Here is a 72089-nt window from a genome sequence, read left to right as displayed (position 1 = left end):
TCGTACATGAATGGTTGACAAACTGGGAATACAGGAATTGCTGTCATTCAGCAGGTTTAATGTGGGGAAGGGAGAATCAAACCTGGTCTGCCAGAGTAGAGTTCGCTGCTCTCAACCACTATACCACACTGGCTTTCCCAGGTTAGAGTTACTTTCAGGTGCATTGTTTACAAAGCTAACCTTACACGGGTGTGTTTGTAGTGGATTTTATCAAATGCATTTCAAATGCATTTCAAGCATCCAGTCCTTTTACTTACAGCACAATTTCTTACAGAGACGGATCAAGGCTGCATTATCCATCAGTTGACTAGGCTGCAGGTCTAGGAGCCCCACAAGGCCTAGGGGCCTACCTTTTTTTTTCCTGAGGCACTGTTACCAGTGCCCTAGGTTCAGTCATATGCTAAACAAGCAATCGTTATGTAAAAGCTCAGAGAAGTTGCAAGGCACACTTGTAGCAAACTGGGGTTTGTTTTGAAGGGTCAGAAAAAGGGAGATAGCTGGCCAATAGCGTGCTGGAGTCAGGGTTGTGATGTCATGCTACCTTCTCACTTATTATACCTCCATGAGCGATACAGTCTAGTTGGAACCTTGATCGCATGTGAGTGAGAAAAGCTGTGAGTAAAATTCTTCAGGATACCTTCAAAATGGATATAAGGCTATGGACTGTGGTTGAGTGCCTACCGTACTAGGGTCAGATTGTCAGCTGTAGTGGAGTGAAAAACAAAGGTGACAACGAGGGCCCAAAGTGCTTGAAAGCCTAGGAGCCCGGCCATGGGATAATACAGCCCTGAGTTAGATAGGTGGCACTTCAGAACTTCAACACCAGCTATTGTGTTATACAGATGATACTCCCGGGCTGTAAGAAAATGACAGTCAGAAGTCTCTTTGGTGGATTTGTGAAAGGGACGTTTAAGAATAATTTTTATCATTTTGAGTTTTTCCACTGACATCCAGGAAACCTCCTTGAAACCTTTTCTTCAGCCATACGACACTGTGTCTAACTTATTTATTAAAAGAACTCTTGCTTTGAAAGAATTGCCACTCTATCAGAACTTTTCTCAAGGTGACATCAAGGCCATAGAAGCAACAGTGACAGAACTTTTAACATTATAAAAGCAGATTTTGATCATTCACTGCTTAATGCTAGCAAGAGCTGCCTGACACAACTGTTGCAACTTGCACAAATGGAACAGGACCAATTCCATTTTTTATTTATTCATTTGGGATATTTCCGTGTCACCTCTTCAGTGTCCTGCTCCAGGTGGATTACTACTAAGATCACCATAATATAAAAGAAAGACATTAAATACAAGCCATTAGACAAGAACAGCGCAAAAACTTTCCATAAAATAGAAGAAGACTATTAAAAAGCTGATAAGATGAATTTTTAATTAAAGGCTTGAATTTTAGACTGGAGCCTAAAAGAAAGATGCCAAGTACTCCTCAAGGGGGAGGACATTCCTAAGGCAAGGGGCCACCACAGAAAATGCCATGTCTCTAATGGCCACCTGCCTCACCTCAGAAGGTGGGGGCACAGTGAACAGGGATTGAGAAACAGACCTTAACTGTAAAGATGGATTGTATAAGAGGTAGCATGGGGAAAATGTACAACAGTGTTAGTCAAACTGTGCAGTAGCTAGTTCACATCCTAACCTACTGCTGCGGGGTACATCATATGTTGGTTTTGGTGGCTCCTTGTAACATCCCAACCCTGTGTGTACATTTGTGGTTTGCCATATGAAATGGGGGAGGGGGAGGGAAATGCACCCAATTCTGTTCAAAATGCATCCTTAGGCATGTATCCATGCAGTCTGTCTTGAGAGTACTAAAATTTAATCAGAATGTAAGGATCAATGGAAAGCACTCAAAACCCTAAGAACAAGCAGCCCAATATGTTTTACTAGCTGTAATAAACTGAAATTTACATTCAATACACTTTTTAGAAGAGGCTAGCTCAACCCAATGCCTTTGACTTTATTGTTCCAAAGAAAATCTGATAGCCCTTGAAAATCCAAATATCTTAAAACATGTGGCAAATTTTTGTGCCGATGTACTTAAAATTTGTGGCTAGCTTGGTCATATTGCCTTTTATAACTAAATATTGTTATCTTTTAAGAAATGTTTTTTGATTTGGTTTTACCTTCAGGTTTCATTAACTATATTTTCCTCTTATTTTTCTATATTTTTATGGCAAGCAAACACTTCTATTGTTTTTATTATTTCCCTTGAATGCTTTCCATTTCATTATTCTGGAACTTGGATTATTTTTCTTGATGTTTATTATTGGTCTATGATCTCAAAAGCAAACTATTGCTGGGAAGCCTCTTTTCCTTTTTTTTTTTTTTAAAAAAAGTGGGTTGCATCTATGTAGCTACACAGGTGCAGCTGGTCATATTGTGGGAAGATCGGCATGGTTGTGGGGGTTCAGTGCTGCATGCCTGCATAGTTACACATAGTATGCCAGAAATAAAAAAAAGAGAGAGACGTGTCTCCATGCAAAGGTGCGAAAACACCCCGGATTGTTTCTGTGGCCTCTGATTGCTGCCTGCTTGTAATGCATGGAAATAGGAAAACAGGAAAACAAGTTCCTTTATCATGACTGCAACCCATTATATATTTGCTGTGTGGAATCGACCCTTGAGATATATACACACAGTATTTGAAACAATAACTTGATTTCACTTGATTTGATTTATTTCACTTGATATGATTGATTTATTTCACTTGATGTGATTCACTTGATTTGATTTATTAATTATATTTAATTTCCCTTTCTTGTGGAATGCACAGGATATACTACTACTACTACTACTACTACTACTACTACTACTACTACTACTACTACTACTACTACTACTACTACTACTTCTTGATATATCTTTCTTAACATTTGAGGAAAGGTGCTGGAATAGCCAAGAGGGTGACAGTCATCCTTCCCTCTACCCTTTCTGAGTTGAAGAATATGTAAGATTGGAAGATTCCAAAGTTATTTCACAAGCAGCTTCCAGACTGCAGCATTATTATGAAGACACTTAGCTCCCTCCCCCTTTTTACCCTGCTACGCTGAATTCAGTCGCCTAATTTTAGACTTGCATTATACAGTGCCAAGTTTGCTGATGACACTTGGCTTTGAATTAACTATAGCCTCCTGGGTAGCTGATCCAAAATGAGGAATCCAAAAGAAACAGTTTCAAGAGGGAAAGTTTGAGAGTAAAAGTTAAAATGGAAATTTAAGATTAAAAAAAATGGAAGAGGAGATGCCCATGAAGTTTCAGCACAAAAATTATTAATGTTGATTAGGAGAAATCTATTTAAAAATATTATGGAGGGTTTGTGCAAGCCGTTAGACCGGGAAGCCCACAGACTGAATTTTTTACTACATTTGCCAGGTGGGGTAAATCAACACCTGAGACAATCCTCCCTTAGCGGTAACCTTTTCCAGTAGCATTAATTAACTCTGTTTCCAAAGATGCTTGCATCGGTGGCGCTTCTAGTGAGATGCAAATGAAAGTACCAATTATAATGCTACTTGGGGTATAGGCCAGTTGTGGAACACCTTTATACAGTGCTAGAAGGGCTTTGTATGATGCAGATGGAACTGAACACCTAAGATCTCACACAAATGAGACAGCAAAATTATAACCAAGCACAAAAGCAGAAGAATGGGGGGGGGGGGGGGGGAAGCAAATATCCAATTGTCCCAAATTACTATTTCTTTTTCTCCAACTTATCATCTGCTGCATGATCACAAACCTTGCATAATTACATGCCTTTGCATTCCTTTTCTTTCTGGAATAAATGATTTGCGTTGCTGGGAAAAAATGTCCCAATATTGTAATTTGATGTATAAGCTAATACACTTTGCATGACAAATGGATGTCATGCTGCCTGATTTTATGTAACAGGAACCTGCACATGTAGCCAGCTGGAAGAGAAATGCTATGTGGGATGTCATGATGAGATCAGGTAAAGGTGTTTATTTTATAGCTAAGAGAAAAATGTTTAGTTTACAGCTAACAGCCCAATCCAAAGGGGGCATGTGTGTAGTAGAGCAGAGCTAGGCACAGTGCCACGGCAGCATGCCCATGCCACCTCCAATGGGATTTCAGATGGCACAAAAAGGTTTTTTTTTAAAAAAATCTGTTTGCCAGAAAAATCCCATTGGGAGGACCAATTTACAACACTTTTTGGTGGCAAAAATCAGCTGCAAGTGTGGGATCCCTGGACTGAAAGTCCTTTGGGAGCTGACTAAAGTGAACTCTGCCTCTGAAAACACCTCTGAGAAATCATAAAAACTTTGCAAATTAAAACAGAGTTGTCACAAAATTTGGAAACAAGACTAGATGTGGCCTCTCAGCAGCCTTCTGGTTGGTGATAGAGTCCAGAGAAGAATCCTTCAATACTCTACTTGTGAGCTACCAAGTTTACCATTGTTGGAAAAGGGATGCTGGACTGGACAGATTCTTTACCCTATCCAGCAGGGCTCTTCCTGGGAACTAAGTAGCTGAAACCTAAGAACAGGCACATGGGATTTCAGGACTGACCATGCTCAGACGTCAACAGTAGGATCTCCTTCCTTACATGCTCACCTTCAAGAACCTGCAATGCTTCTTGAATTTAAATTACCTTTGCTGTGATGAAAGTGTCATTCAAAGACTTTAGGAGAAAACCTTATTATCTCTTCAGACACGTTATGAACAAGCTTCCTAGAAAGACTATCTGGACCTGGAATAGGAAAGATAAATAAGACTGCAGAAATGCCAGCATGTGAGAATGATGAACTTTGCACCGTAGCACATATAAGCCGAATTATCAGAAGACTGCCAATATGTCCTCCTTACTCGTGAAAAGGATTTGGATGATAAGCGACTTTTCCGGTACTTACTGTTTGGACTGGAGAAATGAGAAGTAGCAATTTTAAGTTCAGTGCAATCTGTCGTTTTTCACCTGGCCTACAAATCACAGCACACTGAGCATTTAGTTAGAAGTCAGGTCATTTTCAGTAATTCGGGTACTACATCATTGTTACACACCAAGAAATCACAGGTTGATAAAAATGTTCCATATGTCTTGCTTTAATACATGCTCAAATAGGATCTATGCGCATTTCATGGCATTAGTAATGGTGGTGGTTTGCTTAATTTAAGTTATTTCTTACCACAAAGTTTAAGTGGAAAAGTCTGGTTCAGCTAGAGCATGAAAGTCCAAACCTGCCCAGTGATATATGTATTTTAATATGATACAGTGGAAATCTTAAAAACCACTGTGGTAAATTACAGGGGCAGCATAGGATAATGGTAATCAAACCAAGGCTCATTCCGCACATGCAGAATAATGCACTTTCAAACTGCTTTCAGCGCTCTTTAAAGCTGTGCGGAATAGCAAAATCCACTTGCAAACAGTTGTGAAAGTGGTTTGAAAACGCATTATTTTGCATGTGCGGAAGGGGCCCAAGGTTCAGGTGACTGGATTTCAAATCCCTACTTGCCATACCACTGGATGAACTTGGTGCATCAACTCTCTTTTAGCCCAACCTACCTAACAGGGCTCTTATGAGGATAAATGAAGCATAGCAAACAAACACGTTGATCTCAGTTCAATTTAAATTCAAATTTATTAGACTTAATAGGACGCCCCTCCCCTTTTGGGCTTGGTCTCCTTAGAATGAAAACATTCTAGTCTTGCTGAATTCGACCATTTAGTCCAACATCCTGTCTCACACAGTGGCCAACGATTTAATGCAGGACATAGATGCTGAGGCCTTTCCCTAATGTTGCCTAATGTTACCTAGCACTGGTATTCAGAGGTTTTCTGCCTCTGAATGTGAAGGTTATCTTTAGTCACCATGGCTTGTAGCCACTCATGGACCGATTCATGATGAATTAGTCCATTCTAAAGTTATCTATGCTTGTTGCCATCACTACATCCTCTCGCAGGAAGGAGACCAATGTAAGAGTGAACTAGAAGAAGATTAACATGAAGTGCAACCTGAACTGCTAATAAAAAAAAAGAAAGTTGCCATTGGTCAGCTTATTTATGCAAGTAGAGTGGAACTGCTCTATTTGTTTATTTGATTTCTACCCTGCCTTTTGAATCAGCAGGATTTTCTAAAGCAGCTTATATAGAATGGTAAAACATAATTTGTCTGGGCATGATTCCAATCTTCCTCTGGTGCGCTGGTAAAATACCCCACTCTCCAGTTTCTCATGAAATCCTTTGGGCTGTCCCCAGAGCTTTTCATCCAGAGCCTTCTATCCAAACTCACTCCCTTGACTGCTGACATTATGATGGCCACTCACCTGGCAGTATAGCCCCTTCAACCCAAGACTGTTGGGCTTTTCACTATCTGAAGGCAGAAAGGGAGGACCTAGGAAAAGCAACTCTCAACAGAGTTGCTGAACAGAGTGTCAGCTGTTGGTCAATTGCCTGCAGCGTGACCTTTATTTCCTTTCCATGATAGTGCTGGCTATCATAAGGTGGAGAGGGAGGAAGCAGGTGGGGCAGCTTTGCATGAACCTTGTGTTGGTGCAAGCATTAATAATCATAATTCACATTTATATTCAGCAGAGTAAATAATTTGCAACAGAGAGAGCAGACCCACTGTGAGTGAGTTAATGTAAAAAGACTTTACTAAATAATACTAAATAGGAAGGGCATACATGGATAAAAACACAAATGAATCAACTTTCTGATGATATAAGCTACAACTTGACTAGACAGTTAGAAGACTTGAAGTGAAAGTATGTGGGGGAACAAAAGAGCAATGCATTTTTACTCAAAGCTCCCCCTCCCCCTGTTGAGTGACAACAGTTAGGTGACCTAGTGTTTTGTCTATTTATTTTCTGCAAAGGAAGCCAATCTTCTCTCAGCTTGAAATCCAAAGATTTAAGAGAATATTGTCTGTGAGATTATTAGGCCATGCAAAAGAAGGGAAGCAGCAACTGGACTGCTTGAGGTGAGAAAATCAGCACCTGGCCAATTGGTTGGGCGGCCTTCTCTTTCTCCTTCTCTCCACCCTCCTTTCGGGAAGGTGCGGAAAAGTCAGACAAAACACTGCTTCCTTTCCTCTCTCTCCTTTGGGGGGTGGGGCCAGGGCAAACTGGATAAGGGGTGTTGCTTTCTAAAATGGCTCCTGGAACTCACCATTGGCACCCCTCCACAGCCGCACCCTGTGAAGTTGGGGTGGGGGCTCAGCCGGCCAGTGTGACCAGACTGGCTGGCCCCACCTCCAAAGTCCACGTGACCATGCCCACCCCCCTCACAGCCTCATCCAGGATCGAGAGAATAATAATTCTTCTTAGGGTTCTGGCCCAAGCACAATGCCACTGTAGGAGCTCAACACCAGCCACAAAGGAAGCCTACCTGATAATTTCCCAGTTAGTGGATGGAAGGAGAGAAGGAAGCAGAGAAGGTTGAGGACATGAAGGTTGCTGAGTGAGGGAAAGAGGAAACAGTGTGGGAAAAATGAATGCCCTTTACAAGTCTTTGCAAGTTCCTGACTGTGCAACTAGTCCTGCCCTGGAAATCAGCACAGTGCAAATGGACCCTAGTTTTCCTGGATAGAGGAAGGACAGAGAACTGAAGATGGGGAGAAAATGAAAGTAGGGCAGCTAGTGGATGGGAAAGGAGGCAGAAAAGGACAAGAGGCTATGGGGTCTTTCAAGGAATGGAAAGAGGAAGTAGTGCAGAGAGGGAAATTCACCCCACATGTCCTTGCCGGTTATCACTTGTATACGCATAATTTAGAAAGACAAAGTTATAACATTTTGGTACCATCCTTCCTCCAGGATGCTCAGGGCAGTATAGAAAGATCTCTGCTTTGCTCATCTTCATAGCAACCCAATTAACTAAAGGAGGAAGGAAGGGACTTGCTTGAGATCACCTGGAGTGGTAGCTGAACTCAGATTTCTGTTCCCATCTTAGCATTCTAAACAAGGGGTAGGCAACAACAACATTCTAATCCAGGGGGATTAGAATGGGCTTGTGTTCCAACAGCAGTACACAAGATCAGCAGCACTGGATCAGGCGACTAGCATGGCTTATGCCCGTTACCACATCCTGGATCTGCAAACCCCCCAGTTGTGACCCACCTGAATCCCTGCACTGCTGGCTGTGCTTCTGGGACTTGTTTGCCCAACATGTTTGGCTGAGTATGCCCTCCTCCCATTTCGTTTTCTGGTACACCAGGCATCTTTAGTTGGCCAAAAAGGTTGCTTACCTTCTGCTGTAAATGGTACACTCCACTGCCTCTTATTTGTCTGCATCCATCAAAATGGAATCTGTCACTGCTAAAGAGAAAGTAATTTCTTCATTGTTAAACATGATTTATGTTAAAAACAAGCCATAGTACCTGAAGGCATTCCTTTACTGCAAAGCAATATTCTGAGATCATGGGTAGCTCCGGGGGCCTACCTTTGTAATAATGGGGCATCTTTACAATCTTTATATGTCAGTGTTGATACTTTTCTGCTGCCCCGCCTGCACCCAGCAGGTCAAGTCAATTATCTTGACAGATAGCATCCTCCTGGCTTATCTGATTACCTTTGACCTTTCAACAGCTGCAGAAAGCCAAAACAAGCCTGAAAGGAGAACTCAGGCATATATGACACAAAGCTGGAATTTCCTATCTCAGCTCCAGTCAAGAGCACTCTGAATGTCAGCAGATTTCTGACAAAGCCTCCAGCAAATCATTTCTTGGATGGTTTGGCTCCAGTACAGCCTGTCATCTATTACAACCGACCACTGACAGGAGTCATAAACTTGATTAATTTTATATCGATATGTTAGAGAACAACCACTGGGATGCACAGGGTTTGTTCTGCCCAAATTTGGAGAGGGCCCATCCGCCACACCATACCCCCTTTTTGTTTTGGACTTTGATGGTTTACAAGTGAAATCAGATTTGAAACATTAACTCTGCTTGAACGAAAGGAAAATGAGCTACAAAATATCAACGTTCGGAAGAAGCAGGCGAGCATCTTATGAGGTTGGGTTGCTCAGGGCATAACATTAGGAGAGGCTTGAAAGGTACTTAAAATGTAGCAAACTCACTAGTATTTCAGCACTAAATGTTTTATGGATTAACCTATGAGTCTTTGACATTGATCTTGTTATGTTATGTCTGATTATTTGAAGGCAGGGCAAGCCTTCTGCCCAGGGCTGCATTCAGGGTCCACAATAAACAGTGATTTGCCCTATTAATTTCCCATATGTAACAACACTGCTGGTGTGTACTTGAACCCAGTTTTTCTGCTTTTTATCTCTGTCCTGCCTCCCATTAGGGAAATCTTCCCTTCACTGCTGCTACTGAGTGTAGGTAGCCACAAAAGGCAGTATCCTCAACAAATTGCAGTTTGTGAATCCAGACATTGAAACAATTCAAATTGGTTAACAAACTCTTTAGTAACCTTGGTCGGAAATCCCAGATTGGCCCTAGACAGGGGTAAACCCCTGGTTTCTGCCAACTTCGGTAGCAATCACAGATATATGTGATTCTCCGCTCTTCCATTTAAAAAATTCATTGGATTGGCTTAAATCTTTTTTTGAAGAGTGGACTCAAGAGGATTGCTGTCAGAGATCAGTTTTAATCAATGTGAGACTTGTTCTATGGGGTTCTGCAAGACTCCGCTTATTTATTTATTATCCCAATCTTCCTGATCCGTTTATTTCTCTCTGCTCAAACATGTTTTTACTGATGGCACAAAGCTCTATATTTCTACATCCAAACCATCCTGTGAAGCTCTAGAGCCGTGGTGGCGAACCTTTGGCACTCCAGATGTTATGGACTACAATTCCCCATCAGCCCCTTCCAGCATGGCCAATTGGCCATGCTGGCGAAAACTGATAAATTATGAATCTATATAACATCTAATTGCCAAAGAACCACCACCACTGCTCTAGAGGTTTTGAGTTAGTGTCTGGCTGCTGTTGGTTAAATGGCTGAAGGCGAATGCACCAAAATTGAATCCTGAGAAGGCAGAGGAAATTGTGTTTGGGAAGGTAGAGATTTTGGACGGCAATGCGCTTCCATACTTTTCTTACTGACAAGAGTCTAGGGGTTATACTGGGTTCAGTAGTATCACCACAGAAGGCAGTATTAAGCAGCAAAAATGTATTGTCAAAAGCTTTCATGACTGGAATCAACTGGCTGTTGTGGGTTTTCCAGGCTATGTGGCCATGGTCTGGTACTTTTTGCTCCTAGTATTTTGCCTGCATCTATAGCTGGCATTTTCAGAGATATGTCATAATGAGATGGGTCATGGAGAGAAACACATCTTGCTGTGACATTTGAAGATGCCAGCCAGACATGAGGCAAAAAATGATAGCAAAAACTACCAGACCACAGCCATACAGGCTGGAAACCCTACAATGTCCAGCAAAAATGCATTATTTGACCTTCATGTAGCTCAAAAGATAGCTTCTTCCTTTATATACCTGACTGGGCCATCTGAATCAGTGACAGCAAGCTTGAAGCTGGGCTATTGCAATGTACTCTACATGTATATTCTTGAAGACAACCCAGAAACCCCAGCTGTTACAGAACACTGCAGCTTGATTACTACTGGGAGCTATGTGGAATATGGATGTCACATGTGTTCTGCAATCCCTTCGTTGATTATCAGATAGTTTCCAGGTTCAGTTCAAGGCATTGACTATTGCCTATGAAGCTTTTCATAGCTTAGGGCCAACTTATCTAAAGGACCACTTTTTCCAATATGCCTCACTGCAAGAGCTGTATTCATCTGAAGGTGCCACCCTACAATCAGCATCTGCCCATACTCAAGCAATCGCTGTTGTGGCTTCCAGTTGTGGAATAGCATACTTGAAGAGGTCAGACATGTTTCCCTATTCTACCATTCCACAGGCTGTGTAAAATGAAATTGCCTAGGGAGCCACTTTCATATGTATGCATCATCTTTTTTTCACTGGATTGGACCCACATTTAATTGGCAATTTTTACCAATACCTCCTTCCCACTGCTGACTCCTCAAGTCATTCTTCAGGCTCCACTGTCCTCCAGAAGTAGGTGGAAATAAGTGGGGTGCAGTGGGAGCAGAGAGGCAGTGTTTTTGGGACAATTTACTCTGGATCCAACCCATGGAATTGTTTCTAATTTCTGTAATCCAGTTTTTGCATTTCTTGTACGTCATGTTTTACATTGGAGCAGCAGTGGCGTAGTGGTTAAGAGCAGGTGCATTCTAATCTGGAGGAACCGGGTTTGATTCCCCGCTCTGCCGCTTGAGCTGTGGAGGCTTATCTGGGGAATTCAGATTAGCCTGTGCACTCCAACACATGCCAGCTGGGTGACCTTGGGCTAGTCACAGTTCTTCTGAGCTCTCTCAGATTCAAACACCTCACATATGGGTGTTTGTTGTGAGGGGGGAAGGGCAAGGAGATTGTAAGCCCCTTTGAGTCTTCTACAGGAGAGAAGGGGGGATATAAAACCAAACTCTTCTCTTCTTCTTCCACTGCATCATTTTCTAACTTCTTCCAGTGTATTTTGCAGCTGGTTTTTATTGTGTGAAATGGCCAAATCCTCTTGCAAACTATCACAAAGCTGCATTAAAAGCTGATTAAAAGTGCATTATTCAGTGTAAGTGAAAATACTTTTTGTAATCCAGCTTTAATACACTGTTTATTGCCTTTTAATATACTTTTTGCACTATTTTAAATTGTGTAATCCACCATGAATCTCACCGAGAAAGGCACACTATAAGCAAATAAATCCTTACCACACCATAACTCTGTGAAGTAGGTTAGTCTCCAGGAACAGACCGAACAAAAGTCAACCAGTTAGTTTCATAGTGCAGCAGAGATTTGGCTCCCGGTCACCCTAGTCTGACTCTTTAACCTCTGTACCACATTGTCCCACTCACATGGACAAACCAGATTTATGATCATCACTCTAACTTGAGAGACTTCATCCTAAATACAGAAGCAAATTTACTGAGATCATGGCCACAAATGCAAACAAGGTATGACACATTGTTGGAATTCAGGCTGTCAGACACTTCTTGGAACCTCAGGATTTTGGATAGCAGTATCCAATATATGAAACCACCCAAAACCATTTACACACACAGACACACGAGTGAAATTTATTTCCTAAGATGCACCGATGATTCTCTGAAGTAAACCTACCTTCGTGGAAGTGATTATGTTGGGGTGCTTCATCCTGACCTCTCTGAGAGTTTTTTTTAAAAAAGAAAACAAGCTCTGAAACGATTGTTAGGGTGTCTCTTCAAACAGTTTGACACTAAATTCCAGCAAGTGGACTTTATTTTATGCTCAATTAAAATTTAATTGCTCACTGACACTACTCATATTCCTCAAACTAAATCACTATTTCTAAATGAGGAGAATGGTTTTGATGTTTATGAGGGCTTACCAAGGTAACAGCCAATTTGATAAAATTGCCTGCCCTGCTATTTTGAAAAGCTTCAGGTGGAATTAATATGCATGAGATTTGACAGCTAATTTGATATATTTAGGATTATGTTTATTGTACCTGGTTCTTCCTTTAGGAAGCTTCTTGCTGGAAGCACTGGATTTCCAGAAGTCTTCAAGTCAGGCATTCACCAGGCCTAGATGTGCTTAAGTCTTCCCAAGAGCAGCAGCACCAGGTCATGCTAGGTGAATTTAGTGAGTATAATTCCCCAAACCTGAAGAACTCAGAATAGACTAATACCCTCAACTGATGGAAATGCACATTGCCACAAAAATCAAAGCAAAACAAATTGTTTAAATGTAGATAGACACATACACACTTTATCTCTTTCTGTTTTCCATATCTCGTCATTGAAAGCCTTCCCACTTTACCCCTTTTTCATTCACTATACAAAATGACAGTTATGCCGTAACTGAAGAATCCCCCAGTTTCAGATGGCTTAGTATTTTCTTCAATAGACAGAGATTATAGCTAGACACATTGGCCGATGCAAAAATCCAAAACCCAAAGGCTCCGTCATAATTCTAAATTTAAGGTAGTGAGCTGAGTTGGATTATAGGATTTTCTTGCTCTCTGGCTCTAGTTATTACCCAGTTTGGCTACTATTGATATTTTAGAAGAAGAAGAGTTTGGATTTATACCCCACTTTTCTCAACCATGAGGAGTTTCAAAGCAGCTTATAAACTCCATCCCTTCCTTTCCCCACAATAGGCAACTTCTGAGGTAGTTGAGGCTGAGAGAGTTCTGAGAGAGCTGTGGCTTGTCCAAAGTCACTCAGCAGGCTTCATGTGTAGAAGTTAGGAATCAAACCCAGTTCTCCTGATTAGTGTCCACTACTTTTAACCACTACACCAATTTTGTGCATTATTCAAGCAAATCTCTCAGTTTGTTAATAAAAGGACTACCATGATTTTCTTCTGGTCCTTTGAAGGAACCAGCATGTTCTATTTGGGAATTGTTGACTCCTGAATTTTCAAATGGGAATTACCTTTTTTTCCCTTCTGCATCCCAGAAGTCTTTTGGTGCAACTAGGGACAGCTAGCACCTAATTTCACTAAGCCTGTATATCTAAAACAAGCTGTGGAACAGAAGCTCTCCTTCTTGACCTGAAACAGCTTCCCCACTCCTTATGAAATTTTCTTATACACTGACCCTGATGATGTGTTCTGGGGAATTTGAAAGTTTACACCCTGGGCCTCACAGACACTTTAAAACATTTTGAGGCAGGAAATAAAATGTTTCCTCCAAGGAGCGCCACATTGTTTTTACCCCCAAACATTTTATTTGCAGCCTCAAAATGTTTTAATGTTTTAAAATGATTTTTAATTGAAATGTTTTCAAAATGGCTTCACTTGCCTGCGTGGTCTCTGTAAGACATTTCCCATGCCTCTCTGCCTTCCCTGAACTTTCTCTTCAATGGCATTTTTTTTCCTGTTCACTCTTTGTTCCCCCTCACCTGTTCTTGGAGCATTTGAGCAGAATTTCTTCATTTTGGGGATGGACATGGACAGAACCTTGCAGTGAAGCATGGAAGCATCATTTGGACAACATACTCTTAAAAAGGGAAGAAATCACAAAAGGGCATCCGGAAATAGTTTCAAAGGGGTGAGTGCAGACATACATTGTGGTAAAAGGGGGACTGAAAACATTTTTGAAATGTTTTTGGGGATTTGTGTGGAAAGGACCACTATTTTTTAATACTTTGGTTGGGCTGAATAGTACTGACTTTTTTTAAAAAAGAAAAAACTAATTACTTTTGTTTTTCCAGGCATGGTTGTAACTTCTGTTTGGCAAATTGGTCTTCCTTATCAAAGCTAAGCTTTGTAACCTGCCAATTAAATTAACAACTGGAAAAAAAAAACCCTGAGAGGATCTGTGGGGAGACTGTCAATTTGATTGTTTTCAGGTCAAAGGATTCAGCTTCAATGTTTTTTTTAAAAAAATACATTTAATAAAGTATCGCTTTAACAAGTAACGGAACAATAAAGAAGACCTTGTAAATGATAAATGAATAAATAGTTATGTCAAAATAAGCCAGATGTTTGTGTGCGTGCAGATTTACTCATACACCGAATTATATCCTTACAAATCCTTTAATGCATACATACAATTCCCATCAGCCCCTACCAGCATGGCCAATTGGCCATGCTGATAGAGGCTGATGGGAATTGTAGTTCCTGAACATCTGGAGAGCCGCAGGTTCCCTACCCCTGCTCTAGAGCAAGGGTGTCCAACTCTGGCTCTCCAGATGTTCATGGACAGGGGCTGGAAGGGGCTGATGTGAATCATAGTCTACAAACATCTGGAGGGCCAGAGTTGGACACCCATGTTCTAGAGAGACTATTTCAAAGAAGAATGCTAGCTACCAAGAGATTCTATCTAGTTTTTCCTCAAATGGCATCTCCCCAAACACTACTTGACTGAACTGATTTCCTCCTGGAAAAATGCAGACTACAGCCTCATTGAAACTATTCCAAGTTAACATAAAAAGCAAGCTTAGTATACAATTTCTCACACTTTTTAGAATTGCCTGTACAATTCCAAGTAGTTTTTGCAAAGCACAACAGTAACACTGTGGGATAGATAAGACATTATACCAAATCATGATCTGGCATTGCTCTCAGACACTCTCCTTTCCCCTCTATAGTCAAAATCAATCTGTCAGGGTTTTTTTTAGGGCAAACTGCATCTTGCTTTTGTATCTGAACCAACAAACTATGGTTTATGTTCTCCCTCCAGTTTGTGATAACATCTTAAGCATCCCTCTCAGCTCAAGCTATTTCCACAATTACTATTTTCTTTTCTCAATTGTAAGGTTAGACAGTTTCACACTTCCCATTTGGGACTTGTTCTACAGTTTTGTTGTCCAATAATGTGCCGCACATTTCTGCAAACATGATGCCCCTTTTGGTATTCTTTTAAGTGCTTTACATGATTTGACCTGTTACTGCCCATACGACAGTTAGAACAATCTGTGGTTAAAGACTTGGATGAAATTAGTTAGAATTAGAAATGCAAGACAGGATGTTGGCAAGTCATAGGCCCCTTCTGCACATGCACTTTCAATCCACTTTCAATGTACTTTACAGCTGGATTTTACTGTGCGTAATAGCAAAATCCACTTGCAAACAATTGTGAAAGTGCATTGAAAGGGCATTACTCTGCATGTGCGGAAGGGGCCAGAATGATAGAATCAAGAGTTGAAAGGGACCATACAGGCTACCTAGTCCAATTCCTTGCTCGATACAGGTTCAGCTGCTGCAGTGCAGAAAGCTGTAGATTAACACTTTACAATTGATTCCATATACTGGGGTGGGCAGAAGGTCGCTCCGGAGTAATGAGCCACTCTCCAAGACACTGAAGATCACTCTCTGCTTCTCCTCCGGTACTGCAATAATAACTTCTGTATCCTTCTATTTGAAGCAGTCATAGCAGTTTCTCTCCTCTTTCTCTTCTGTGAGAAAGAGAAAGGTCACACACCCACTTTCCCACATCTGCCCATCTTAAAACTGGGCACAGGATCCAAGAATGCTTGTGAGAGACCATGATGCCTTTTTTGGACCTTAACTGCTGATAGAAAAGACATATACAAACCTATTTTATTCTAGGAGTATGCAAGATGTGACCCTCTAGGTGGCGCTGGCGTTACTCAAATGAATCCCTTTGCAAATCCTAGCGCCCCTGGAGGAAGCAAGACTCTGACAAATCTATTGTGGGGAAAAGGTGGGTATTTCATAGACTGTGCTGGAACTTGAACACTTTATTGCTAGTTTGCTTAATTAGAAAGAAATATATATATATATTAGATAAACCTTTAAAAAGCTATGTCTATGCCTATGCCTGTTTACCATGTGGAGCTTTAAAAGGATAATCTGTACAGTACACTGTATATGGCTTCTGCTTTTTGAGACACTAACTGATTATAGGCCACCTGTTCATCTAGGACATGCTTATTTACTCTTTCCCATGAATTCAGAGTCTGCAAAAGACACACTGCAGTTCAATGCACTGCTAAATCTAGCTACCTTAATTAAGAAGCATTGGTTTTTGTTAACACAAGTTCGGTCATGCCAAACGGTGCAAGCAGATGTACAGTGCCCTTTTGCCTGAGCGCTAGTTTATACGGAGCAGCAACTCTGCTCATCCTTTGGGCCTTGCCAGACTTTATTTTCTTTTTTTCTTGTTTTGGATTTCTTATTCCGTATTTGGATGGAGCCAAAGGCCACCTATTCTCATTGGCTGATTCCGCATGGGCCAAAAACAGCAGTTTGAAACTGGTGTGAAAATGGTGTAAAAGGGTTTAAAACGGTGTAAAAGGGTTTATACTGTTTTCACACCGTTTTCACACTGATGTTTTTGGCCCATGCGGAATCAGCCATTGAATACTTTTGGAGCTTAGAGCCAATCCATAATTCAACTCAACTCAGTGATCTGTTCTAGGCTCAGAAGCTTTGATGCATATTCAGTGCTCTTATGTGCACATGCAAAGGAGGGTTCCCTTTGTTTTTAACAAAGGCGTAGAGTTGTGCACACCCACAAGGGCAAATACACACACACACACCCTGCTTTGCAATTGTGGGCTAACACTCTCCACTGGTCAATAGGGACCTCCAAATGCACAGGTCATGTATATGTAGCAGAGAGCACACAGAATTCAAAATTAGCCAGAAGATTATGCCACCAATACGTATTAGATGGCTGCATGCTGAAGTGTTCAGTACCTTATGCCATAAGATGGTCCAGGATTGCTATGTCATTGCAGACATATAATTATGGGAGCACAATTTATCAAGACATAATTGCTGTTTCTAGCCAACATTTCTCCCACTGCCTGCTAGAATTGTTGGTCGGAATATCCTGATGGAACAGTGGGAGAAACTGTGGAAGAAGAGTTTAAAATGTACTATCTGAGAAGGCTGAAGAAAACCACTACAAACTGACTTAAAAGCCCCTGTGGCTATTTTTAATGATCTCACCATGAATTCTTTCTTTCTGTCTCACTCCCAGACACACACCAAGGAAATTCTGATTCAAATCCACACTCTGCTATACAGGTGACCTTAGTCCAGTCCATCTGTGTGACCTACCTTGCAGGGTTCTTATGAGAATAAAATGAAGAGGGATTGAGAATACCATATGAAGTATCTTGAACTCTTTGGAGGAAGGGTGAGATAAAAAATACAGCAAGATGGACAATATAAATGTGATAATTGAAACTACAAGATTGAGCCCAACTTCTGAGATTTCACAACAATGCAGAGGAGCTCAGAAGATGAAGAAAAAACCAACCTGAATGAGGGCAGATCACCAAATTAAATAAGTATACTTTCTTCACATGAGCTTATTGTCCAGACATGTTTTCAGCGCTTCAAATGAAGATTAATCTGTCTATCTGCAGATCATGAATCAACCTTTTTTTATATAGATCAATTAACTAAATAGCTTTGGAGGCAATTGCGGTGCATTTATATGGATGAAAATCTACGTCGCTAATTGTCCCTAATATCGTTTCCCACTCACCACCCAAATGAAATTAATAATCTACGTGCTCAGTGAGTTTGACACTTCCCAACACTTCATAGCAATTAAAAAAAAACAGGGAAGAAAAGGGAAGGAAATTATAAATACAGTCGCCCTAATCGTGCAAAGGAGATCTGCACAGGCTTTCACATCTGTGAATCTCTTTGGAGCCTTAATATGGGGCCCCTGAAATAGCTGCACACATTGTTGAGCATGCATATTCTATGCAAGTTCAGTGTGCAAATAGAGTAGATTTGCTTTAAAATTTGTTTGTGGGCATTTGTTTAGCAATGCTAGCAAAATGGGCTTGGAAATTCCTGAGAGCATGTCATTTTAGGCAAGACCTTGAGTCCAGTCTCAGAGAGGGCTTATCAGTTCATTTTATGGTATTTATGGTATTTATATGGTGTCCAGTGTCAAACCCTAAAACCAGCTAAAAGTAAAGCCAGATATTATAGTTCTCTCCAGCAAACTGCACTTCCTTCAAGGGAGCTATGAATCTCCAGGCAGATAATTCTCAGCACCCTCCAGGAATCTCTGGCCCTTTCCGCTTGGCGGAAAGGGTGCCTCTCCACCGGCAGAAATTATGCCAGTGGAGGGGAGGGGGCCATTTGCACGGGAGCATGTGAGCGGCCCCCACAAAGGCCAGCGCAGAAGAGGCGGCTCCACACAGAGCCGCCTCTTCTGCATCCCCCCCACACAAACCTTGTCCTCCAGCGTCAGTCTGGAGGGCTGCAGGGACCCGCCCATGCTGCCCTCCGACCTCCAGGGGTCAGAGGGCAGCGTGGGTGGGTCTCAGCAGCCCTTCAGACTGATGCTGGAGGATGAGGTGAGTGGGGGGGGGGGAACAGGAAAATGGCGTCTTCGGCGCAGTGCTGTTCGCATTGCACCGATGGGAAGGCGGCGCTTTCCAAAAATCTCCCTCGGGAAAGGAAGGTGGAAAGCAGCACCTTCACGCCACTCAGGGCCACACAGGACGGCACTGCCTGTGCGAACAGCTCCCCAGGGACCGGTGTTTTTCTGTCCCTGGGCCACTGTTTTTGGCCCCATGTGGAAAGGGCCAACAAGCCCAGGCAGCTAAAACTGGCATAAAAGTTACTATAAAACTGGCATAAAACCAATTTTGAGGTATAGATTTGATGTGTATCTATACTAAGCTAATGTCTCTGAACGCTTCTCCCCTTCGGGAATCTTGAATTGAAATATGATTAAAGAATTCAATTGTACAGCTATATTTAAAACATTCAGCTTAAATAATTTGAAAGTGAATTTTATAGGTAGCAATTTAAAGCAGGCTTACTTAGACCTAAATCTTATGCTATTCAATGGGGCTCATTCCCAAGAAATTGTCTGTTGGATTGGAGAAACAAACAGCAATTTGTATGTTCTTAAAATCCAATATGTTACCAGGGATTGTATCCCATCCTGTGCTTGAATCTGAAATTTAGGAAAGAGAGCTGTAGCAACCACAAACGTTGTGTAGGCTACCAAGGTCAAACCGAAACTGTGGATCTTTTTCTGTGAACAGTGAAACACTTCTAACCAGGGCTGGTTCCTAGTGAGTGGCTCTTACCGGCTGTTGTATCCCTTACATGCACCTCCAGACCCACTTTCCTGCATAGGATTACCAGCTCTGGGTTGACAAATACCTGGAAATTTTGGGGGTGCAGTCTGAGGAGAGCAGGGTTTGGGGAGGGGAAGGGAGATATTTCAATGGGCTATAATGTCATAGAGTCCACATGCCAAAGCAGCCATTTTCTCTAGGTGAACTGATCTCTGTAACCTGGAGAACAGTTGTAATAGCAAGAGATCTTCTGCCATCACCTGGATGCTGCAAACTTTATCCCCACTGCTCACCTCTGCATCCTTCTCTCACCCAGAGACTCATTTGCCAACCCTCCCAATGCTCACACACCCTTCCCCAACCATGCTGGGAGTGGCATGCAACTAGGACAGGATTGCCAGCTCTGGGAAATACTTGGGCTCATTCCGCACATGCAAAATAATGCACTTTCAAACTGCTTTCAGTGCTCTTTAAAGCTGTGCGGAATAGCAAAATCCACTTGCAAACAGTTGTGAAAGTGGTTTGAAAACGCATTATTTTGTGTGTGCGGAAGGGGCCTTGGAGATTTTGGGGATGGAGCCTGGGGAGGGTGGGGTTTGGAGAGGGAATGGACCTCACCAGGGTATAATGCCTCCAAAGTAGCCATTTGGTCCAGGGAAATGGAACTTGGTCACCCACAGATCAGTTGTAATAGCTGGAGAGCTCCAGATACCACATGGTGGTTGACAACCCTAATTTAGGAGCTACCATTTACCTTGTTGCTATCCACCTCTTTGCCAGCAGCACGTGAGAACAGGAGCATGGATAGTAGGAAGTCTAACAAGAAACAGATAGGCAGCAAGGGATGTGGTGGCAGTAGGCCCTGTCAGAAGACCTGGGCCTCAGCAGCTGCCTCACCACAGGTCATGTTGACACTGGCCCTGCTTCAAGTTGAAAAACAATGGACTATCTCACTTGGAAAGAATTCAGCAATGTCTGTTGTGTTTCCTAGGTGCAGGGTCATATTTCAGCTGTAGCCGCACAATGTCCTCAGAAGCCCACCCCTGTTTAACCCAACCCTGAAAACAAAGGGGGTCGATTTGCCTTTGCTGTATTCTCCTCACAGTAGCTATCAATCTTAGCATACTACTCAAGGTCAGTTATTATTGCACCAATAATATAAACTGATGAAAGGGGTGTACATTTAGAGGGGTACATTAATCATGCTTGATTCTTATTCCAACCATAATCAATAGAAAAGAGAGATGCCGGAAAAGGGTTCAGGCACATAACTATAATAAAGGGGGAAAGAAAAATAAGAAATATCAAAGGCAAACAAGATAAATTTCAAAGGAGCAATGGGCAGATGGGAAAGTTCAGTAGCATTCTGTAAAATTTTAAGATGGCTCGAGGGCAGAACTGCCAAAGAAAGATAAAAGAACAGCAATGATTATCCAGTCCCCTCAAAAAATATAGGGTCTTGAATGATGTCAGACTGCTCCTGCTTTAGATTTTTACAGCTTTGATGTCTATCAGGATTGGTTAAGTGTTTTTTATTGGTTTCTTCTAAAAGACACTTTTTGTCTTTTGTTTTGTGCAATGACATTTTAGCTAATACTGATGTTACCCTAAGCAGGCAGTATCCACATAAGTTGGGGGAATTAGCTGGACACAGAGGGGGAAACTGAGACTGATAACCTAGGAATGCTAGGATTGTCCCGGGTGAAAATTCTTAAATGAACAGGCAGCCGTTATAATTGGAATGGGTTTTATTAAAGAATCAAAAAGAATTTTTAAAAGGAGAAATATATATTTAAGCATTCGAGCTGACTAAGAGAAAAGGGAGGAAGTTCAGTGGGGTTTCATGAATGGGCGATAGTTACCTGTCTTGAAGGGACGTCCAGGGAAAACAGCGCTGAAGAGAAAAACAGCCAGCATTTTTTCAGAGCAAGGAATAAAGAGAAGCCCGCCTACAAGGGGGAATGAGAGCACAGTTCCAGGACACACATTCACTTTGAGTGGTCAAAGAAACAGTATTTTTACCCCAAAATGTGTATGAGGTAAACTGGCAAGACAGCCAGAAAGAAAGAATTGATTGCTTTTCTGTGGTTCCAGCAAAAGGATAGGAGAGGCTTGATGGGTCACAAGGGCCCCAGAGAATGCTGAGGCTATTCTCTTAAATGCTGATTGATTGCTGGGATAGGTGCAGATAAGGTAAGTATTAGCTTGTAGAACTGATTAAATCATCTTTATGTATTTTTATTCTATTTTATTAAATTTGTTCCCCTGCCCTTTCCTGACTAACGTTAGGCTCAGGGTAACTTAGGCCCTTTCTGCACGGGCCATGCGGGCGTCCCTGCACTGGCAGGAATTCTGCTGGTGCAGGGGTGGGGGCCGTTCGCACAGAAGTGTGCGAGTGGCCCCTGCAGAGGCCGGCGCAGGAGAGGCGGCTCCGCATGGAGCCACCTCTTCCCCGTCCCTCTCCCACTCACCTCATTGCCTCTGTTGCCCTGCTGGCCTCCGTAGACCCGCCCACACTGCCCTCTGACCTCCAAGGGTCGGAGGACAGCGAGGGAGGGTCTTCGGAGGCCAGCAGGGCGACGAAGGCGACAAGGTGAGTGGGAGAGGGACAGGGAAAACAGCGCATTCCCGGTGGTGCCGTTTGCACCGCGCTGCTGGGAATGCTCTGTTTTGCCAAAAACAGGTTTTTGGAGGCGGCCTGATGCTGCCCTGAGGGAGGGGGAGAGGAGCCAGGTCGGCGCTGCTGCGTTTTCGCAGCGCCGCCTGTGCGAACGGCTCCCTGGGAACGGCGTTTTTGCCGTCCCCAGGGCGCTGTTTATGGCCCATGCGGAAAGGGCATTTCACACATTATATAAAAACAACATGCAATTGTAATGTAACATTAAAACATTAACTGATCAAGAATAAAAACACAATAAATAATGTGTTGACGAAGGCTTTCGCAGCCAGATTCAACTGGTTCTGGTGGGTTTTCCGGGCTGTGTGGCCAACCACAGATGCAGGCAAAATGTTAGGAACAAGATCCACCAGACCATGGCCACACAGCCCGGAAAACCCACCGGAAACAATAAATAATAATTGATGATGGTGGATAATCAATTTTCAAAGCATAAAATCCCTCATCTCAATGTCCTATCAGTGTTTGGAATGATCCAGGACCTTCAGAGGTGGAGAAAAATTGAAATTAAAAAAAAATTAAGAGGTTTGAAAAAAAGAAAAGAAAGGAAAGTTTGAGAGGCCACCAAGATGGATTGGATATACAGGTTGTTTGAACCAAAAACCGAGGTGAAGATCTTTGTCTTACAGGCCCTATGAAACTGGTTAAGGTCCTGTAGGGCCCTGGTCTCCACTGACAGAGAGTTCCACCAGGCAGGAGCCAGTTCTGAAAAAAATTCTGAGATTACAGCTGTAAAACAATGACAACGCAAATGAGGTGGTTGTCAAAGGAATTAGTCAGAGGAAGAAGCATTGGTTAGGATAACACTAGGCAGGCAGGCACATTACCGCTTCCATTGTCTTCACAGGGGTGCATGGTCTAGGGCTGCAAATGCTTTCCAAGACAAGAACATTGGGTTCACTTAATGTTGACAGGAAGGGTATGAGAGACACATCATGCAGGGCTGATTTGGAGGGGAAAAGTCCAGATATATGTCTTTCTCTCTGTGGGTACACTGAGCCAATGCAAAGAATGGGCTCCTCATTTGGCACCTCAAGAGTTGGCTGAGATGGGTAGAGCCACCACTGTCCTCCAAATAGGGTTCCCTTAGTCCACCGTAGGTTGGCCTGGCAACAACTCCATCCCTAGATCTGCAGTAATTTCCTTACCTGTATCTGGCAATGCTACCCATCTATCCCCTGTCAGTGGTCAGGGAGACATGACAATTCTACATAATAACATTGTAACAATCTAGTGACTCCCACCACTTTGGCTAACACTGTCTTGGGAGGACAGGCACCTGAATGGGGTACAATGCCATAAAGTATATCCTCCAAAGTATCTGTGGCCTGGCTTAACTTGGGGGTGGGTGGGAAGGGGCAGGGGCACTCTTGCTGGGCTCTACATGTTTCGGTGTGCTTAGGGGTGGGAGGGGGCCAGGCGGCCTTTCCCCCCCAGGTGCAGGGGAGTGCAGGACGCACAGGGCTTCCTACACAATAATTGGCTAAGAGTTTGTCATTGGATGTTCAAACCCTTAGCCAGTTATTTATAAAGATATGTACATTCTTATTATTTTCTTTTTTTCTATGATGTAATTGGATTAGGTTTTTATTTTCTGTTTTTTCTGCTTTTAATTAATTTCAAAAAACATGTATTTTTAAAAAAAGAATGAACACCTTCATATCCATTTGATAGGAAATCTTTCCAAAAAGATTATCCAAGCAGGATTGAAAAAAAAAGAGAGTGAAGGAGGAAAATTCAGAAAGCAGACTATTAGAATATGATGTTAAAAAACCCTCTATGTATAAGCAATCCATACTACTTTTGAGAGCCAGCGTGGTGTAGAGGTTAAGAGTGGTGGACTGTGAGCTGAAGAACCAAGTTTGATTCCCCCATTCCTCCACATGAGCAATGATAAACTCTTATCTGGTGTTTCCCTGCTGGGTGACTTTGGGCTAGTCACAGTTCTTTGATGCTCTCTCAATCCCACCTACCTTGTGAGCAGCAGTGGCGTAGGAGGTTAAGAGCTCGGGTATCTAATCTGGAGGAACCGAGTTTGATTCCCAATTCTGCCGCCTGAGCTGTGGAGGCTTATCTGGGGAATTCAGATTAGCCTGTACACTCCCACACAGCCAGCTGGGTGACCTTGGGCTAGTCACAGCTTCTCAGAGCTCTCTCAGCCCCACCTACCTCACAGGGTTTTTGTTGTGAGGGGGGAAGGGCAAGGAGATTGTAAGCCCCTTTGAGTCTCCTGCAGGGGAGAAAGGGGGGATATAAATCCAAACTCTTCTTCTTCTTGTGTCTTTTGTGGAGAAAGGAAAGGAATTTGTAAGCACCTTGAGTCTCCTCACAAGACAGAAAGGTGAGGTATAAATCCAAACTCTTCTTCTCTTCTTCTTTATGAGCATCAAGATACGAGAAAGAAAATCTGAAGCCCCAGCAGTCTTTGGAAACAGAGCTACCTATCATTGTAATGAACTAGCAGCTTTTGTCTCTGGACCTGGAAGGCTAAATTCCAAGTCATGTGAATGCTGATGCTAGTAAAACTTGTAGTTGAAACAGTAACCTTCCTGGCATTTATTCTCAGTAACTACATGGAAGGAAAATGCTGAAGTTGAAGCTATTTTCCTTCAGAAAGAGCCTCACAGAAGGAGGTAATCGTATCAACCACAACTCCAAATTGTAGCTTAAGGACCCCTGTGAGTTTGCAAGTGACATGTTGTTCAGTTGGGAGTTGAAGATGACTCCATGGGAGTCAGATGTCCGCCTGGTGAGAGGGGACTCACAGACACATAAACCCCCATGACTGCAAAGCCCTAATCCAGAGACAGTGTTGTGTCACTTTCTGTTTGATGTGACACCTGGGAGCAGGCCTGGGAGGTACTCAGAGGTGATATTAACAAGAGTGAGTGTGCCCCTGTTGACAGAACACTTAAGTGGATTCCACACAGCATATTTATAATGATTTGCAATCATTATAAATGAACCCATTTTCCCTTTTTATGTTCGCATGTGTGTCTTTTACCCGTTCAATTTGAGCTCATGAAAACAATCTGGGTTGTTTTGACTCCTTTGCATGAAAATGTTTTTTTTTAAAGTTTCTATAATGCATGCGTAGCTTTGAAGGCATACAGAAATGAATCCTTGCAGCAATGTCGATTTCCCACATTCTACCTAACAAATGTGCCCTCTGGGATACAATCGAGTGTTTCTGTGTAGCTTTGCATGTTCAACACACAAACAATTTTAAAAAGAGAAAAAAAGGGATTTTCATGCAATGGCCAGGCAATAATGAATGTGTTACTGTAGATCTATGAATGATATGCGATTTTCAAAAAAACCCAGGTTGAGAGAAATAGAAGGGGTTGAAGTCATTTTGGGGAAGCATTTTTCTTCCCCAAAATACTTTTTATAATGTGTTCAGCCTGTTATATTTATGCTGTGTGGAATCCATCTTAGTGAATGTGTGTGATTCACACATTCACATGATGACTACAGCATCAAGCAGTGATCCCCATATGTTGCCAACAAAGTTATGCTAATCTCACTTTGCACCCATAACTGGCGAACAAAGAAACACAAGATCAAACCCCAATGTAACAACCAATGACATCAAACCCCAATGTGACATCCACTGAGAATCAGTAACATTTTTTCTTAAGGCAGTCATTCTTCATGGCATTTACTCTAAACATGAGGACCTGCCTCTGAGGATGCCATTGAGCAAAGCTGGAAAGATGGAACTCTGAGGGATTAACCCATACACAATTAGGGTTGCTAGGAGCTTCCTGGCCACTAGCTATGAATGGGGAATAGAGTTGCCAAATCCAGGATGAGGAACTTGTGGAGTTTTGGGCTGTGACGAATTCCAGCACTTAGCCTTATTGGCTGTTGTTGGATTGCAGCACACAAGGAAGCTTTTGATTGGTTGGGTGCAAAAAAACAGTTCTTTAGGCAGTATGAGGAAATTTGAAGGAAGTCCTGATCAGAGAGTGCCAGAGTGAACGAGTATTTGCTGAAGGGGCTCCATTCTATGTTGCTTTAAGCTACTCTGAGTGAGAGACTGAGGAGTCAGGTTAATAAGGGATCTGTACTGAGTCCTCGGTGTTAACAAAACAGTGACAATAGAAACACATAGGTTGCTTGGTTGTTCTCTTGGAGGGGAATCCACACTCAGACACTAAGCAGTGAAGCTCATGAGAGTCATGGTTCTCTAAGGCTCATTCCGCACATGCAGAATAATGCACTTTCAAACTGCCTTCAGTGCTCTTTGAAGCTGTGCGGAATGGCAAAATCCACTTGCAAACAGTTGTGAAAGTGGTTTGAAAATGCATTATTTTGCGTGTGCAGAAGGGGCCAAGAAGAGAGAAAGGCCCTTTCTGCACAGGCCCTTTTCTGCACCCCAGTATAGGTGGGGTGCAGTCAGGGTACATGAGCCTTGTGCAACCCCAGGCCCTTTGCATGCGGGTGGCCCCATGAGGGTTGCCCCGGAGCCAACACAGCTGGCTGATGCACCTTTGCACAAAGGCGCATCTGTTGTTTTTGTACCTGTCTTTCTCGGCTGTGTAGTAACACAGCCAGCCGCAGACGACCCCCGCAGCCATTCTGATGTCTCTGGACATCCATGCTCTCTTGCCACAGAGGCCCTGGCAAGAGCATGCAGGAGAGAGGCAGGGAGGAGGAAAACAATAAGGCACAGCTGCATAATGAGCCTTGCAGCCACGGCCGTTTGCTCGGCTGCAGCTGCAAGGAACATTAAAACAAAAGATTCTTGGATAACTCAGGTTGGGGGGGAAACACAGAGCAGATCTGGGTTAGGATTGAGATCCGTGTGAAGTCCCCACCCCCCGGGTTTTTCACCAGTGTTATCCCGGTTTAATTGGCCTGTGTGGAAAGGGCCAGAGAGACAAAAATGGCTTTCTGAGAGATAGCTGTAATTCCTTCTCTGTTAAGCAACAGGTGGGCAAGACATATTAGTGCAGAGACTGTCTTGAAGTCAGTGCAATAAGAAACTGTTTTGGACTACATACTTGAGGGTAAAGTGAAAGTCTTTCAAACTAATAGAAAGACAAACTGCATATCATGTAACCTATACTTTACTGTACGTGTCTATGTATAATAAACTGAATGTAACATCTTGAAGGAAGTAAACTAGTGACTTGAACTATAGTGTAACCACTGTAAAGAAAGATACAACAACAATTTATAAATAATAACATCTTAACTTACCAGCTTCTTGTTTTATAATATTTGTTATTTTGCCAAAACCATTTTGTGTTCTTGTTAATAAAAACTTCATGGTTCCTCTTTTAACGTTATACAGCCTCTGGTGCCTGTTTTTATTTTCTGACAGGAGGTAAAGGGTTTATTTCCCAAGAGCAGATCTCTGCCTGACTGAGAAGTTCCCAAGTTGAGCAGCTAAAGAACATTTTTACTTTTTATTATTAAGTATAAAGGCGAGAAAGCACAAAGTGAAAAATAAAGTAAAATCATCACATTCGCACTACTGCTTTAATGTAACAACTGATATAGGGGCTGCTCAGTCAAAGCCTAAACTGACAGTTGGAATCGTGGAGGGAAAATTTCCTCAGGTCACTGGTGGGCGGAGGGATGGCATCTGTAGGTAGAAGTGTGTAACAGTGGGTAAAGACTGGGGAGGTCAGGGGTACAATGCCATAGAGTTCACCTTCCAAAGCATTCATTTTATCCAGGAGAACTGGTCTTAGTAGTCTTGGAGATGAGCTGTAATTCCCCAGACAAAATGGTGGGGTTTAAAATGTTATGGATTAAAAATTACCAGCATGAGTTGTGTCCTCAAAACCCAAGAAAGCCTAATCAAATGGTAGTGCAGTTTGGATGACCCAGCCTTCTTCTCGTTTCATGTTTACCTAAAAATCTTATCCAAGAATTCATTCTGCTTCATGTTGTCTTGCACGCAGTGTTTTTCCACAGGTCCAATTCACTAGTTCAACTGGCAGGTCACGTCCAGTTGGGGATACCTCCAGCATGACAACAACAACAAGTGGCAGAGGGACAGCAACCATCCTATCTCCCATTCTTATGTATCCCAACTTCACTTATTCTAACTCTTCAGTGAACAGGGCTCCCCTGTGGTCCAGAATCCCTTTCCCTACTGAACTCTGCTGAAATACTACAGCACAACTCATCAAGCAAACAAAACAAAATCCCTTTATAGGACTGGGGGGATGCAGAACTTAGCTTTGAAGGAGGAACTTACCTTCATCCTGCTCACTACTGGGGGTACATAGGATCATCCAGAGGGATGCTCCCCACACAGCCACACCACATCTTCCTCATTAAACTGGAGATACACCTCTGAAGCTGCCAGCCACAGATGCAGGCAAAATTTTAGGAACAAGATCTACCAGACCACGGCCACACATCCTGGAAAGCTCACAATAAACAGTTGAGTCTGGCTGTGAAAGCCTTTGACAATACGTGGTTTATATTGTCTCTGGACTGAAAGGGGAAAAAAGGGACCCTGATAAGATGGGTCATGTCCACACTTGGCATGATATTGACTGGGCATTCTCCCTTACAGCAGGGGCTTCCAGCTGTCCTCTAGCAGTTTTAGAAGAAATTCCTTTTCTTTCTTTACCCGATTGATCCCTAAAATCCAGAAATTCAGTTCATTCTCTCTCTCTCTCTCTCTCTCTCTCTTGGAATTTGGTCTTTCTTTCTTTCTTTCTTTCTTTCTTTCTTTCTTTCTTTCTTTCTTTCTTTCTTTCTTTCTTTCTTTCTTTCTTTCGTAATCGAAGAGAAAGGAGAGACAGGGAGGCAGATTGTACAAAATTTCACAGTTTCACTTTGTAGATGGTCAGAGGGAGGCAGTACTCTCCCAAATCCTTCTACCTTCTTGCCAGAGCACCACCCTGTGTTGTGTAACATAAAACAACAACAAGGGTTGAAGATACAAAAAGGTCACAATGATTTCTTGTGAAATGAAAGGGAAATCCTTCCTTTAAAATGTGAAGAGTAAGAGGAACCAATGGCTATATCTACAAAAAGTTAATGATGGAAAAAGAAAATTCTCCTCCCCATAAGAATGCTACTGTGACTGTCTACATGGGGGAAAATCCCCATGTGAAAGTAGCCTCAGTTATCAAATACAGAAAAAAACAAGCAGACCTGATCTTTGATTGGGCCATATTAGGGATCCTAATGGTGGCCCATTCCTGGTTACCAGGGCAAAGCTAAAGTAAGGCTACTGATGCCTTGTTTTTGCTATGTACCTACATTTGAAACTTGATACAGGTTTAAAAGAAAGTTCCTGACCATATAACACAAGAAATGCTCTTGAGCTTTTATATTTTAATGTCCCATTAGGGGACTAAGCACAGGAACATTAGGCAGGTATATGTCTCTTTCCTCCTCCCAGAATTAAACAGCCTGTTCAACCACATCAGCAATTACACCATATCAAATAACCTGCAGTTTTATTGTCAGTCACCCACTGTTTTTCCTGCTCTTGGAGGTCTCTAGGCTCTGACACTGATAAATACCACAGAATAAACTGTTTCTATATTTAAATCTATAAACACTACATAGCTAGCAATAACTGCTACAAGTATTGATTTTATCTTCCTTAGTTCAAGACTGTAATTCCAATCTTGGAGAGCAACTTTGCTCAAATATTAAATTAGAAGCTGCAAAGAGGGTGGGGGAGTGACGCAGTGAGCTAATGCTGAAAAAGTCAACTTGGATAAATAGAGAAGTCAGCTGGAAGACATTTTGAGAAGCACTTTGTTGAAACATGGCACCCGCAAGCATTTTTATGGAGCTAAAGTGAACTCACATTAGAAATCCTTGCTCCTTATTCACCATCCCACATCCACTCATGAATCAAAATAGACCATGTAACTTTCAGAAGTTTTAGGACAGGAATACTATGCAGGTGTTCAAAATCTTGTACAGAATATAAACGGAGTAGATTTGCAATGGACAGGTCTTTTCTGAGTGTCCTGCCTGCCTACAGAGATACATGGGAGAAGGAAGGTTCCTCCATCCAACTGGGAAGATGCTTTCCTAATCATGTGGAGAAACCTATGTATGCATTTGCATTAGACTTGTGGCAGACAACTGTCTAAACATGTCCCTTTCTGCACAACCAAAATAAAATGTTTGCAAAACATTTTCGATCCCCTCTGTTTTTCTGCACTCACTACCTCAAAATGATTCCTTTTTAAAAATTCTCTGTGGATTTGTAGCTTTGATGCTCAAAGCTTCAAAGATTCAACCCCCAGAACAAAACAGAACAACAAAAAAAGAGAACTTATGAAAACAAACAGGTAAGACAGTGGAGTGAGCTCAGAAAATGGCACCAAGAAGGAAGTCCAGAGGCTGCAGAGAGGCATGGGAAATGTTTTAAAGAACACAGCAAGTCAAAACTTTTTGAAAATGTTTCAGAAAAAGAATTGCTAAAATAGAGGATGCATTTAAAATGTATTGTGGCTGGAAATGAAATGTTTGAAAAGGGAAACTATGACCCGCTCCGCATGGGCCAAGGAAATGGCACCACGCTGGGGTAAATGACCCTGGTAAATTACCCTTGGCTGTTTGCACGCTTCTGTGCAGGTGGCTCTGGAACTGCCATGGCTCATGGAGGCGCCTTTGCACAGAGCCATGTCCTTTCTAATTTTAAACGTACCTTCTCTTCCCTGCACAGCTCCGCAGGGATGAGGGAACACACCCCTGGGGCTATGGCAATGCCTTAGGGGTCAGAGGGCAGGAGGCATTTCCCCTCATTCCTGCGGAGCTGCACAGGGAAGAGAAGATAAGTTAAAAAGAAAAAAGAACGCACCTAAAAGTGGTGCCTCCCACCCAATGCCCTTCGCTCTGCACCAGGTGAAAAACGGTGTTTTTAGAAAAACTCGCTCATTTAGCAAGTTTCAAAAATACAGTTTCCCCACCGGGGCGGGGAGGGGGGGGGAGCACGCTGCTGCTTCATTTTGGAGGTGGCAGCTATGGCAGACTGTTCACTGCATGGTGCCTTAGTGCTCCTGTACTTTCACTTATGTGTTAAAAAGATGTACCCCTCTGAGATTTAATAGTCACAAATACAAAAGGAGACTTTGAGTTCAATTCCTGGCATCTGCAGTTAAAAGGACCAGGTAGTAGGTAATGTGAAAGACCTCTGCCTGAAACCCTGGAGAGTTGCTCCCAGTCTGCATAGAAAATATTCACTTTGATAGGGCAAAGATCTGATTCAGTAGTAGCTTCATGAGCGTTCTTGTGTGTCCAAAACAATTCTGTTTTACGTAGTTTGAGAAATGCCAGGAGTATAGAAACCTTTCTGAGTTCTTCTGATTTCTTCACTCCATAGGCAGGGCTACTATAAAGAAGGCATCTGTACAGGAGTTTTGGATAGAGAGATTTAAACCAGCATGTCAGCAGCATTTTGTTGAGATCCAATCAAAATCTACAAATGTTTTATCCTAAAGGCTTTAAATAGAGATTGAATAACATGGGGGATAAGATTGCAACATTTGTGTTTGTTAATTTGTACAACATGCAACTCCCACTCTGAAGATAACTGATCTCTTATAGTGTTCCCTTCTATAGTGTCCAACCTGTTAGGAACAATTTAAATCAGTCCAAGACATCTCCCAATACCTACTGCTGCATCTAAATGTTTCAACATTATCTACTGAATCAAAGGCTACAGATAAATCCAGTAGAAGCAACAAACAAACATGGCCCTCGTCTATATTCAGATGAAGATGATCCACTAATGCCACCAGAGCTGTATTTCTCCTACACTCTGGCCTATACCCTGATCTGGTGGTTGTCACCTTCATTTTGGGCATAGTTCCTACCATATGTACATTCAGGTTCCCTCTTCAAATGTAAGGAGTAGAAAGTAGATTTGCCTTATCTTTTTAAAAAGGATAGTAGATTTAGCCCTAGATATTTTCAGCTACCAGAACCAATATTATAACTCATACTTTGCTCTCCAGCTTACAAGTTCCCTTAATTGCTGATTCCCAACTGCGAGCCATTAACAACGAGCTCTTTGCCAGAAACCAACCAAACATCTTCCACTGAATGAAAGATTTATGAAACTGGAACTCTGTGTGGTAATCAAAAGTGGTCTCGCTACAGAGGAAATAGGTGGGGAAGCAATTCGTAGCTCCGGTATTACGAAGCCGCCTTCAAAACGTGCTCCGACAGCAATTCGGCAACTGGTTTGCCTCCAGCGGAATGTTACGGAGGCTTTTTAAGCCTAGTAATAATATCATTCTGACATGGCTGACCTTATAAATAATATTGATGCTGCTGTAATTTTATATATTATTGAATGTCAGACTGCTAATGGGAGGCTAATAGAGAACCTGTCCGAATATGAATGTGCAGATACTGTGGCTTTATTCAAAGACTTCTCTCTCCCACCCCCAAAGCAAAAAGGACACAGCAAGCAAATAGAGGAAATGGTTTTCTTGATACACATTTGCTGCACAATGAAGGGTTTATTGTTAGAACTATATGTCATGAGAAAAGAAAATGTTCCTGGATCCAACTGCCATTGATGAGGCCAATAGAGGAAGGTTAGGAAAAGGTCAATTCAGTATAAGGGAACATTTCCCTTCAATTGTTATGCATTCTCCCTTCAAATTACTGAAAGCCATTTGGAAGCCAAGATTTGGCTGAAAAGTGGGATAAAAATATAATAATAAAATCATGACTGTAATTCCTGCTGTGGTGTAATGGTTGGACTAAATTTTGGGAGATCCAAGTTCGAATCCCTACTGTGCTGTGGAAGCCTGCTGAGTGATACTTATTACATGGCCTGCCAGGAAGGGTAATCTCCCACCCCCAGTTCCAGGCTCCCACTGCCATTATTCACTCCAACAGGAGCAGAAAAAGGGGGTGGGAAGTGGCATCATTTTTGGTTGTACCAGGAAGTGATGTCATGATACTGCAGGAACCCCCCACATCTTGACAGTTATACAATCAGAAATATTGTCACAACACTCTCAATTTTTACTCCCACTGGAGTGAAGAGCCTGGCTGGCAACCATACTGGGCAATCTTGAATCAGTCACACATTCACAACTTAACCTACCTCTTAGGGATGTTGTGATGATAAAATGGAGGAGAGGAGAACAATGTAAATCACTTAGGATCTCCAGTGGGGCGAAATGTGCTTGTATAAATAAATACATTAAAACAAATTAACAAACACAAGTTGCCTCTCACGTATACTGAATGAGGGGGGTTGTCTCTCCTACCCTGCACAGCATTGAAGGGTAGCCAGAATTTTCCATCAGGGCAAATCAGTCCATGACATACATCATAGAATAGATGGGAGACTACTTCATTTTCAAAATCCTACCTTTGAAACTTTTGACAAGCGTGGATCTGAATGTTAAGAACCACACCAGCACACTTCTGCTATCCTCATGAGCACTGGCTAACCCCAGGGAATTCCTCAGCAAATTCATTTGGATTTTACAGAGAGACTTTCAACAAATCAGCTTGGGTTGCAAACAAAAGCTCCGTGATCTAAATGTGGCACGTTCCAAAGATTTAGACAGAAGAGAAGCCATGGATTTACTTTCTTTCAGATAGAGGATGCTAAATGTGCAGGGGCTAACTGAAAAGCCCTGCGATAGCCAGAATAAGGAGGGAGAAAGTGCCCTTTCCTTTGATCTCTTAACAATAACAATGTAATGGTCACACAGATGGGATTCTAAGTAGTTAAAATGATTTATCTTCTTACAAATCCCCTCGGTGAGATCCAAACATGAATATTCTAGGCCTCTCTCAAGCCAAAAGAGCTGGTTTCCATTCACTGTTTTGTAAGAAAGAATTAATCAATATACATGGAGGCAGAGTGAGGATTTTGTGAAACAAAGTTGTCTGAAGCTTGTAAAATAGTTTAGCTGGCCCTGAGAACCAAACTGGCAAACCATAGAGGGTATGTGGTATCATGAGCATCCCATAAATGTTCAGGAGTGCTGCTGTGCACTGAGCACCTTGGGTAAAGGAAACTTTCCTTAATGCTATCAATGTTCATTCTGGTTATGGTTGTTGTTGTTGTTTTACATACTGAATATGTTTAGATCATGGAAGTTTTATCTACAATTGAACTACAATTGTTTTATCGTTTATTTGTGCGAAGTCTGCCTTTCCCCCAGGAATTTAGGAGTGTGGGTGACAGATTAATAGTGCAATCCTAAGGATACTCCCCAGGAGTAAAGTCCACTTGAGTAGCATTTTGAACAAACTTGCTTTGGGTTGATTTGCAAAAGTCGTATAAAACACAATAAGCTTCAACAATTGAAACTAAAAAGGTTACAAATGTCATCTGGCATGCTCCAAAATATTCACTCTGGCATACTGCTTGCACTGAGGTTGCTACTTGGTTGCTATGCTGTCTGTGCAAAGAAAACATAACAGACCAAGATCAGAATTTCAGGGGAAATGGAATGCCTTTTACACAGCTCTACAGGGAAGTGCAGATGAGAATTAAAGTAAAAAGGGAAAGATTATGAAAAAATGTTTTTAAAGAATGTTTGATAAGCAAATGCTGATTAAAATAAGACTGAGTTATTATGAATGCACTATAATGAAACCTAGTGTAGAAATGAATCATTAGAGATGTATGTAATTTGTTCTGCATATGGATACCAACATTACTAATTGTTATGTTGCATTCCCCATTGGCTACAATGGAGCCAGATCAGTAATAGGAGAATTTGGGGAATTTCTGAGGGGTGTCTGTAGGGGGTGCATTTTTCAAGATAGAGACACAAAACTGTCAGGGTGCCTTTGGGAGACCCTCCTGATAACAGCAGCCAGGTTTGGACAAGTTTGGTTTGGGGGGTGGGCGCTGGGGTCATCAAAGGGATAGCCCCCATCTCCCATTAGAAACCATTTGAAACAATAGGAGATGGGATATCCCCATTGGGAGCCCATAAAATTGGACCCCCTGAACCAAACTTCGCCAAACTTAGCATGTTCAAAATATTTTTGTTTTTAAAATTTCATTTTTTCTAAATTTCTTTGGCCTCAAATGATTTCAGATTGTTCTTTGGTCACCTTTGTTCAAATTGGTGTTATGTTCCTGTTCTAACATCTTCATTTTGTTTGTTATCTCTTTATTCTCTCTTTTCTTCCTTGCAGCTATTGCCAACAAGGTCCCTCTTATAAAAATCTTCCCTGATTGTTGTTATGGAAATTCCAATTGTATTATTGATTCTGAAGCATTCAATTAGATCTATCTTGAGTTTCTGCATTTCTACATGACTTCATTTTGTAAAAATAGCATATCATTCATTCATTCTCCATCTTCTTTCTGCCTTTTCACCTGTTTTTCAACTGAGCTGGATTATGGTCTGCTAACATTCTTGGCTGAATTTCTACATTTTTTACATCTTTAATTAATGCTTTTGATCCAGCACATATCAAACTCTTGAGTAAGATATATGTCTAAGAACTATGTGAATTTTTTTCATCCTGGCTTAATGTTCTTCAGGCATCATTCAGTTCTAACATTTGCATATATTGAAGTATATTTTGACTTGTTTCCCCCTTCCAATATTTTTAGATATCTCCTTTTTTAAGAACTCCATTCATATCTGCAAAAATCAAAATCTTTCCTAATTGGAAATTTAGTAATACTTGTGTGTGTGTGTGTGTGTGTGTGGGGTGGGGTGAATAAAAAAACAACTTTAGCATAATAGGGTGTATATATTGATGCCAGTGCCCATATTTGACCCTCTGGCAATCTGATCTTCAATATTAATTATCTTTCCTTCTGGTCTTTTAATTTTTTACGTGCTTCCAAGTTCAAATTATTGATATACATTGCAACTTCTTTTTTTTAATTTTTTTGCGCTGGAACTATATATACTTTACCTAGCATTTACATGTCAGTATATATTTATGCTCTTTTTAAATATATTCTTGTACACAATATATATATTCCAAATTTTGTAGTCAATCTGTAGCTGTCAACTGTATTAGTTGCTCTACTTGCTCTGTTGTTGTTGTTATTGTTTTGTTAGGAATATTTCTAAAGCAAAGTGTATTTTCCAATGATATCTGATTTGTTTCTCTTGTAACACTTACTTCAACCTATCAAACATTTTCATTTTCTTTATTTCTCCAAGAGGTAAATTCTGGAATACTTCTGTGTGGTTTGACTCACTCAAGACAAATCACTAGAAGGAATACAAAAATGCTGTATGAATCCGTATAGCATTCCAAGCTAGAAATTTTAGGACTGACACATTTCATAAACACATTGTCAAGGTTTGCCTTGAAGTCTTGCGTAGCTCCTGGAATATATTGGCACCTCACTGACCCAGCTTGGCATGCTTAGTTAACAGCTGCTTGTTGATGCTTCTGCACCTGGGAATGTAGTTATCTCATCTCCTGGCCTTGGAGAGCTCTGTGACCAGCAACAGTTTCACTTTTGGTAGGAGAAGGGGAAGGGGGAACTCACTCAGGCATATCATTTTTGCTATACTCACTGAATATCAGTTCTGACAATTGCCAGTCAGTGATCAATCACTTATTCTCAATCAATAAACTCAGATTTTGTTTAACTCCAAGTCTGCTTTACTGGGGAAAGGATAGACATAACACACATCAGACATACTGGTGGTGGGGGATAAGGCATGTGCTGAGTTGTTTCCTTTACAGTGGACATTTTTCCCCCAAATAATTAATCAGAAAGACATTTTGTTTTTTGCAAAGCCTCAGGATGTTCTGCCTGGAGATTATTAGCTCTGACACCATTGTCATGTTAATTGCAAAGTCATATTATCAGCCTGACTTGTCAAAGATCCTTTGGCACCATTTTTATGTAATTATTTGTATGGCCGTTTCCTAGAGAAAGCATGCTGTATTTTAGAGCACTGGCACTCTGCTTATTATGATGGCACCAAGCAGAATTAGTCCTCACTGTTAAATTGAGTAGATGTCAAAGCCATGGGGCAACAGCTGTGCCATTTCTGTCTTCTGCACAGTGCCTTTGATGGTGTTATGTTTTATTTTTTGCAATGTGGCAGCAAGAGACAGCAAGTCAGATTTGGGATGCCATCCATGTCTGTCATGTTGAATTGCCAACCTCTAGAATTACAACTGGTTTCCAGACAACAGAGATCATTTCCCATGGAGAAAATGGCAGCTTTGGAAGGTGGACTCCATGACATCACATCCCTCTGTACTCCAAGCCCCATCCACTTCAGAATCTGCCCATTATTGATAGTGATTTCCCAACTTCGAATTGGCAGCTCCACTGCCATGGTTGCTATGCCTTTAATAACAGTGGTTAAGAACATAAGAACATAAGAACAAGCCAGCTGGATCAGACCAAAGTCCGTCTAGTCCAGCTCTCTGCTACTCGCAGTGGCCCACCAGGTGCCTTTGGGAGCTCACATGTAGGATGTGAACGCAATGGCCTTCTGCGGCTGTTGCTCCCAATCACCTGGTCTGTTAAGGCATTTGCAATCTCAGATCAAGAAGGATCAAGATTGGTAGCCATAAATCGACTTCTCCTCCATAAATCTGTCCAAGCCCCTTTTAAAGCTATCCAGGTTAGTGGCCATCACCACCTCCTGTGGCAGCATATTCCAAACACCAATCACACGTTGCGTGAAGAAGTGTTTCCTTTTATTAGTCCTAATTCTTCCCCCCAGCATTTTCAATGTATGCCCCCTGGGAAGAGAACCCCCTGGTTCTCAACCTTCCTAATGCCGTGACCCTTTAATACAGTTCTCATGTTGTGGTGTCCCCCAACCCTAACATTTATCCATTTTACAGATGGAGAACACTGATGCAGAGAGTCTTAGGCGACCCCTGTGAAAAATTTGTTCGACCCCCCAAAGGGGTCCTGACCCCCAGGTTGAGAACCACTGAGCTAGGGAGACAGACATTCAACAAGATTTTTAGGATAAAAGCTTTTGAGAGTCAAAACTCCCATTTGATGAAGCTTATACCCTAAAATTATTGTTGATGTCTAAGGTCCATCTGGACTCGAATCTACCACATAAATCTAAAGGATTACATGCTGAATGTCCATCCACCAGTTTGGCAAATATGAAAGTCACAGGAGCCCAAACATCAAAACACTACTGTTTGAGATCACAGTCTGCCTGGCAAATAGGTAAGGTGGGATCATAACTCAGTGAGAGCACTTGTTTTGCATTCAAAAGGTCCCAGGTTCATCCTTGGATCTTTTCTTAAAGGGAGTCAATTAACAAACATTGAGAAAAACCTTTCTCCACCTGAGATCCTGAAAAGTGTTGAAGTTCTGAGTTAGTAAAAAGCAATTTCCATATTTTTTGGATTGAAATTTGATTTTTGATTGAAATTTGAAGTACATAACTGTAGAAATTTGAAGTACATAACTGTGTTCTTCTGTAGAAGAATAATATACCAACTCCCAAAGCTGGTAAGGGCAATTAGGATCAAAGATGAACGTTAAAATACAGGAAGGGAAGATACTATCCAGATAGGAAACAGAGGAACAGCAGCCCGGTCCTGGTTGCTCTGACTAAAGAGCAAGTCATAACTGTTTATAGTGCACAGTAGAGCATTGTTTGTCCCCTGGAACATGTAACAGTTGTGCCTGTAGAACTTGGCCTGGACTTGGCAAGTAGATACTGTGATGTACACAGCAGCTGGAAGGAACTTAGAAAGCCTTTGCAATCGGAAGTAGAAGAGACAAGTTCCTGAGGGGTCCAACATTTATAGTTCTACTGAAAAAAGAGAAACCAGCAAGCTATCTCAGTGGGCCTAGCTGACTCAGGAAGGCATCATACCTAGGGTTGTCATAGATTTTGCATGATTCAACAGTTGCATCGGGTTTTTGCAAAACAGGTCATGCTCAAAAATGCTGCCAATCCAAACAGATCCAACAGCTGTGTCAATAAGAACTATGCAGATGAATACTGAATGGACACAGGAATTATTCATGACAGATTTAACAGCCTATCAAGTGGAGTAATGGTGCCACAAGGACAAAGGAAGTGGCACCAGTTCACAGCTGTTTGACAAGACACAAAGCAAACTTGGAGATGTTTGAGCCTTCCTTAAATTGTAGGCCTTGGAGCCTTTCACTTTGTAGCTCTGCTCAGCTCACCACCAAAGGACAGTGCAACCAAGATCCAGAGGTTCCTGATTCTCCTGGAGACCTCTGATAGTGCTCTCAAATAATGGGTGGCAGGGGAGGCTGTTGTATTTCCCTCTTCTTGTAAAGTGGATTACATGTCAAGGTTGACTCTTGGGCACGTTTGGTGAAGTATCTTACACAAAGATAGCAGGGGGAACTCCTGCACCCGCCCCCATCTTTTTCAATTTAGTGGAGAGGGAGTGTGACTCCAGCACTGCTGTCATGCACGCCTTGAAGCTTGTTCTAGATCAGTGCCCATCGGGGTTCCAATCAGCTTAGTGGATGTTTTGTTCTGCGCAGGATATTTATCCAGGTTAATAGGGTCTGTTTTTCAGATACCTCGAGGTACTTTTATAACCTTTGTAATTTTGAACACTATTAACTTATAACAAGACTTTATTGGAAAGTAGAAGCAATTGCTGTGAGCCTTCTTCAGTGTAATTTTATTGGGTTATATTGTGTGCACTGATCCCCACTTAATTCAAATGGTGGTTGTAGTCACTCCCAAAATTTCCAGTTTGGCACCTCTGCACTCCATCCCCTCTGCCTTGTCTGACAGTGAAGGGACATTTCATAGCTTTGAAAGCAATGCCTTTTCACCCACACCCTGCCTGCTTTCATCCTTTTTACTGGCAGAAGGGAGACATTCCTTGAGTGCAAAAGTGATGCAGAGGTGGAACCAACTGACAGCTACAGCAGGTCAGACAAAGAGGAGGATGAGACAGCTGTCAGTATGGAAGCATCAAGCAACTTAGATCCTCCTATGGAAGACTAGCTAGCCATGCAAGCACACTACCACAACCCAGAAGCATCACCTAGTGATGACATCTCCCTGCTAGGTCTGTCTTACTGGCCCTCTGGCAATCCTACCCCCTTTCAGAGCATACCATCAGTGACCAGGACAAGCTCCCTATCCAGACCACCTTCTCCACTGAAGTATCACTGCCAAAGACTGCCCTCTCACCTGGCCAAGCACCAAAAGGGCAATTGGGTGTAAATAGCTCACAGAAGCAGGACCAAAGGACAAGGCATGACAGGGCCGTATCTGCCAGAGGGCCATGAGGTATCACATGTCCCCAGGCACATGCCGTCTAATCATATGGGGGGGATGCTGGGTCTGGGCCGCGCTCACTGGCTCTGGGTGGTAGACCGGGGCGCCTAGTCGGCTCTGGGTGGTAAACCTGGGCGCCTCACCTACTCCGTGCGGTAGGCCTGGATGCTGGCTCTGGTTTCAGGTAGTAAACCTGGGCGCCTTACCGGCTCCAGGCAGTAGACCTGGGTGCCTTGCTGGCTCCAGGTGGTAGACCTGGGCCCCGGGAGAGGGATTCAGATTTTGCTCTTGGCCACCATTTTCCCTAGAAACACCTGTGAGGCATGATGATGCAATCTATCCACCTGGGCCGATAAGAAGAAGAATGTATTGGCATTCAGGCCAATAAAAGATAGACTGCAGCCAACTGACTCTCTGCAGAAGCCAGTGTCACCACATCTCATTGCTACTCTGCCCGAAAGACTCCTGCAAACTGCCCCTGCTCATCTCCAGTTTTGCTGCCTGAGCACAGACAGTGGTATTGTTTGTGGTATTGTAAATACTTCCATGCATTTTTTTTGTTTCAGATTTTTCTGTAAACTTAGTGGGTTCCCCCCGGCCCCTTCCGCACATGCAAAATAATGCATTTTCAAACCACTTTCACAACTGTTTGCAAGTGGATTTTGCCATTCCGCACAGCTTCAAAGAGCACTGAAAGCAGTTTGAAAGTGCATTATTCTGCATGTGCGGAATGACCCCAAGTTTGCAGAACCCTCTGTTTATGGTTAGTATGGACCTGATCCATGGATTTAGGTATCCTCAGATAGGCCCACACTTGGCTATTAGATATGTAAAGATGAATTACTGAAATGTTGAAAGGCTGTATAATTTTGGAGGAATAGAGACCAAGGAAGAAATTATGTCAAATAATCCTGCTGAATGTTCAATTGAACAAGGATAAAGTAAAATCAACAGAGGCATTTTTGGTTGAAATAACAGAGATGAATAATCTAGTATCATCTCTAGTCTGAAATAATCTTCTGTTGTCTAATCATATGATCAAAGCTTACATGTTACAATACATAATTGGGAATTTTATTACTTTAATTAACAGTTTCCTGTTATATTTCTTCTGCATATCAAGTCAGTTACTGTTTTGTTCTCGCCCCACCTGTCTTTTAGATGCAAGAGACGATGAGTTAATTTTATAACTTCCAATCCTTTGCAGTTCTCTGCAACTGTGACATCTTTTATACCAAGGAAGAATGACCTGGAAAAGTTCTCTCTCAATTTATGATTTATTCAGAAGTAAATATTCAGTGACATTTCCAAACAACATGCTTGACTTGAATTCTTAATATTGACTTTCCAATTGGACTTAAAATATTTGGAACTTTATAGAAAACTTTAATTTGAAGATGAACAGCATCATCTCTGGTCACAAATGTCAAGAATCCTTGGAGAGGATGCCAGTAAAATCCCTTCGCCCATAAAAAGCACAGAAAGCAAACAAAATTGTCTATTTTGTCTTCTACATTTTCCCCCACCTCTTCCAATGGTGCTAACTAGATTGACTCCTGTTTTCCAGGTCTGCCCATTGCAATGCCAATGTGACAAAAGCAATGACATTTTGAATCCAAACTCCACTTATTTTTCAACACAATTGTCTAACTCGCACTCCAATGATAGTCACTGCCTAAATTGTAAAATTCACACGCACTACTTAAAACAACAACACATAGCTTTTAACCATTATCCTTCAACAAATCTTGCAGGCTGACTGTATCTACTATATGCCAAAACAATGCAAATTATGGCAACTGTATAAATGAGATTATATACATAAATTTGCATGCTGTATTTTATTTGGAATAGCTGTTTCTATTCTAATCATGGGAGCTTCTGCCCCTGGCAAGACCAATTCCCTGCTGCACTACAGGAAAACTGACTGTTTATTGATTTTTGCTATATCTTATTGATTTTGCAGTATTTCAACAGAACTTTACTAGGTGTAAAAATCACATTGTGTTGTAAACCACCTTGGGGACTTTTTAGTTGAAAGTCATTTTATAAGCTAGCAGTCACTAACCTCTCTATCTAAATATGGTTTCCGTCCAGAAGTGAGGGGGTGCAAAACACCAGGTTGCTGCTCACTCTACAGAGTCTCTATGCTAGCAACTCAGCAGCAGCGTCTTGCATCGGGTCCAAAATTAATTTTGCAAGCTTGCCAGTTTGTTTTGAACATCCTTGTTCCAATTCCATGATTTCCTCATTAGAAATGAACCTGGGAGGGTTTATTTTCACACCATTTGCTGCTTCCTCATTCTGAAAGTTTCTGGTGGGGTTTTTTTTCAATTTCATATTTGCATGTGCCTCATACGTGCACCTGTTTAGATACAGAAGCTAGTGAGTTCATATATATAGATGGTGTCCAAATGACATGAAACAGGCAGGAAAGCAACATCAGCAACCACAACCAAAATGGAGGGGTGAAACCAAAGACAGCATCCAGCATCCAGAAGGAAGGAAAATAGCCACACCAATTCACTCCCTGCTCCTGCAATTTCCTTGGTACAGGCTTGACATTTTCTACATCCTTCTCTTCCTGCAATACACATACATACTGCTACAGTAGACCTTCCAGTTCTAGATTTGGAATCCTTTCCATCCAGGTTTGAAAATTAAGGTCTTCATGGTGTCTTAAGTCAAACACCTAAATTAAACAGGTGTGTCTTAAAAGGCTTTCTAAAATTAATCAGTTTGAGTGGGGGAGAATGTAACGGCATTCTAATGGCCAAATTAAAAACACAACAGAGTAGCTCTTTACAATTGGTATGGTACCTCCTACCGTGATACCGTGTCCTCACAGTGGGCTTGCTGCTTCTCTCCTGCCAAACAAAAACAAACTGAAGCCTTGGGGGAATCTTGCTCTTCATTGCATGTGACTGTACAAGGTCTTCTTCATTTAAAAGAGGAAAGGAAATGATCACATTTAATTATTCAAAGCTCCCTACAGGTGTCTGAGATAAGGGATGAAGTTCATTGAGGATGCAAAGAGTCAGCCTTTGGTGCTCTAAACCAAAAAAAGACCTCTGTGAAAGTTCAGCCACTGAATTTTGAGTGAGGAACAAATCAAGTTTGTGGTCTGGTGACCCTTGTAACAGTTGGTTCATGATTGCTCTTTTCAAAAGGGATGTTGGATTTAAAATACAATGTCTTTAAATAACTAAAATGAAAAAACTGTTTCCAGTTTTGCAGCTGAAGCTTTGAATGTAAGAGGAATTCAATGGTGAAATTTAAAATTGGAATTTTGAATGTAATACTGGGCTTCTCTTGGAAAGCAATCCTACTTAGGTCTATATCAAGTTAACTCATAGTTTATTCAATGAGTCTTACTCCCAGGAAAGAGTTCAATCTAAATTGTTTTGATTTTGTCAGGAGCTTCAAAGGTAACCTCCTAAACTGTCTATTATATCCTAAACGGTCTACGACAGCATGTCACAATTGGATATAGCTAAATGCCATAGCTCAGTGATGGCGAACCTTTTCAAGACCGAGTGCCCAAACTGCAACTCCAAACCCACTTATTTATCACAAAGTGCCAACATGGCAATTTAACCTGAATACTGAGGTTTTAGTTTAGAAAAAATGGTTAGCTCCGAGGTGCATGTTACCTAGGAGTAAGCTTGGTGGTAGTCAGTGGCTTTGCTTTGAAGCAACTGAAGCAACTGTGCAACTCTTCCAACGGGTGAATCACGACCGTAGGAGGGTTAACTCAGAAGCAAGCCCTATTGACAGCAATCAAGCTTACTCCCAGGTAAAGGATCACGCTTTAGTTCTTCCCATGAAAATCCGTGGGTATATGCCATTAAAGGTTAAAATGAAATGAAATGAAATGAAATGAAAATCAGTGGGTTTTAAGAGTGCTTAACAGGGTTATCTACACTGGTTCCTCCAGCCCCCCTGCATGTCCGGATGCCTACTTCAGTGTCTGGACTCCCCCCTGCGTATCCAGACCCCTCCCTCTGTATCCGGACACCCCCCCTTGCATTTCCAAATGCCCCCTGCCTGTCCAGACAGCCCCCCTATGTTTCCAGATGCCCCCCTGCGTGTCCAGACTCCCCCCTGCGTGTCCGGATGCTTCCCTGTGTGTCCGGATGGTCCCCCTGCATGTCCAGATGGCCCCTGTGTGTGTTCGGACAGCCCCTCAGTGTCCGGACTCCCATTTGGGTGTCTGAACACCTCCCTGAGTGTCCAGACACCCCCCTTGCATGTCCGGATGCCCCCCTGCGTTTCCGGATGGCCCCCCTGCATGTGTGGCACCCCAATGCGTGTCCAGATGTCCCTGCATGTCCAGACCCCCACATGCATGTCCAGACGCCCCCTGCATGTCTGGACGCCCGCTTGCGTGTCCGCTCGCTTCCCTGCCTGTCCGGATGGCCCCTGTGCGTGTTTGGATGGCCCCTGTGTGTCTGGACGCCTCCCTCAGTGTCTGCACTCCCCCCTGGGGACATGCAGAGGGGCCGTCCGGACACACAGGGAAGCGACCGGACATGCAGGGGGGCATCCGGACAGGCAAGGTGGGTGTCCAGACACTCAGGGAGGCATCTGAACACTCAGGGGGAAAGTCTGGACGCTGAGGGAGGCGTCCGGACACGCAGAGGGGCCATCCGAACATGCACAGGGGCCGTCCGGACATGCAGGGGGGCGTCCGGATAGGCAAGTGGGTGTCCAGACATGCAGGGGGCGTCCATCTGGAAATGCAGGAGTGACGTCCGGACACTCAGGGAGGCTATCCGGACACCCAAAGGGGGAGTCCGGACACTCAGGGGGGCCATTCGGACATGCAGGCAGGTGTCCGGACATGCAGTGGAGTAGTCTGGACACGCAGGGGGGTGTCTGGACATGCAAGGGGAGTGTCGGACACTCAGGGAAGCGTCCGGACACCCAACGGGGGCGTCCAGACATGCAGGGGGGCTGTCCGGACATCCAGGGGGGCGTCCGGATACGCAAGTGGGTATCCGGACATGCAGGAGGTGTCCGGACATGCATGGGGATCGTCCAGACATGCAGGGAGGCCATCTGGAAATGCAGGAGTGACGTCCGGACATTCAGGGAGGCTATCTGGACACCCAAGGGGGGCATCCGGACACTGAAGTAGGCATCCGGACAAGCAGGGGGGCCGTCCGAACATGCACAGGGGCTGTCCGGACATGCAGGGGGGCCGTTCGGACACTCAGGGAAGTGTCCGGACACGCAGAGGGCGTCCGGACATGCAAGGGGAGTGTCGGACACTCAGGGAAGCGTCCGGACACCTAACAGGGGCATCCGGACACTGAAGTAGACATCCAGACACGCAGGGGTGTGTGACGAATGCATTTATCCTGCATTCAGGTTACAGGGTGGAGCCGCCCCTGAAAGAGTTAAGCCCTGGCCAGCCCTGATTGGCCAGAGGAAAAAACGCAGGGACTATAAATACTGTCAGCGAGAGTGCTGAGGGGTTCTTTCTTTGAGTCTTTTGACTTTTTGGCTCTGACTGAGCTTGTGTGCCCTCGGGTGCTTTTTGTAGCAGCGTGAGCAGAATCCGTCCAGATCTCTCACTGCTGTGGTTTATAATAGCTGAGGAAGCTATTCAGTCATCTAAAACCCTGAGGTTTGGAGGCGAGTGTCCGCCCTCAGGTGTTTTGTTTTGAGGGAAACCTCTAACAGTCTATAGGTCTGTCCTCCAATACAGTGAACACCAGTCTTGGGAGGCCCAGTTCCTGTGGCAGAGAAGCCAGATTTTGGGAGTGTGGGAGAGGGAGGCTGTTATGCCTGAATCCCACTGGGCGTAGACTGGGTGTTTTATTTTGTGATGAGGAACAGCGGACTGAAAACTTTATTTTTGGGAGGAAGTGTGAAACCTCCAAAGAAACATCGTTTATGAAACATCTTTTTCTAAAGTGAAAAATCTTAAGTAAAGTGACACCTGCAAGTGTTCATACATTTTAGTAACTGAAGCGAAGTGCCTGCAACCATTAAGCTTTAAGAAACAATCTTTATCTGCAACCGTTAAGCTTAAACAAACTTTCTCTGCAACCAATACGCTTATTTCCTCTCCAGTTTACCTGAGAAGCCTCTGTTAAAGCCAGCAATAAACGTTTTAAGTTTTTGATCAACTTTAAACCGTTCCAGTTATTATTATTTTTGTCTGTGTGTCTGTCTTCCCCAGTCAGGGTGGTGTCCGTTTAAAATCAGTTTTTGTGGGCTTTAATTTATAGTGGTGGCAGCGAAAAGAATATATAAGGCCATCCGAACATGCACAGGGGCCATCCGGACATGCAGGGGGGCCGTTTGGACACTCAGGGGGTGTCCGGACTTGAAGGAGGGCTGTCTATACACACAGGTGGGTGTCCGGACACGCAGGGGGGCATCTAGACAAGCAAGGGGGGTGTCCGGACACTCAGGGAAGTGTCCGGACACCCAACGTGGGCGTCCAGACATGCAGGGGGCTTTCTGGACATGAAGGGGGGCGTCCGGACATGCAGGGGGGCATCTGGAAATGCAATGGGGGTGTCCAGACACTTTTGTAGGCATCCGGACACTGCTGTAGGCATCCAGACACCCAGGAGAGGAGTCCGAACACACACAGGGGCCATCTGGACATGCAGGAGGGTCATCCGGAAACGCAGGGAAGAATCTGGTCACGCAGGGGGGCATCCGGAAACATCAGGGGGCTGTCCAGACACGCAGGGGGGGCCGTCCGGACACGCAGGTGGGTGTTCGGACACGCAGGGGGCGTCCGGACATTCAGGGGGATCGTCCCGACATGCAGGGAGGCCGTCTGGAAATGCAGGAGGGCGTCCGGACATGCATGGGGCCATCCGGACACACAGGTGAGTGTTCGGACACGCAGGGGGCATCTGGACATTCAGGGGGATCATCCGAACATGCAGGGAGGCCGTCTGGAAATGCAGTAGGGCGTCCAGACACGCATGGGGGCGTCCGGACATACAGGGCGTGTCCGGACACTTAGGGAGTGTCCAGACATGATGGAGGGACGTCCAGATATGCAGCAAGGCTGTCCAGACATGCAGAGGGGTGTCTGGACACTCAAGGAGGTGTCTGGACACCCAGGGAGGAGTCCAGACACTGAGGGAGGTGTCTGGACATGCAGGGGGGGCATCCAAACATGCACAGGTGCTATCTGGATACGCAGGGGAGTGTCTGGACACCCCCTGCATGTTCGGATGCCCCCCTGCGTATCCAGATGGCCCCCCTTCGTGTCCAGATGGCCCTGGCCTCCTTGCGTGTCCGGACAGCCCAGGAACCCCTGCATGTCCAGATGGCCTTCTTGTGTATCTAGACGGCCTGCCTCCGTGTCTGTACGCACCTTGCATGTCCAGACGCCCCCTGCATGTCTGAACTCCCCCTGCAGCTCTGCCCTGCGCTGCTCCAGTGCCTCCACCCCACCCCCTCGAGCAGGGCCCAGCCTGCTCTAGCCTCTAGACACTCTGCACCTCTCTAGCATATCTGCCTCCTCTGCCTCTGCCCCCCCTCCAGGCAGCAGCCACCCAAAACACAGGCACCATGCCCACCAACAAAGTCCTCCCTGCTCACTGCGGTGCACGCACGGCGTGCCCAGTGGCCCAAGCCAGTGTAGATGTGTGTGTGTGTGGAGGGGGGATTTTCTGCCCCCCTACGATGAACTCTGTGCGCGTGTGCCCACAGAGAGGGCTCTGAGTGCCACCTCTGGCACCCGTGCCATAGGTTCGCCACCAGTGCCATAGCTTATCACTATAATATGTTTACCTGAGACAAATACCATTGCATATCTTCTGTCATAATGAAACACATGCTAAAACTCTGAACTGTCAGATTCCAGTGCTCAAAAACTGAAATAAACACTAGACATCTAAATTTACAGAGGAGGATTTTTTGCAGGGAATTTAGTGTTGGTTCTTATAAACAGTGTGGCTGGTCATGGTACAATTTATGCATTATACTGAACAAAGTGGTGAAAAGGGTTCATACATGGTTGCATACATGAGTATCCTTCATGTACGTAAAGCGTGGCCACGCCTCACATGCAGCCGCCATTGCGGGAGGAGAGGGCCTGATGAAGGGGCCGTTTACCCAGCCTTGGGCTGGTGGCCGGCGTTGGATGCCGCTCTGCACATGCGTGGCAGATTGGGTGCATGCGCAGAGGGTTGGCTCGGGGCTGGCTTGCCCTGAGAAGGGCAGAGGGATGGGCGGCCTTTGGGTGGTGGCCTGTTGTTTTGCCATGGTTGGCCTAGTTTTATTGCTCTAGTTAGTAGGCAACCAGTTTATTATTAGTAATAGTAAACAATTTTCTTCTACTTTATGTACAATTTATGTATTATGCATTGGCCCACTTCAGATATCCTTTGGATACACTAGCCTCATACCCTAATCTGTATGAAGTAACTCCAGAGCAGTTTATATAATTCCCAAGCAGGATCTGTGCTATCTCTATCAATTTTTCATAAGTGTCCTGCCCTGTTGTAAATAGCATGTAGTCATGTTTTCCCCACATCAGAGAGACAGCAAGAGACAGAGAGAGAGCGTGCAATACTTCAGAATAGTACGAACAACAATCCACATTGTTTTCTAGTTGCACTGCTGAACCCATCTTCTAAACTTAACATAAAGAGCGGCCGTGAATTACCAAGGCCGCCATTGCTGGTGGGGAAGGGACAGCCTCCTAGGTGGCTGCCGCCCTCCCCGTCGCATCACGAGCTCCCAACAGCTCGCGAGGTTTCTGGCTTCTGTGCCACGCAGGGACAGAAGCCTCCAGGGCGCTAGTCAGTGACGCCTGGCGCCCTGACGTCACTGGAGGAGGTGGGGCCAGGCAGCCTATTTTAGGCTGGTCCTGGCCTAACCCCTCCCCATTTGCCGAGCAAAACACGTGTGGCTGACGCGTGTGAGGTAAGTAATGGCTGACTTCCACCCCACTGCTTTGCGGATCCTTTGCCCATCAGCTCACAGCCTGAGTACCCGGCGTCCAGCTGGGGACCGGGCAGAGAGGGGTGAGAGCTGCCTTCGCTTCTGCCCGGGCCAGCTTCACGCCGCCCGGCCACTGCTGCATTTGCCTTGCTCCAGCCCCTTCCCGCTTGCTGCGCCTTCTGAGGTGGGGCCCGGGGGGAGTGCGGCCAGCTGATAACCTCAAGCGCCTCCCACGGGCCGCCCCTGGGCTGAACCTGTGGCCTGTTTCCAAGTGGTGAGGGAGTGCCCGGCCAGTAGCAGCTGCAAGGCCTCCCGCCCTGAGACTGCCCAGCCTCTTCGAGGCGGGCGGGCCCAGCGGCGCTAGCTCCTCGCGCCTCCCGCCCGACCCCGCTCATGCCAAGTGCCCCGGCCTCTTTCTGGGTGGGGCCGGGGGCACGGGCTAGCCACTAATGCCTCCCGCCCGACCCCAGCGGCTTTTCTTTGATGGGGCGGGGCCTGGGCTGGTGGCAGCGATGCCTCGCGACACAGGCTTAATTTCTGGCGGTGGTAAGGCCGGGCGGTGGCTGGCCTGGGCACAAGGCCGGCCCGCAGGCACCAGCTGGGCTGTTTTTTCGAGGTGCGTGAGGGCCGGCGCTGGCCATGGCCTCAAGGGCCTGGCGCTAACCCGCACTCACCCGCGGCCTTCTTCGGGCGTGCGGCGGCGCTGGCCTCAAGGCTTCCGCGCCCGACCCTACGGCTTTCTTTTAGTGGGAGGGCTGCGCGGCGGTGGCCTCGTTGGCCTCCCGCCCGGCCCTCAAGCGGCTAAATTTCTGGGTAAGGGGGGGCGGCCCGGCAGCCCTCGGGCCTCGTTCGCCCGGCCCGCAGCAGCACCAGGTCAGCTCTGCCGGTGGGTGGGGGCCAGTAGGCGCTTGGCCTCATGCCACCAGCGCCGGTCCCGCTGCACCGATGGCTGTTATTTCCTGGTGGGTGGCTCATGGGGCCTGGCGGCGCCTTTCGCAGGCTCTGGCGACAGCCCCTGCAGAAAGCGCCAAACGGGTCTTCTTCCGGTGGCCCGGCGTGGCCTGGGCGCTTGGCCTCCCAGCCCTCGGGCCGCCAATGCTGCCTTTCACAGTGGGAGGGCCCGGCCGGCGCTTGGCCTCGCGCCCTCCGGCCCGGTGGAGCCGCCCGATATCCCAAGTTGCCCTGCTGCGCCCGCGTCACATTTAGTCCTCCGCGTGAAGAGTAGGGCGGGACAGGCTGTAATAATACATGGTCTCTCTGGACCCACAGGTCACACCCCTCGGTTCATGGTTCCAGGCACTTTCTTTGTTGATGTTGTTTGCTGTTGTTTATAAAGTGCTTACTGGGATGTGGGAATTCATCGCTAGAAGCATTGCATAGCATTAACCACTGTTGCTCCCTTTTTCCTCTATCCTTCCCTGCCGCGTTTACCAAGGCTGGATTATTGGGGTGTACTCTTTTGGGTTGCCTGCACTTAAAAACACCACCATCCCTCCCCAGTCCCGCACTACTGTTGTCCTTTAAGCGTTGGGTTTCTTTCTGCATACAGCTGTGCGGTGGCGACCACAAATAGCTAAGGGGTTGAGGCCTCACAAAGGAGCAGGGGGCAAAGCAAGAATTACCAGGGCCAGAAGCGAAAAAAACCAGCGTGAGGCATCCAAGGGTGCCCAAGCCAAAAAGGCCAGGGTTCTGGTGGACGGGCGGCGGCTACAGGGTAAGTGCCTGGCAGCCCCATCCATAGAACACGTGGGAGATTAGCAGCCCCAAGGGTTTACAGCCAATGGCACCACCACTGAGTAAGCGCACCACCAAAGGAAGCCGGGCGACTAGACCCAACAACAGTGTAAGAGAGCAGAGTTCTAAGCGCTGTTAAACAGGCTGCGCCCTTATCACACCTCCACCAAAGGAGGGTGGCGGGCCTGGCCAGCAGCAACGCAGCCAAGGGAAGCAACCTCCCCCTCTGAGCCACGGCAATATACCCCTTAGTTCACATGGGGGAGCGTTTTCATGCTGACCATGGCCAAATGATGATGCAGCTGTCCAAAGAAGCAGCGAGTGGTTTTGATGCTTCGTGACCAGTCAGCAGATTCCGGCTCTCCCAGCACTAAAGGCTCCCATGCGGCCAGGGGATTCTAGGGAAGGGAGGTTTTTCCTATCTCTGACCAGGTTGGAAAGCGACCAGACAAGTGGGAACTCTCGCTCCCGGCCAGTTGGTGAGGGAAGGGAGACCCGGAGACAGCCACGCCTTGGGTCCCGGCGCAAGATCAAACATCACAAGGAGGTTCCGCGGAAGCGCCCTTTGCACACCTCCTAAGTCCAGTGAGTTGTCCCTTCTGATGGGGACTATGCGCGGAGCAGATGGGTTTTATTGGGTTTCCGGAGGGTATCTCCTCCTGCCTCTTCATGGCAGCTTGGCGGGACCTTAACTTGGAATTCCCGCGCGGGATGGGACAGCATCATGGTCTCGGTTCTGTCCAATGGGCGAAGTTGCTTTCAGGACCCCCGGTGCACCTCCCAAAAAAGTTAAGGAGCGACATTGGAGGGTTACTATGTTTCGATATTTTTGACTTCGTGAGGTCCCCGAGGGGCCCAGGGCAGTTTCAGGGATCTGCAGAAAAGGGCTCACAGCCCTAGAGTGGACGGTCCTTCATCAACTGGCTATCTGGTTTTGGTGAATATACCATGCTCATTTGACGCAGCATACCAGGGCTTAGAGCTTGGCAGTTGTTATTACAATACATGTGATGAGGGCCAAGAGCCATTGCCTGGAGAGGCAGCGAGCAATAGGCTACTGATGGGAGTTTCAGTAAAGTGCCTCCAACGCGGCAGTGCCACAAAACACGCTGGCATCTAGTTCATAATAGAGTGGGACAATGCTTCATTGCAGCCCAATGCCAAATCAACCAGTAGTCTCTCCAACAAGAGCGTCCCATTTTTTTTTTTTAGCGGCTGGGCGCTTAGTGTGCTAGGAGTTCAATGGGGGGGGGAAATGCCACAGGGCAAATGTAAGGATTTGAGCATGCCTGTGGCGTGTGTGCTGGTTCCCACCCGCATCAATTCACCGCCCGAAGGAAGCCTCGCTCCAGTCCTTTCATCAAGTGGTGCCCGGCCACCACCAGCCCTCCCAACAGGCAGAAAGGACGGGAGGGTGCCGGAGTCCCGGGGCCACCCCACCTCTGCTTGAGGCAGGGGAGGCTCGGGACCTCACCCGCCCTGGCCAGCCTCCCGGTGAAGGTCTCTTGCCCTGTTCCCATTACTCCAAGCTTACCCGAGGAGGCAGGTAGCACATTTCTTATTAGATGGATTCACTAAGGGTTTTAGGAATTCCCATTTACGCAGACCCAAGGGTGCCCACTGATTGTGTGGGAACCTGAAGTCAGCCAGGGACTTGCCTAGGTGTGGTTGAACAAAAAAATTAACAAAGAGATTCAAGCTGGCAGGGTGGCTGGCCCCTTCTCATCCCCTCCCTACCCAATCTCAGATTGTCCCCCTCTAGGGTAGTTCCAAAGAAGGCGGTAGGGAGTTTAGGATGATACACAACCTTCCCACCCCAAGGGCTCTTGGGGTGAGCGGCGGCATCGTAACCTCGGAGGTCCCAGCTCTATCCAAGTCGCCTCTTGGAATCAAGGTGCTGTAGCCCTCATCCGTTCATGTGGCCCCGGGCCCAGATGGTAAGTGCGACATTCAGTCGCTTTTAGCCTGCTGCCCATTCATCCCAATGACTTCCTTTGTTTGCTGGGTTTTAAGTTTCAGGGCCAAATTGGTTCGTGGATAAATCCATGCCCGATGGGCTGCTCTGTGGCTTGTCAGCGACTTCTCGAGGCGTTCCAGCACATTCATCGAATGGGCTGCCAAGGGGCCGGGCACTCCCTCTCCTCACATAGCGCGTTTTCGCGGGCCCGATTTTTTTCTGAATCATGGGTAAAGCCCGGCACATGTCTTTGAATGCGGACAGGCTGAGGGCCTTCACACAGCTGGCGGCGGAAAGCTGGGCATACCTTTGTAAGCGTTCTAGAGACTGAGGGCCCCACTTCTTCGCTTGGTGCTTTTAGGTATCCGCAGCTGGACTTACCGTGAGAGGTTCTTCCAACCTGCGCCCTGACAAGCGATGGACAGGATGCCTGCAGCTTTATTGCAGGATTTTTTACAAGCGCAGCAAATGCACACTTATAAGGAGATGCAGGTGGTCCTTGGGCACCTGAATTTCGCATGCCGAATTGGTGTCACCGGGTCGCCCATTCTGTGCAATGCCGTCATGTCTCAGGCTGATGAGGGGGGGGTTAAGGCCCTCATCACTTCATCCACGTTTGACCAAAGGCATTAAGGCAGACTTAGCAATCTGGGTGGAGTTTTGAAGCATTTTAATGGGTTGCAAATTCTATGGCATCCCCTTTAGATGCCGCGCTCTGCCCTGCAAGGTTCAGTCTGATACCCTCGGGAAGTTTTGGGTTTTGGGGTCTTTTAGAGGGAATCGATGGATGGCGCCCCAGCGGTAGCCAGAGATAAGGGAAGCTACTGGAATCTTGAGAGATTTAACTTTCTTGGAATTTTTCCCATGTTTAGTGGCCGTTACTTATGGGAGGCATGGTTTAGGGACCGCCAAGGTTCTATTTTGAATGCGCGAATAACACAGCAGTGGTCCGGGTAATCAACAAACGTCTTTACGTTCGAAGGGTCATGCGTTTAGATGCGGAGGTTTGTAGCCACCTGTTTGCTTAACAACATCTCCTTTTCAGCCAGACGTATTTGGTGGACAACAACATTGCTGATGCCCTCTCCAGATTCCTAAAATGGATAAATTCGGGCATTAATGGCTCCCTATGCGGCGTCGCTAACCCCTGATTTCTTCCCTCAGGAACTGTAGAGTCTTGGCAAGGATTAGTGGCCCTAGGCATTAGGGGAATCTTTTGGCACCCAGCGTGCGTCAGGTTGCTTACCAGAGGGGCTTAGAGGGACTTCTTGGAATTCCCTTTCGACTTCAAGCGGGGCGGGCACAAAGTCACCTGCTAAAGGAGGAGGCCATACTGCGATATCTGGCTCACCTACAGAGCACAGGGACGCCAGTGACACAGACTCTTAGTGTTTTCCACAGGCGGCTGTGTCATTCCACTGCAAAACCTCAGCCATCCCGACCCCTCCCAGCTCTTTTGGCCAGCCTCGCCCAGGCCGTCAAAGGGTGGAGCAATAGAATATTACATCGCTAACAGGTGATGGTCGGCCGGCAAGTCTCTTTACACTGCCCGGCCAGCTCACGGATACCCTCCCCAAGTTCTGTGCAGGTCTCGCTTTTTTGGAATCCTTACTGTTCAGGGACTGACCTTGGCGTTAGCATTCTTTGGGGCCTTTAGAGAGCAGCGAGAGCTAGTCTCAGTGCATCAAGCCTCCGACACTTCAATGGAAAGCTCTAGGCATGGGGTGGCGTCAGCATTGTAGACCATTAGGCCTTACATATACACCTTAGCCCGGTCAAAAAACTGATCAGCGAAGCTAAGGGATGTCTATAATCATCCGTTCACCACCTTGAACCTTCCCCTGTCCTGTCGCATTGGCGGAGGCATGTACTTAGTGGCTCAGCCCTGACATCCCTGGACTCCACTACTCATCCACAAGGATGGGTCCTGCTTGTCACGTTACCAGCTGGCCAGTGTGTTCCGCTTGTGCCTCAGGTGCCTCCACCTTCCCCACAGGTCCTTTGGCCTACATTCATTTCAGAATCGGGTGCAGCATCCACCGGCTGCATGCTTTGGGCACAGCCAGCCCAACACATCCAGTCTTTGGGCGGGTGGCGCATCCTCTGCATACAAGACCACCATCGGAGCCCTTCCCGCGGTTGGCTGACTTTCTGTCTCTCGGTTTCCACGGGTACCCAGTGCATATCTGGATTATTGGACCTGTATCGTCCACTGGGCATCTCAAGCACGCTGGCCCGGCATCCCTCCGGATGGGGTTGGAGCTTAGGTCTCCCCAAGGAAACGGGGTTTTACCCCGTGTGGTTCGGGATCAGAGGGTATGCCCGGTGGGATGCCCTCCTGCCACCTTCCTGGACGAGATGGATCGCTGGGAGCTCCGCCGTGATGCTCTCTACTCATTCATCTGGGGAAAATGACTTACCTCTCTGTGCAATATTATTCTTCTTCCTGAGATCTTGAAGATTTTGGGACGGATTACACCGGGGATGCTACCTGGGACCAGGATCTTTTGGTCCAAGCGCTGCTGGAGGTTGGTTACGCTGTTGGCGGTTTCCCAAACAGGTGGACCTGGCCAGTCCAACACCTGTCAGCCGGTTTTCTGGTTTGTGAGTCCAGGCAAGGGGGGCCATTGCATTGCTCACTGGGAAATTCCTGTTAAACTGGCCCCCCTTTATAGGGATGGCCAGGGTACACTTATCTCCCTGGGGTATATGGACTGTGTGGCTGCACTGTATGCCATGCGGTAATTGTGTGATTGGCTCCAGGTTATGGGAAGCGCTTTGGCGGGCTGGAGCCCAGCGCTCTTTGGCCAGGATTAGGCGACATGGGGACTGATCTTTGAAAGCGGGACAGCAGGCAAAAAAATGCCGTCGCCATTTGGGAACCTCCTTATGAGGGTTAGAGTCTGAGTGAAGCCAAGGGGTAACCTGCCCAGGCGTGGGCTTATATGGCCTAGTCGCCCTGGCAGCAAAGAGTCTTCAGGAAGTGGCAACCGCCCATCTGGAATCTCTGCTACAGCTGCTCCAGGCGATGTGTTAATTTTTTCATCGACGTGCGAGCCGAGAAAAATTTAGGTCAATGTAAGGGGACAGCACTCGTGGCTGCCCAGCACCACCAGGACATAAAGATCAGACCCCCATGCTGCGCTGCGGCTCTGTTTTACCTAGAACCACGATTTGTTAATAAAATAGCTTTTACCACACACAAAGTGATGTTGTATTGCACATTTATTTCATGGAAGGGCTAGGAGGGTTATTAGTTACTTCCCTCATCATAAAAGAGCGGCCGGAATTACCAAGGTCACCATTGGTGGGGAAGGGACAGCTCTCCTAGGTGGCTGCCGCCCCGTCAGATCAATGAAATTCCCAACAGCCTGAGGCTCTCTGGGCTTCTGTGCCAATGAGGGACAGAAGCCCCAGGGCTTAGGCAGTGACGCTTCATGCCTGGACGTCACTGAGAGGGCAGCCAGGCAGCTCATTTTAGGCTGGTCCTGGGTCAACCCTCCCCATTTGCCGGAGTAAACACGCGGTCCCACCCACCTCTCCCCCGCTTTGCCATTTTGTTAATGTACGCCTAATTTATTATAGGGTTTTATGGATTGCGCATGGGGACTGATCTTAGCTTGGGGACAGCAGGCAAAATGTCTGCCATTTGGGAACCTCCTATGAGGTTAGGGGGTCGAAAGCAAGCCAAGGTAACCCTGTCTAGACGTATTTATATGGCTTGTTCTTGGCAGCAAGAGTCTTCAGGAAGTGGGTAAACTTCCATCTGGAATCTCTCACAGCTGCTCTTAGCGTGTTAATTTTTTTTCATCGGTGGCATGCGTCGGTGAAAATTTAGGGTAGTCTGGGGACAGTGCACTGTGGCTGCCCAGCACACAGGACATAAGATCAGACCCCCATGCTGCGCCTTACGCTCTGTTTTTACCTAGAACCAATTTGTTAATAAAATAACTTTTACCACACACAAAGTGATGTTGTATTGCACATTTATTTCATGAAGGGCTAGGAGGGTTATTAGTTACTTCCCTCGAACAGCAAAAATGGATAGGGCCTATCCATTATTTGTGTGTGTGTAAAAGCTGGTCTACATGCATTTTTTTCAACCTTGCAAAACCTTCTCCTCCTAGTTCCTCTGTTCTCCAATGAAACTAACAGTATCAAATAGAATAATGGAATCATAGAGATGGAAGAGACCACAAAGGCCATGGAGTCCAACCCCCTGCCATGCAGAAAGTCACAATCAAAGCACTCCTGACAGATGACCATCCAGCTTCTTTTTTAAAAATCTCCAAAGAAGGAGACTCCACCACCCTCGAAGGCAGCACATTTCACTGTCAAACAACACTTACTGTCAGGAAGTTTTTCTTAATGTTTTTGTGAAATCTCTTTTCCTGTACCTTGAGCCCATTGACCCTTGTCCTACTCTTTGGAGCAGCAGAAAATGAGTTTGCTCCCTCTTCAATATGACATCCATTCAAATAGTTAAACGTGGCTATCATATCACTCTTTAACCTTCTCTTCTCCAGACTAAACATACCAAGCTCCCTAGCCACTCTTCAAAGGGCATGGAATTCAGCCATTTTACTATTTTGGTAACTCTCCTCTGGACTTGTTCCAGCTTGTCAATATTTTTCTTGATTTGTGGTGCCCAGAACTGGACACAGTATTCCAGGTGAGGTCTGACCAATGCAGAATAGAGTGATACTCTTACCTCTCTATATTCCTATTGACGCAGTCCAGGATCAAATTGGCTTTCTTGGCTGCCGCACTGATGTCTCAGGTCCAGTTTGTGGTCTACTCAAGGACGTAGGTAAGGGGGGGTTTCTCAGGTTCAACCCCCCCATTATATGTCCGAAGCTCCGCCTTCCGTTTGTGGGTTTTTTGTATTTTTAGTGTTTTTTTGGTTTTTGGCCTGCAGGGGGCGCAGTTTTTAGGCTAGCAGCACCAAAATTTCAAGGATTTTTTTTGGAAGACTCTCCTGATGATTCTACCCAGGTTTGGTGAGGTTTGGTTCAGGGGGTCCAAAGTTATGGACTTTCAAAGGGGTGCACATCCCCCATTGTTTCCAATGGGAGGTAATAGAAGATGGGACCCCATGAACCAAACTTTACCAAACCTGGATGATATCATTAAGTTTAAACACCTTTGGAAGTGATGCTGTTTGTGGGTGAATTCCAGCATCACAGTGGCCACCCATGGGGGGGGGGGCAAAACTCAGATTTTGCAACAGGCTCCATTTCCCCTAGCTACTCCTCTGCCCAGAGGGGAGGGCAGAAGGGGCTGCCGGCTGGGAGCCCACTTGGTGGGGGGTGGGGGAGTGTGGGGCAGGGGAGTCTGCCGTCCCCAGCCTCGAAGAGCTGCTTTTATAAGCACTGAGGCTAGGGGCAGGGCTTGGGGAGGTGGGGCCACACACCCCATAAAAAATCTATACCTACGTCCTTGGGTCTACTAAGTCTCCCAGTTCCCTTTCACATGTACCAGTTGTCAAACCTATCCTATATCTGTGCATTTCATTTTTTCTGCCTAAGTGTATCTTACAGCTTACATTTATCTCTGCTGAAATTTATTTTATTAGTTTTGGCCCAGCTCTCTAACTTTTCCAAGTCATTTGGAATTCTGACTCTGGGGTATTAGCTACCCCTCCTAATTTGGTGCCATCTGCGAATTTGATGAGCATGCCCTCTATTCTATCATCCAAGTTATTGATAAAAATATTGAATAGCATTGGACCCAGGACAGAGCCCTGTGGCACCCCACTAGTCACATCTCTCCAGGATGAAGATGAGCTACTGGTGAGCACCTTTTCAGCTTGATCAGTCAACAAATTACAAATCCAACAGTAAACATTGTCTAGCCAACATTTTATTGGCTTGCTTGCAAGAGTATCATGGGTAGAGGGAACATTCAAACAGATATATAAAGTAATGGAAAAAGTGTAATCGATTCATTAACTGTTCATAGAGGTCAACATAATTTATTCTATCATTTAAAAGAGTTCTTGATTATATATGTATATATAAAGAAAAATATGCATCTAATATATGGGGGTGTTTGGTATTTTTGCCCCCTTTCAAAAACCATAGACCTGGCACTGTGTACAAGTGCCTTTCAGCATGACAGAGCAATTGTGTCATAATTCTGATTCTGTTCAGAGCAGCTGAAGTCCAGGACAGTGACGATGCCAAGTGCTGTTGATTTCAATGGTTCTTTGGTTGGTTTACCTAGCTGCATGTTTGCAGTCAATATTTATGCAACTGGGAATACTGTTCAGGATATGTTTGAAAGAGTTTGCAAAAACAACAGATTCCTGTTGGTGGTTTTGCAAACTCCCTTGGCAACAGAGGGGGAAAGACCAAATAACCACGAGGGTCATTTCAGATTTCTCACCCTGGTCATTTTGAACTCCTCCCCATTTCAATTGCAAGTATCCCTTCTGAGATTCAGCCTGATTATTCTTTATTGTTTGATTTTGGCTTCTTTGCGTTACATTTTCCTGTAAAATGGACCCATTTTTCAACACCATTTACACATCATTAAATCTGAATTACAGTACATGGTGTGCATAAATGACACACCTGGCGATTATACATACTATTTAAATTCAGTCAAAAATTCCATCTACCTTGCATCTTCAATACAAACAAATCTATAAAATGAATCACGGGAAGCAGAAAACCCAAACGGTTGATAAAATGATGGCGGAACATAAAATGAAACGGAATAGAGAATATTCACTCATCCCTAAATTACCCAGTCTAAAAAGTGCCTGCCTTCCCTGTACAGAAATTGAGAGCTTGTGTCTATTTGGGAATACTGGAAGAAAGTCCCCATCTCTTCACTCAAATCCATTTTGCACCTTTGTTGGGGTAAATATATTTTCAGCACCTCTGAAGCTCCTCAGGAGAGCTCAAGCATTTAACTCCTCTTTTGACTTTGGAAACTCCTTTAAATATCTCTTATTTCCCTTATTCTCCAGACACACATGACAGCTAATGATGCAAAGTTTTAAGAAAATTAAGATCCACCATTCCAAACTACAGGGTTATAAGAATGGCTTTGTTAAATGATTAGTTTAATTTCCCCCCCCTAAAAAACCCGGCACTTTAATGCCCTATAAGAGCAATTAGAATCAGTATTAACATTAGCCCTGGCAGAAGGAATTTCAGAATTATTTCTCATCCACATTAATGAGGCTTATTATAGAAAACCCTGAGGTATTTTATATCTCACACGGAAGAATATAATTAGACACAAATTGATGGGCTTGTGCCCGACGCAAAATTAGAGTTTATAGTGGATAATTCAGAATCTATTGTATATTATACCAAGGAAAGCATCTCCAAAAGGTGTAACTAATCCTGTGAAATAATCTGTAACCAATCTGTCTGACGCTTCCCATTTTCTGATACACAAACCACTATGGAGGTAGCCAGGTGCAATTTTTTTACAGCTTTTTACCGAACACTATTGAACGTGTAATGACACTGGCTAAAAAATGTTATCTCCATTAGGGTCTGAAGAGCTTTGTCAAAACATAAAGTTGCTTTGACCTGAGTTAGACCATTGGTCCATCAAGGAAAATAATATGGACTAATAATGAGCCCATGTGGTATAGTGGTTAAGAGCAGTGGACTCTAACCTGAAGAATGGGGTTTGATTCCCCACTCCTCCTCGTGCTTGGTGGACTCTAATCTGGAACAGCAGTGGCATAGTGGTTAAGAGCAGGTGTACTCTAATCTGGGGAATTCAGATTAGCCTGTGCACTCCCACACATGCCAGCTGGGTGACCTTGGGCTAGTCACAGTTCTTCTGAGCTCTCTCAGCCCCACCTACCTCACTAGTATTTGTTGTGAGGGGGGAAAGGAAAGGAGTTCCTTATAGGAGAGAAAGGGGATTTGTTTTCCCATTGCTCCACATGAATCCTACTGGGTGAGTTTGGGTTAGTCATAGTTCTCTCAGAACTCTCTCAGCTGCACCTTCCTTAGACGTTTTCTGTTGTGGTATTAGCAGAATGACCCATGGTGGGTTGGGAGAGCCGTGTCTCTAGCCATCCTGCCAATCCTTGGGATACCTAGCAATGCAGTGCCAAGGTGGTTATTCTTTGCATTGGCTCAGCTACTCACAAGGACAGAAAACTTGCCTGGACTTTCCCTCATTCATATCTGCCTTGCATCCCCTTTCCTAAAGATATTAAGGTAAAAATGGTACATTCTACTGTGGAAGCTTGTTGCTACTTCAAAACCTGGTCTATCTGCCTCACTGAGACAAAGAACATGCTAATGTAAGTGCTCCCAGGTGTTCCTGCTAGCATGATACAAATTTTAGTTTCTTCCTTTGAATTCTCTCCAGGACCACTTTATTTTCATTGTTTTACAGCTGTGATTAATTCAGCTTCTTTCTCACCTCCAGGCACTCCCTGGTTTAGCTAATCAAGCCAAGTACTCAAACCATTAGATTAACTACCCAATATTTAAGTGTAATGTTCCTCTTTGTCTTCCCCATGAATAGAAGGAGCTTCTTTTGTCCAAGAAGATTAAGCTCTCTTAGCATGGCTAGATGGCCCAACCTTCCCTATAAATTAGCTCTCACCCAATATTTAGTGTCCAGTACTTCTGAGTCAACCTGTGGTTCAGTTGTGCTGTGTGGCATCTGCTTTCTCCCCTGCCTTTTGAAGTTCAGTGCAGGCACTAGGACTCTACTTTTCTGGACACCTTCAGGAACAGGTAATATTGCCCATTTAATCCCCACATTCCTTCACTTTTCCAAAACTATGCACTCGGCTCTATATGTATTCTAGGACTTTGTGTATGCTTTGCTGCTTTGGTTATCATGTGCTTGTATTTTTATATTAGTTTTTTTAATAAACTTGTTAATTTTACTTAATTCTCTTTCAGGTTTTTTGCCAAAGCAACTCTTTGTAAACTTTGGCAATGAAGATTTTGAGCTTGCCCAACCTTTCGTTAGTCCAGGTCTACCCCTTGCTAATTTTTTCACACAGAGCATTTTGGGTAACAGTGAGAAGAGGAAGGGAAGGACATTTTAAGGTCTTCGAGACTCCATAAAGATAGAGAAAAGCGGGTTATAAAAACCAACTCTTTTCCTTGTCCAACTGGCAGTGGCACACCACAGTCTCAGTTGGAGGAGGTCTTTCCCATCTCTGACGCTTGATTTTTTTTCCACTGGAGGGTGTTTTGATTGATCTGATTGATAGTAAAAGAGCAACTGGCCCAAGATAATTCATTGAGTTTCATGGTGTGAATTTGAATTGAATTTGAACCCAGGCATCTCCATTCCAAGTCCAGCCATCATACTACAGTTGTCCTCTTTTACACATGGAATGGTAGTGAATACCTGATACTTAAGGCTTGTTTCTACTATTTATATGGATTGGACTTGACTTGATTCTACTGTTTCATAGCAGTATTTTTTTCCTTTCACAAAGTTGCAAGTTGAACATGCGTACAGGCAGAAAGATAGAATGATTTGTTTAGGAACCATACAGAGAGCTCACTCATGAACCACTGAAGCCATAATTTTTTGTGCTGGATTCAGGTCATGAATTCTGCATATCAAATTTGATTGCCAAATTGTCAAGCACTAATGCCACTCTGAGTTTTTAATCTTCCCTAAAACGTAATGATAAAATTATGTTTTCAAACTTAGATTCTTGAGACTTTTTTTTCCTTGCTAGGGACAAAGATTCCTGTTTTTTAAACTTCTTTAATTAGGTAGAAGAGAAACCCGACATTTTGACTTCTGTGACTTCAAACCAAGAGCGAAAATGTTGCAAAATGGGTTGTAGCTAGGCAACATAACTTTGTTGTTTAAAGAAGCAGCACAGGACACAAATTGCATCAGCGAAGGAATTTATCGTGCAAATAAGATCTGTACAGTGACCCACTATGCTGCTTTCCCCCCATACTTACAGTCATTGGGAGGATGCATAATCAAAGAAGAAGGTGTTGTAAATCCATGGGAGAACCCATGATTTGTGTTCAGAAGATCTAAGATTCAGTCATCAGCCTTTATTACACTTATACCCTGCCCACTCTCCCGAAGGACTCTGGGCGACTTTGTGGCACACAAGCAAGAGCCCATTCATGCTTTAATTTTGACACAGTGAATTTTGTATTCTGCATGGTCTTTTGAATACTGCAGCTTCATTTTGATCTGTTCTTTTATTTAAAAAGCTTTTATACTGCCTTTTCACCCAATCGGTGTCTGTAAGGCAGTGAGCATAAAAATTAAAACAATTAAAATACAGTTAAAATTTTAGAATTTAGTTATGAACATATAAGCCAGGGGAAGGGAACCTGCGGCTCTCCAGATGTTCAGGAACTACAATTCCCATCAGCATCTGTCAGCATAGCCAATTGGCCATGCTGGTAGGGGCTAATGGGAATTGTAGTTCCTGAACATCTGGAGAGCCGCAGGTTCCCTACCCCTGATATAAGCACTAGAAGGAGGGCCAATAATTGCTATTAGGGGTATGCCAGAAGGAAAAAAAAGGCTACTGGAGAAAGACACCAATAAAGGAAGACAGACAAATTCCAAAGTTTCGGTGCCACAACAGAAAAAGCCCTCTCCTGGGTAGCCACCCATCTAGGCTCAGATGTGGTGGCAATGGTAGCAGACCCCTTAGGACCGTGGTAGTGAGCCTATGGCACTCCAGATGTTCATGGACTACAATTCCCATCAGCCCCTGCCAGCATGGCCAATTGGCCATGCTGGCAGAGGAACTGATAAGGTAGTGTAGTCCATGGTATCCTGGAAGTACCATATGGAAATTTCCTCCACTGCCTTAGGATAACCAGAGTGAGATGGAAGGCTCTTATGGGAGAAGGTGATCCATAAGGTATGTTGGTCCCAAGCTGTACATGGCTTTAAAAGTCACATGTTTTCATAGCCACCTTGGATCTGCTGGTAGTGCAAGATAGAGATGAGTGTCATCTGCAAATTAATGGTAGCTCAGCCCAAATTTTCGGGATGAAATTATGTTGAAGCTCACTGAGGAATACCCTCATAGCTCAGTCCTGCTTATTTTCTGCTCTCTGCTTTTCCTCGACCTATTTCCATTCTGCTTCCTAACTAAGCAGGTTTTTATTTCTTGACCCCACTGATTTGTTACTTGCTCCTCTCTTCCCTGCTTTACCCATTCAGGTTGCCCTTTGAGAATGGATCTCAGTTTGTCTACCTGGCTTACAATGCTGTTTGTCACCTTGATTGAACATGTAGTTCCCCTTCTTGAAGACAGCTATCCCAAGCAGTTCTACTTCAACCTAAGCCCTTTTTTATTCAATGGAGCTGTTAGCCCATCCCTCACACCCCACATTGCTGAAATATGGATCCCATATCATATTTCTGTAAAATTGTATTGGCAGAAGCCAATTTCTCATATTTGTGTGTGTAGGCAGCAAAGTGTCCACCCTAAAAGCAGGCCTAATGCAAAAGGTCTGTTTGCAAGATTAAATCAGTGAATGAGTTACTCCAGGCAGTTACTCCAATAGGAGCTGGAAGCCTCATGGACTATGGACATATCTTGATTATCACACCCCGCTAAGCTGTTGTGATACAATGGATCCCAGAGAACTCCCTGGTACTAGATGTTATATCTGATGTGCTTTTGAGAAACCATTTCCTCAACAATTGCTCCTTCCCTGCATTTCCTCTACCTCCAGATACAATCTCCCTAACAATCAATCCCTTCCTGATCCAATCAAAGCCTCAGCCAAATTTGAATACCTGAGCAGTGTCTTTTAAGATACTCTGCATAAAGCCATTCAGAGCTCCCTTGATGTAATCAAGAAACAATTGACTCTATTATCCCAACACTTAAAAACAATAGATAGAGCTACTAATTAGCTCAAGCCAACAATCCCAGCATGGGAAGTCCCAACAGATGCAGGTAAATGAAACTGAAACTTACTTGTTCCTGCCCTTACCTGTGCAAAAGGTGTAAAAGTACTGTGCACCCCAGAGTCAGCGCTCTTTACTGGCTAAACCTCCCTTGGTATAGTTGGTTGGAGACGCGATATATCGTCCTTCGCTTGGGTTCCCATGCTGGCATAGGGATCCTTCTCTTCTTTGAGAACTTCTTCAGCTGAATGTAGGTAACGTATAAGTCCCCTGCTTCCCCTCCTACTCTATCATCCAAACGTATCTGTTTCCTCCCTGTTTATATCATGTAAGAACTGTGTGTATGCTCCTTAATGTCTCACTGTGTGATTGTTCGCAATCAAAATTTATTTTAAAGTATTTTAAACTACAATTTTGTCTCTTTTGCATTCTCTGTAGAATGTTTCAAAAGCCAATTCTGGTATAGCTGTCTAAAATATCCCACCTAGCCTGCCTCTCACACTGCCAAGCTGAGTTATTTCCCCATTACTACTTTGAGAAAAATATTCATACTGTTAAGCTAGGTAACAGAGCTTACTCCCAGAAAAGTGTTTTCAGGATTGCAACTTGAACCTGCTTGAGGAAAGCAGACTATAAATGCTGTAAATAAGAGCTACAACTTCCCTGTATCTCCAGGACTTCTCAAATGGATGGAACTATATTACATAGGTCCTTGGGTACCAAAGTACCATTAAGCCCTTCCTCTGGCCTTAAGTCAAATGGATGACCTACTATTTGCTTCTGTTTCCATAGGGAATGATCACACTAATATTGAAATTACCAGTAAGAAGCACCCAAAGTTTCCCTTTTTGTAAGTTGTCAACCACACACGGACATGTTCATCAAATAACGATCATTTGGATGTGTGATTGTCATAAGTTTCAGAGCTTCTTTTTCTTTTTGGTGTTTTTTTTTAACAACACAGAGAGACTGTAATTTTACACAGCAAGCCAAACTGGGAGAAACAGCTGAGAATGGGAGGAAAACTGCAAATTAACCAGGAAGGGTGTCTGGCCACATGTGGAGTTGCAGAGCTTGCTGGAGTGACAAGGCCTGTCTATCAGTTCCATGTGGAAATGTCATATGGAGATTTCTGCAGGGATTTACTTAAAATGGATACATTCTCCATCCTTCCCCAGCATGCAACTGTCTATCTTTTTTTCCCTTATAAAAAATAAAATAAAAAGACTGATCTTGGCAAAATACAGCAACAGTGGAGGAGGAGCAACTGTTTCTCATCCTCACATAAAATTGCTAATCCTCACAGGTCCTTAAGGAAACAATGGAACCCAAATTTGTTCCAAGGAAGAGGGTCATGTATGCATTACAATGTCTATGTGGAACTATCTCATTTGTTGGGGGAATGGAATCTCTATATACACATAGTCAGCTAATACTTCCATTAACCTCTGAAGGCCTTTTCTCTTTCGCTGACTAGAATCCATTCATCCTTTTCACTTTATTTTACCTTCTCGCCCTCCTTACTATAGCCTCTGTTCCATTTGGCTTTTGTATATGTAAATCCCATTATCTCTAGCGTAGTATTTTTGAGTGGTTACAGATCCCTGCTTCATTTTTCACCAGTAAAGAAAGCTGACTGCATCCAGGTCATTATTTTTTCCTCTGTTTCTTCTCTCCAACCCTGTTCTTAACGCACGCGCATGCACGCCTTGCATACTTGTGCCTTGCGCCCAGCACGCGCTTGCACTTGCCTTGCGCTGCCTTGCCTTGCGCCTTGCACACACACTCACTCACACCTCGTCAGGTGGCGGTGGCAGTGCATTACTATGCAGAGTGATGCCACTCTACTTCAATAGGTGTTACAATCATCAGTCCCATTCCAGGCCCTAAACATGATGAACTAGAACATCAGTTCATAGTCATGGCCTCTGTGCAGTTCCTTGTGGGATGCATGTGTGCAGGTCAATCACGGAGTATTGCAGTTAGCATTTTAAGTGCTTCTAGGTGTTGAGTGCTCCCCTCTCCCATTCATGAGACTAGGCTAGCTGCTCTTCCTGCCCAGGATCATGTGACTAGGGAAGAGGGGCACACTCCCTCCCTCCCTCCAGCTCTCTCTTTCCTGATGCATGAAGCAGGGGTTCTTTTTGCCAGCTATGTGCTGAGCTTGGTTGTTGGCCTGTGGAAACTGTTTTTGCATGGCTTTTTTTTTGAGCTAGTGTGTTTATAGTTTTTTGGCTAGTGTGTTTATAGTTTTCTTTTCGTTTCATAGGGTAGTTTTGTTTTTTGCTTTTTTTGGGGGGGGGGGAATTAGTTCATGAAAGAAGTTTTCTGCACCACCTCGTGACTGAGGCAAAATGGCGCCTCCTAAATATTGCCACCCTTGTGATTCCACTTTGTTGACATTTGATGACCATGCTGAATGTGCTGCTTGCCTTGGAGAGAACCATATGCAAGCCTCCAGCAAAGAGCAGAAGTAGCAGGCAACTCAGCTTAAAGCTACCCTGTGGAAAGGCAGGACTGTCCAGGGACGCCAAGTCTTTGACCCCCACTGCTGACCTCTCCCTGGAACAGGTATTGGTACTGCCTAAAAAGGTTAGGAGAAAAACGAGGCACTTAGTGGCAACTACCTTAGAGAGCACTTCACCCCTTCTTGAAGGTCGGCACTCTCTCCCTTAGACTCCTTGCTTGCCTGGGCACAGGCTAATTTCCTCTAACCCACGGTCTCAATCAACATCCCATCCTAGGAGTAGATAACCTGCTACATGCCTCCTGTCACTCTCCAGTTGCTTCAGGGCAGAGACATTCTCATTGCCACAGACAACATGGTGGCCAAGTGTTATATCAACAAACAGGGTGGCATGGGTCTCCTGTCCCTCTGCAAAGAGGTGTGCAAGATCTGGGAGTGGTCCATCTCCCACAACTTTTACCTGTCAACCATCCACATATCTGGCAAATCCAACACCTGAGCAGACAAGCTAAGCAGGACCTGCAAGACCCAACATAAGTGGGAAATAGCAAGGAAATATCACTTACCAGTGTTCGGCGGGGCGGGGGGGGGGGGAGAACCAGAGATAGATTTGTTTGATTCAGCACTTAATGCCAAATAAGTAAATGCCAATACCACACAAGGGGAGGGGTGGGCTCACACTTCTTGGGAGATGCTTTCCAGATCAGCTGGTCAGGACCACTAACGTATGCCTTCTCACCCTAGCCACTGATAATCAAGGTGATTGCCAAGGCCCTGTCAGACAAAACTAATCACATCCTGATTGTCCCATTCTGGCCCAGGAGGCCTTGATTCGCCCTCTGGAACTTTATGGAGTCACTTTTGTGTACCTCCTGAGCATCAACCAGGTTCAACATCATGACATAGCCTCCCTGCATCTCACAGCCTGGCTCCTCACTCTTTGAGAGGTTGGCCAGATAAGTTTTTGGAAGTGTTGGTTGCTTCTATCAAGCTCTCAATCAGGAGATCCTATTTAGCCCAAAATAAACTTATGAAGAGAAAGTGATTGTAAATTCTAACAACTTTATTGTACACAAATACGGTAAAAGAAAAGGTACACACAGTAGTATAGACCACAGTCCCTGATAACTTTTCCACATAACTTTGTGAATCATTTGGTACGTTGCAACTCTATTACCTGTGTAGAAAAACCCTCTTGAATAACTCAGTTTTGCATGGTTGGTGGAAGTCAAAAGAATGGGAACCTTCCTGACTTACTTAGACAGGCTGTTCCATAAAGTGGATGGCACAGTAGAAAAGGCATGTGTACAGGAAGTTGGCGATTTTGCCCATTTTCAGGTTGACACCTTCATGTTGAAGATGGAACAAGTTTGTTTTCTGCTGCTCTGGAGACTAGGATAAGGGGTAATGGATTCAAGATACAGGGAAAGGCATTCCACCTACACATTTAGAAGAAATTCCTGAAGGAAAGGGCTGTTTGACAGTGGAATATACTACCCCAGAGTGTGGTGGAGTCTCCTCCTTCAGAGGATTTTAAACAGAAGCAGGATAGCCATCTGTCAGGAGTGCTTTGATTGTGTCTCCCTGCATGGCAGGAGGTTGGACTTGACGACCCTTGTGGTCTCTGCCAACTCTATGATTCTATATTTCTGTGGCACCTGCTGAACCTTCACTGTGCCCTGCCAAAATAGTGGCCACTTCTATTTTTTCTTATAGGGGAAGTCTTATAGGGGAAGCAAAACAAAATCAAATACCCCCCACCCTCTATTCTACCATGCATACTGGGATTAATACATGGAGCTTTTGTATTTGTTACCTTCAAGGCTCTTTTGTTTGTTTGTTTGTTTGTTTGTTTATGTGTATGTATGAAACTCTGCTGCAGACATGGAGTTGCTTCTTTCATTATTAACAGGTGATGCCAGAATCATGCTGATATCTTTCACTGAATCACATATACATGCACAGCCAGTGAACAAATAGTTGTTTTCTGCCTGCTTCCCTAAGTGAGTTGTCTGATGGACAAGAATGATATATGTTTTGAAATCTCGCAAAGAGTAGAAACAAATTAATCACATTTATGGCTTGCAGTTGTTCTAACAATGATGAATGACAGATTAGTTTGGGAGTGCTGCTGAATCATACAATAAAATGTTTACTATTAACGGTTGGTCTCAGCCACAGATCTGCTGACCTTCAATATGTTCCTGACAGGCTCAGTTATCAAAACCCGGCATTCTGGCACAAAGCACAGAACCGTTTGCTTCTTCATACACAATCCCAGTAATTGTTGATAAGAGCAGCCGCTTGCGCTGCTTGCTAGTGATTTGCCCAATACAGAAGAACAATTACAGAAGGATTGTCCTGAAGTTTGAGTTAGCTAAATGTCATAAGCACAGTGATACCAATAGATATAATTCTCAACCCAATTCTGTATGTGGATGCTTAAATCCAGAGCTTGGGTTCTGTACTGACAAGGATGATCTTTCTAAAAAACATGAAAAACCCCAAGTTTGCAGAAAAACCATACTAGAATCTGGGAGGCTCACGTGTGAATGTCCACTCTGCCATGAAAGCTCATGGGGCGACATCGGGACTATCACACACTATAGGCCTGACAAGGATGTTGTGAGGGTAAAACATGGGCGAAGAGATCACTTTGGATCTTGGATGGGGGAAAAGTTGGGCAATAAATGAAGCAAACAATAAATATAGTTGAAGATTTGGGGCTGATGAAAGGGAGAGAGGGTGGGAGGAAGAAAAAAATTAGCATGGAATGGTGAGGGTATGGGGCTGCCAGGAAGAATAAAAGGAAAGAGATTACAGGGGGCAAATAAGGCGGGGTCCCCAGTGTTTAACTGAGCTTGAATGGCACAGTACAACTGTGCTTGGCCCTAGTGGATGGCACCACGTTAAGTCAACTCAACTTTTCTTAGGAAGAATTTGCTGGGGGGTGGAAGGTGGGGTGGAAGGAGGGAAAGCTGAAAATAGGGGGAAGAGATGAAGGTAGAGTGGCTAGTGAGTGTGGAAAGGAGAGACAGAAGCAAGAAGAGGGGAGAGGTTATTTGAGTTTTCTTGAAAAAGTAAGAAGAAATATTTGGTTCAGATGAACAAGATACCCCAGTAGTCCTTACAGGTCCTCCACTAGTCTATTTACAATAATCAAAACCTCCACCGAAGACATACAGATAAAGTTGTTTAACGTCAAGCTAGCAAGTTTAGAAACAGTCTGTCACCTGACCTCTCTGCCACCATTTCCACAGCTGTGACATCATGGAACATTCACAAACATTTTAACAGATGACAGGTGAATCTCTTCACAATAAAATGTTTCAGTGCAATAGTGTAGTTTCTGAAAGGGAAGCAAATGGTCGATTGGGATGAGAAAGCGAGTTCCCAAGGACAGAACAGGCAGCTCAGCAGGTACTGAAGTCCTGTAACGGCAAAGGAGGTCTATCATTTTGATAGCATTGTGCCTGGAAGGTTCTTTGATCAAATGCTCTCTAAGTCCTGGAGAAGGCACTGAGTGGCAGGAAAGTTGTGAGTGGACAAGACACCATAGGAACCAGGAGGCTAGCAGACTGTAGACTAGGAAAAACAAGGGACAGTGGTAGCAGAAACATGGCTGAATAGGCTTATCCTGATCTGAAAACCAGCCAGCAAATCTTTAAGTTCTGCAGGTTTCTAACAAGGACAGATAATTAACTTAGAAAGGTTACAGCATGTCCAAAACCAGCAACCCTCACCCTCAAATTGCAATTTTATGAATGAGCTACTGCTGCTGTGTCACATGGCACATTCTTTTCTAGCATGCTGGCTACAGGCAGTAATTTTTCCAACAAACCCAAAAGAATACTAAACAAATTTCTGACCATTGGATCTTGCATCAAATTCATTGAAGTTCCAAATATGCTTTGCTTTGCACATCTGGGGCTACTTCCAGAACAGCTTATATATGATGTGCATATGCAGATTGCACTGGACAGAGGATGCTATGGAAGACATCCACCTTGCTTTGATAACGTTAGGCAAATTGAAGACACTAGTTTATATTTGTGAGAGGAAAATCTTAACATCAGTTGATATGTCAAAGATTTGAAGATTATAGGGAGGTAGATTTATGTTCTGTGTTGTCTTCTACTTATCCCTTATGTTCTGTGTTGTCTTCTACAGGGGAAAGAACCATGTTGAACAAACCAGATATGTTCCAACTGCAATCCCCATGATTTCAGCTTTAGCTTCTTGCAGCTGGTAACTGTGGGAATAAAAGTGGGAATGTAACCCAACCAACAGTCATTTTTGGCACATGATTCTTGTACTGAACAGTGATTGGAAGGGATTGCAGTGGAAGTGACTGGCTCTTGTGTGAACTACCCTGGAGCTTATATTAATTTCCAAGGTATAGACAAACCAGGTAAAAATGACTAGGCTAAAATTATAGCCTTCTGAGTATAACTGTGGTAAATATCACTTTGGTAAAAATACTGAAATTACTGTATTTATCTTAGAAGTCCCCCATTACAGTAATTTACAACAGTGTAACTATAAAGTTTATTATTACTTAATATCAGAGTAGTTACAACTAAATTCACAGCTGTATATCAAATTATACTGTTTCAAAGTCCACACTGTAGCAAATGTGCTGTGTAGTCTATGTTTTACAATAACTCAGGGGATTCACTAAAAGAATGAAGAAATTATTTGCTCCTGCATTTCTGTGCCAAGCATTCAATATTTCATTTCTGATAATAATAAAGAGCAGATGTAGAAT

This window comes from Sphaerodactylus townsendi, linkage group LG13, assembly GCF_021028975.2.
Source record: "Sphaerodactylus townsendi isolate TG3544 linkage group LG13, MPM_Stown_v2.3, whole genome shotgun sequence".
NCBI lineage: Eukaryota > Metazoa > Chordata > Lepidosauria > Squamata > Sphaerodactylidae > Sphaerodactylus > Sphaerodactylus townsendi.
This window is presented reverse-complemented; position numbering follows the sequence as displayed.